The 66,645-nt window shown below is 38.1% G+C and overlaps 1 protein-coding gene and 1 pseudogene across 2 annotated transcripts; both read right to left on the reverse strand.

The window, feature by feature from the left end:
* Nucleotides 1-19,248: 19,248 nt before the first annotated feature.
* On the reverse strand, nt 19,249-27,749 carry LOC133249166 (UDP-glucuronosyltransferase 2B31-like; annotated as a pseudogene).
* A 10,315-nt stretch (nt 27,750-38,064) lies between these two features.
* LOC133249618 (UDP-glucuronosyltransferase 2B17-like) lies at nt 38,065-59,342 on the reverse strand. 2 transcript variants are annotated; one of them, XM_061420342.1, is made up of 6 exons: nt 58,580-59,342; nt 57,616-57,764; nt 51,105-51,236; nt 45,453-45,540; nt 41,528-41,747; nt 38,065-38,705 (listed from the first exon to the last, which is right to left on the reverse strand). In XM_061420342.1, the coding sequence occupies exons 1-6, from the start codon at nt 59,307-59,309 to the stop codon at nt 38,426-38,428; spliced, it is 1,599 nt and encodes a 532-aa protein (XP_061276326.1). In that variant the 5' UTR covers nt 59,310-59,342; the 3' UTR covers nt 38,065-38,425. The 2 variants fall into 2 exon arrangements, with proteins under 2 accessions (XP_061276326.1, XP_061276327.1); XM_061420343.1 differs by lacking the exon at nt 51,105-51,236.
* Between the last annotated feature and the right edge of the window lie 7,303 nt (nt 59,343-66,645).

Consider the following 66,645-nt stretch of genomic DNA (forward strand, 5'->3'; position numbering starts at 1 on the left):
AACAGAAGCAGAAGAGATTAAGAAGATGTGGCAAGAGTACAGAAAAGGTCTTAATGATCCAGATAACCACAATGGTGTGGTCTTTCACCTAGAGTCAGACATTCCAAGTGTGAAGTCAAGCAGGCCTGACAAAGCATTATTATGAACAAAGCTAGGGCTATTTAAAATCCTTTGGAAGGAGGTTATCTTCATTACCAGACCTTCCTTGTAGCTCAGATGGTAAAGAATCTGCCTGCAATGCAGGAGACCTGGGTTTGATCCCTGGGTCAAGAAGATCCTCTGGAGAAGGGAATGGCATTCCACTCCAGGATTCTTGCCTGGAGAATCCCATGGATGGAGGAGCCTGACGGGCTACAGTTCATGGGGTCCCAAAGAGTCGGACACAATTGAGCGACTAACACACACACACATCTTGATTACCTCCACCATAGTTTGGCCTCAGGTCAAACAACAGGGAGGAAACACAGCCCAACCAGAAAATTGGATTAAAGATTTACTGAACACAGCCCTGCCCATCCGAACAAGACCCAGTTTCCCCTCAGTCAATCTCTCCCATAAGGAAGCTTCCATAAGCCTCTTATCCTTCTCCAACAGAGGGCAGGCAGAATGAAACCCACAGTCACTGAAAACTAACCAAACTGCTCACATGAATCACAGCCTTGTCTAATTCAGTGAAACTATGAGCTGTGCTGTGTAGGGCCACCCAAGATGGACGGGTCATGGTGGAGAGTTCTGACAAAATATGGCCCATAGGAAAAGGGAATGGAAAACCACTTCAGTATTCTTGCCTTGAGAACCCCAGGAAACTATGAAAGCCAAAAAGGTAGGACACTGAAACATGAACTCCCAAGGTCAGTAGGTGCCCAATATGCTACTGGAGATCAGTGGAGAAATAACTCCAGAAAGAATGAAGAGACAGATCCAAAGCAAAAACAACACCCAGTTGTGGATGTGACTGGTGATGGAAGTAAAGTCCAATGCTGTAAAGAGCAATATTGCATAGGAACCTGCAATGTCAGGTCCATGAATCAAGGCAAATTGGAAGTGGTCAAACAGGAGATGGAAAGAGTGAATGTTGACATTTTAGGAATTAGTGAACTAAAATGGACTGGAATGGGTGAATTTAACTCAGATGACCATTATATCTACTACTGTGGGCAAGAATCCCTTAGAAGAAATGGAGTAGCCATCACAGTCAACAAAAGAGTCTGAATTGCAGTACTTGGATGCAATCTCAAAAACGACAGTAAGATCTCTGTTCATTTCCAAGGCAAACCAATCAATACCATGATAATCCAAGTCTATGCCCCAACAGGTAATGCTAAAGAAGCTGAAATTGAATGGTTCTATGAAGACCTGCAAGACCTTCTAGAACTAACACCTGAAAAAGATGTCCTTTTTATCATAGAGGACTGGAATGCAAAAGTAGGAAGTCAAGAAACACCTGGAGTAACAGGGACATTTGGCCTTGGAGTACAGAATGAAGCAGGGCAAAGGCTAATAGAATTTTCCTGAGAGAACACACTGGTCATAGCAAACACCCTCTTCCAACAAAACAAGAGAAACTCAACATATGGGCATCACCAGATGATCAATACTGAAATCGGATTGATTATATTCTTTGCAGCTAAAGATGGAGAAACTTTATACTGTCGGCAAAAACAAGATCAGGATCTGACTATGGCTCAGACCAGGAACTCCTTATTTCCAAATTCAGACTTAAATTGAAGACAGTAGGGAAAATCACTAGACCATTCAGGTATGACCTAAATCAAATCCCTTATGAATACACAGTGGAAGTGACAAATGGGTTCAAGGGATTAGGTCTGATAGAATGCCTGAAGAACTATAGGTGGAGGTTCATGACATTGTGCGGGAGACAGGTATCAAGACCATCTTCAAGAAAAAGAAATGCAAAAAACAAAATAGTTGTCTGAGAAGACTTACAGATAGTTGAGAAAAGAAGAGAAGCAAAAGGCAAAGGAGTATAGGAAATATATACACATTTGAATGCAGAATTCCAACGAATAGCAAGGAGAGATAAGAAAGCCTTCCTTGGTGATCAGTGCAAATAAATAGAGGAAAACAACAGAATGGGAAAGACTAGAGATCTCTAAAGAAAATTGGAGATACCAAGGGACATTTCATGCAAAGATGGGCTCGATAAAGGACAGAAATGGTATGGACCTAACAGAAGCAGAAGATATTAAGAAGAGGTGGCAAGAATACACGGAAGAACTGTAGAAAAAAGGTCTTCATGACCCAGATAATCATGATGGTGTGATCACTTACCTAGAGCCAGACATCCTGGAATGTGAAGTCAAGTGGGTCTTAGAAAGCATCACTACGAACAAAGCTAGTGGAGGTGATGGAGTTCCAGTTGAGCTATATCAAACCCTAAAAGCTGATGCTGTGAAAAACTGCACTTAATATGCCAGCAAATATGGAAAACTCAGCAGTGGCCACAGGACTGGAAAAGGTCAGTTTTCATTCCAATCCCAAAGAAAGGCAATGCCAAAGAATGTTCAAGCTACCTCACAATTGTACTCTTCTCACATGCTAGTAAAATAATGCTCAAAATTTTCCAAGCCAGGCTTTAACAGTAGGTGAACCATGACCTTCCAGTTGTTCAAGCTGCAGTTAGAAAAAGCAGAGGAACCAGAGATCAAATAGCCAACATTGGTCGGATCATCGAAAAAGCAAGAGCTCCAGAAAAACATCTACTTATGCTTTATTTATACACCAAAGCTTTTGTCTGTGTGGATCACAACAAACTGGAAAATTCTGAAAAAGAAGGGAATACCAGACCACCTGACCTGCCTCCTGAGAAATCTGTATACAGGTCAAGAAGCAACAGTTAGAAGGATATGGATCAACAGACTGGTTTCAAATTGGGAAAGGATTACATCAAGGCTGTATATTGTCACCCTGCTTATTTAACTTATATGCAGAGTACGTTATGCAAAATACTGGGCTGGATGAACCAAAGCTGGAATCAAGATTGCCGGGAGAAGTATCAATAAACTCGTATATGCAGATGACACCTCCCTTATGGCAAAAAGTGAAGAAGAACTAAAGAGCCTCTTGGTGAAAGTCAAAGAGGAGAGTGAAACAGTTGGCTTAAAACTCAGCATTCAGGAAACGAAGATCATGGCGTTCAGTCCCATCACTTCATGGCAAATAGATGGGGAAACAATGGAAACAGTGAGAGACTTTTTTTGAGGAGGCTCCAAAATCACTGCAGATGGTGACTGTAGCCATGAAATTAAAAGGCACTTGCTCCTTGGAAGAAAAGCTATGACCAACCTAGACAGCATATTGAAAAGCAGGGACATTACTTTGCAACAAAAGTCTGTCTAGTCAAAACTATGGTTTTTCCAGTAGTCATGTATGGATGTGAGAGTTGGACTCTAAAGAAAGCTGAGCACTGAAGAATTGATGCTTTTGAAATGTGGTGTTGGAGAAGACTCTTGAGAGTCCCTTGGACTGCAAGGGGATCATGCCAGTCATCCTGAAGGAAATCAGTCCTGTATATTCTTTGGAAGGACTGATGCTGAAGTTGAAACTTCAATACTTTGGCCACCTGATGTGAAGAAAGGACTCATTAGAAAATACCCTGATCCTGAGAACGTTTGAAGGTAGGAGGAGAAGGGGATGACGGAGGATGAGATGGTTGGTTGGTATTACCGAGTTGACGGCCATGAGTTTGAGCAAGCCCTAGGAGTCGGTGATGCACAGGGAGGCATGGCATGTTGCCGTCCCTGGGGTTGCAGAGTCAGACACAACTGAGTGACTGAACTGAACTGACTTCAAATCTTGAAATAGGACGCTCCCAAAGTGCTGTACTCAATATGTCAGTGAATTTGGAAAACTCAGCAGTGGCCACAGGACTGGAACAGGTCAATTTTCATTCCAATCCGAAAGAAGTGTAATGCAAAGGAATGTTTCAACTCTCATACAATTGCATTCATTTTACTTGCTAACAAGATAAGGCTCAAAATCCTTAAAGCTAGGCTTCGACAATGCATGAACTGAGAACTTCCAGATGTACATGGTAGATTTAGAAAAATCAGAGCAACCAGAGATAAAATTGCCAGCATTCATTGGATCATAGAAAGAGCAAGAGAATTCCAGAAAAAAAAATCTACTTCAACTTCTTTGGCTATACCAAGGCCTTTAACTGTGTGGATCACAAGAAACTGTGGAAAATTGTTTAAAAGAGGTAAAGACCAGACCATCTTACTTGCCTCCTGGTAATTCTTTATGCATATCAAGAAGCAATAGTTAGAACCAGACATGGAACCATGGGCTGGTTCAAAATTGGGAAAGGAGTACGTCAAGGCTTTACACTGTCACCCTGTTTTTATTTTATTTTATTTTTTTAACTTATATGCAGAGTACATCATGTGAAATGCCAGACTGGAAGAATCAGAAGCTGGAATCAAGATTGCCAGGGGAAATATTAGCAATCTCAGATATGCAGTTGTTACTATCCTAATGATAGAATGTGAAGAGGAACTAAAGAGGTTCTAGATGAAGGTGAGAGAGGAGAGTAAAAAAGTTGGCTTAGCACTCAGCATTCTGAAAACTAAGATCATGGCATTCAGTCCCATCACTTCATGGAAAACAGATGGGAAAAAATGGAAAGAGTGTCAGATTTTATTTTCTTTCTTTTTTTCAAAAATTTATTTAATTGGAGGCTAATTACATATTGTAGTGATTTTTACCACACATTGGTATGAATCAGCCATGGGTGTATATGTGTTCCCCATCCTGAACTTCCTACCACCTTCCTCCCCATCCCATCCCTCAGGGTTGTCCCAGTGCACCTGCTTTGAGTGCCCTGTTTCATACATCGAACTTGTGAAAGGTTGTTGTTGAATCACGCGAATACACGGGGATTCTTGGCCCCCGGAGGAGAAGAATTCAATCCGGGGCCAGAGACGAGACTTGATCGCTCAGAGCTTTTGTGCAATAAAGTTTTATTAAAGTATAAAGGAGATAGAAAAGGCTTCTGATATAGGCATCAGAAGGGGGCAGAAAGAGTACCCCCTTGCTAGTGTTAGCAATGAAATTATATACTCTCCAATGAATCCAAAGAATGTCTGGAGGTTGTAAAGACCTCACCAGACCTACTCCCATAATTTACATTTTAAGATAACAGAATTAGCCAGAAGGTTTAATCCAGAGACTGTCCTCAGGCAGGATACATTATTGTTATATAATCCTAAGGAATGTAGAGAAGGAAAAAAAGTTTGTCCTTTCTTCCTCCTTGAGAATTCCAGACCCCTCTCTCCTTTGGGACCCCTAGACTCCTTATCAACCTGCCTAGGAAATGACTCTCTCACTTGGACTGGTTATCTATTTCACATATGGTGATATACATGATTCAATGCTATTCTCTCAAATCATCCTACCCTTGCCTTTTCCTACAGAGTCCAAAAGTCTGTTCTTTACATCTGTGTCTCTTTTTATATCTCGCATATAGGGTCATCATTACCATCTTTCTAAATTCCATATATATGCGTTAGTATACTGTATTGGTGTTTTTCTTTCTGACTTACTCTGTATAATAGGCTCCAGTTTCATCCATCTCATTAGAATTGATTCAAATGCATTCTTTTTAATAGCTGAGTAATATTCCATTGTGTATATGTACCACAGCTTTTTTATCCATTCACCTGCCGATGGACATCTAGGTTGCTTCCATGTCCTGGCTATTGTAAACACTGCTGCGATGAACATTGGGGTACACGTGTCTCTTTCAATTCTGGTTTCCTCGGTGTGGATGCCCAGCAGTGGGATTGCTGGGTCATATGGCAGTTCTATTTCCAGTTTTTTAAAGACTCTCCACAGTGTTCTCCATAGTGGCCATACTAGTTTGCATTCCCACCAACAGTGTAAGAGGGTTCCCTTTTTTCCACCCCCTCTCCAGCATTTATTGTTTGTAGACTTTTTGATTGCAGCCATTCTGACTGGCGTGAAATGGAACCTCACTATGGTTTTCATTTGCATTTCCTGGATAATGAGTGATGTTAAGCATCTTTTCATGTATTTGTTAGCCAACTATGTCTTCTTTGGATAAATGTCTGTTTAGTTCTTTGTCCCATTTATTGATTGGGTCATTTATTTTTCTGAAATTGAGCTGCAGGAGTTGCTTGTATATTTTTGAGGTTAATTCTTTGTCAGTTGCTTCATTTGCTATAATTTTCTCCCATTCTGAAGGCTTGCTTATAGTTTCCATCGTTGTTCAAAAGCTTTTAAGTTTAATTAGGTCCTATTTGTTTATTTTTGCTTTTATTTCCATTACTCTGGGAGGTGAGTCATAGAGGATCCTGCTATGATTTATGTTGGAGAGTGTTTTGCCTATGTTTTCCTCTAGGAGTTTTATAGTTTCTGGTCTTACATTTAGCTCTTTAATCCATTTTTGTGTATGGTGTTAGAAAGTGTTCTAGTTTCATTCTTTTACAAGTGGTTGACCAGTTTTCCCAGCACCACTTGTTAAAGTGATTGTCTTTAATTCATTGTATATTCTTGCCTCCTTTGTCAAAGATAAGGTGTCCATAGGTGCGTGGATTTATCTCTGGGCTTTCTATTTTGTTCCATTGATCTATATTTCTGTCTTTGTGCCAGTACCATACTGTCCTGATGACTGTGGCTTTATAGCAGAGCCTGAGGTCAGGCAGGTTGATTCCTCCAGTTCCGTTCTTCTTTCTCAAGATTGCTTTGGCTATTCTAGATTATTTGTATTTCCAAACAAATTGTGAAATTATTTGTTCTAGTTTTCTGAAAAATACTGTTGGTAGCTTCATAGGGATTGCATTGAATCTATAGATTGCTTTAGGTAGTATACTAATTTTCACTATATTGATTCTTCTGATCCATGAAAGTGGTATATTTCTCCATCTATTTGTGTCACCTTTGATTTCTTTCATCAGTGTTTTGTAATTTTGATATATAGGTCTTTTGTTTTTTAGATAGATTTATTCATAAGTATTTTATTCTTTTCATTGCAATGGTGAATGGAATTGGTTCCTTCATTTCTCTTTCTGTTTTCTCATTGTTGGTGTATAAGAATGCAAGGGATTTCTGCATGTTAATTTTATATCCTGCAAGTTTACTATATTCAGTGATTAGCTCTAGTAATTTTCTGGGGGAGTCTTTAGGGTTTTCTATGTAGAGGATCATGTCATCTGCAAACACTGAGAGTTTTACTTCTTCTTTTCCAATCTGGATTCCTTTTATTTATTTTTCTTCTCTGACTGCTGTGGATAAAACTTCCAAAACTGTGTTAAATTGTTGTGGTGAGAGTGGGCACCCTTGTCTTGTTCCTGACTTTAGAGGAAACGTTTTCAATTTTTCACCATTGAGGTTAATGTTTGCTGTTGGGTTTATCATATTTGGCTTTTATTATGTTGAGGTATGTTCTTTCTATGCCTGCTTTCTGGAGGTTTTTTTTTTTTTTATCATAAATGGATGTTGAATTTTGTCAAAAGCTTTCTCTGCATCTATTGAGATAATCATATGGTTTTTATCTTTCAATTTGTTAACGTGGTGTATCACATTGATTGATTTGCAGATATTGAAGAATACTTGCATCCCTGGGATAAAGCCCATTTGGTCATGATGTATGATCTTTTTAATATGCTGTTGGATTCTGTTTGCTAGATTTTTGTTAAGGGTTTTTGAATCTATGTTCATCAGTGATATTGGCCTGTAGTTTTCTTTTTTTGTGGCATCTTTGTCTGGTTTTGGTATTAGGGTGATGGTGGCCCCATAGAATGAGTTTGGAAGTATATGTTTCTCTGCAATTTTCTGGAAGAGTTTGAGTAGGATAGGTGTTATCTCTTCTCTAAATTTTTGGTAGAATTCAGCTGTGAAGCCATCTGGCCGTGGGTTTTTGTTTGCTGGAAGATTTTTGATTACTGTTTCGATTTCTGATTACAGTTTCGATTTCCATGCTTGTGAGGGGTCTGTTAATATTTTCTATTTCATCCTGGTTTAGTTTTGGAAAGTTATATGTTTCTAAGAATTTGTCCATTTCTTCCAAGTTGTCCTTTTTATTGGCACATAGTTGCTGATAGTAGTCTCTTATCCTTTGTATTTCTGTGTTGTCTGTTGTGAGTTCTCCATTTTCATTTCTAATTTTGTTGATTTGATTCTTCTCCCTTTTTTTCTTGATGAGTCTGGATAATGGTTTGTCTATTTTATTTATCTTCTCAAAGAACTAGCTTTTAGCTTTGTTGATTTTTGCTATGGTCCCCTTCATTTCTTTTTCATTTATTTCTGCCCTCATTTTTATGATTTCTTTCCTTCTACTAACCCTGGGGTTCTTCATTTCTTCTTTTTCTAGTTGCTTTAGGTGTATAGTTAGGGTATTTATTTGATTTTTCTCTTGTTTCTTGAGGTAACCTTGTATTGCTATGAATCTTCCCCTTAAGACTGCTTTTACTGAATCCCACAGGTTTTGGGTTGTTGTGTTTTCATTTTCATTCGTTTCTATGCATATTTTGCTTTCTTTTTTGATTTCTTCTGTGATTTGTTGGTTATTTAAAAGCATGTTCTTTTGCCTCCATATGTTTGTATTTTTAATAGTTTTTTTTTTCCTATAGTTAATTTCTAATCTTACTGCATTGTGATCAGAAAAGATGCTTGGAATGATTTCCATTTTTTTGAATTTACCAAGGCTAGATTTATGGCCCAGGATGTGACCTATCCTGGAGAGGGTTCCGTGTGCACTTGAAAAAAAGGTGAAATTCATTGTTTTGGAGTCAAATGTCCTATCAGTTCAGTCACTCAGTCGTGTCCAAATCTTTGTGAGCCCATGAATAACAGCACACAGGGCCTCCCTGTCCATCACCAACTCCCAGAGTTCACTCAAACTCATGTCCATCGAGTTGGTGATGCCATCCAGCCATCTCATCCTCTGTCATCCCTTTCTCCTCCTTCCCCCAATCCCTCCCAGCATCAGAGTCTTTTCCAATGAGTCAACTCTTCGCATGAAGTGGCCAAAGTATTGGAGTTTCAGCTTCAGCATCAGTCCCTCCAATGAACACCCAGGACTGATCTCCTTTAGGATGGACTAGTTGGATCTCCTTGCAGTCCAAAGGACTCTCAAGAGTCTTCTCCAACACCACAATTCAAAAGTATCAATTCTTCGGCGCTCAGTCTTCTTTATAGTTCAACTCTCACATACATGCATGACCACTGGAAAAACCATAACCCTGAGTAGACAGACCTTTGTTGGCAAAGTAATGTCTCTGTTTTTTAATATGCTGTCTAATTTGGTCATAACTTTCCTTCCAAGGAGTAAGCATCTTTTAATTTCATGGCTGCAGTCACCATCTGAAGTGATTTTGGAGACCCCCAAAATAAAGTCTGACACTGTTTCCACTGTTTCCCCATCTATTTCCCACGAAGTGATGGGACCAGATGTCATGATCTTCGTTTTCTGAATGTTGAGCTTTAAGCCAACTTTTTCACTCTCCACTTTCACTTTTATCAAGAGGCTTTTTATAGATATCAATTATATATAACTAGTCCATTGTATCATTTACAGTTTGTGTTTCCTTGTTAATTTTCTGTTTAGTTGATCTATCCATAGGTGTGAGTGGGGTATTAAAGTCTCCCACTATTATTGTGTTATTGTTAATTTCCCCTTTCATACTTGTTAGTATTTGCCTTACATATTGCAGTGCTCCTACAGTGGGTGCATATATATTTATAATTTTTATATCTTCTTCTTGTATTGATTCTTTGATCATTATGTCATGTCCTTCTTTGTCTCTTTTCACAGCCTTTATTTCAAAGTCTATTTTATCTGATATGAGTATTGCTACTCCTGCTTTCTTTTGTCTCCATTTGCCTGAAATATCTTTTTCCAGCCCTTCACTTTCAGTCTGCATGTGTCCCTTGTTTTGAGGTGGGTCTCTTGTGGACAACATATATAGGGTTCTTGTTTTTGTATCCATTCAGCCAGTCTTTGCCTTTTGGTTGGGGCATTCAACCTATTTACATTTAAGGTAATTATTGATAAGTATGGAGAAGGCAATGGCACCCCACTCCAGTACTCTTGCCTGGAAAATCCCATGGATGGAGGAGCCTGGTAGGCTGCAGTCCATGGGGTCGCTAAGAGTCAGACACGACTAAGCGACTTCAGTTTCACTGTTCACTTTCCTGCATTGGAGAAGGAAATGGCAACCCATTCCAGTGTTCTTGCCTGGAGAGTCCCAGGGACGGGGCAGCCTGGTGGGCTGCTGTCTATGGGGTTGCACGGAGTCGGACACGACTGAAGTGACTTAGCAGTAGCAGCAGCATGATCCTGTTGCCATTTACTTTGTTGTTTTGGGTTAGAGTTAATACACTTTTTCTGTGTTTCCTGTATAGAGAATATCCTTTAGCATTTGTTGAAGAGCTGATTTGGTGGTGCTGAATTGTCTCAGATTTTATTTGTCTGTAAAGCTTTTGATTTCTCATTCATATTTGAATGAGATCCTTGCTGGGTACAGTAATCTGGGTTGTAGGTTTTCCTCTTTCATCACTCTAAGTATGTTCTGCCATTCCCTTCTGGCCTGAAGAGTTTCTACTGAAAGATCAGCTGGATCCTTATGGGAATACCTTTGTGTGTTATTTATTGTTTTTACATTGCTACTTTTAATATTTTTTCCTTGTGTTTGATCTTCATTGATTTGATTAATATGTGTTTTGGGGTGTTTCACCTTCGGTTTATCCTGTTTGGGACTCCCTGGGCTTCTTGGACTTGGGTGGCTATTTCCTTCCCCATTTTAGGAAAGTTTTCAACTATTATCTCCTCCAGTGTTTCCTCATGGCCTTTCTTTTGGTCTTCTTCTTCTGGAACTCCTATGATTCGAATGTTGGGGCATTTGACATTGTCCCAGAGGTCTCTGAGGTTGTCCTCATTTCTTTTAATTATTTTTTCTTTTTCCCTCTGTGCTTCATTTATTTCCACCACTCTATCTTCCATTTCACTTATCCTATCTGTGGCAGAGCCTCAGTTATTCTACTATTGGTTCCCTCCAGAGTGTTTTTGATCTCATTTATTGCATTATTCATTATTGATTGACACTATTTATTTCTTATAGGTCCTTGTAAAACATTTCTTACATCTTCTCAATCTTTGTCTCCAGACTATTTATCTGTAAGTCCATTTTGTTTTCAAGATTTTGGATCATTTTTCCTATCATTATTCTGAATTCTTTTTCAGATAGACTCCTTATATCCTCCTCTTTTGTTTGGTTTGGTGGGCATTTATCATGTTCCTTTACCTGCTGAATATTTCTATGCCTTTTCATCAGATTGCTGTGTTTGGGGTGGCCTTTGGGGGTGGCTGGAAGTTTGTGGTTCCTCTTTATTGTTGAGGTTCCTCCCTGTGGGTGGCCTTTTGATGAGTGGCTTGTCAAGATTTCCTGATTAGGGAACCTTGCATCAGTGTTCTGGTGGGTGGAGCTGGATCTCCTGTCTCTAAAGTGCAATGAAGTGTCCAGTAGTGAGTTTTGAGGTGTCTATGGGTTTGGTGTGACTTTTGACCACCTGTACTTTAATGCTCAGGTTATGTTACTGAATTGTTGGGGAATTAGCTTGGCATGTCTTGTTCTGAAACTTGTTGGCTTTTGGGTGGAGCTTGGCTTCAGTGTAGGTATGGAGACTTCTGGATGAGCTCTTGTCGATTAATGTTCCCTGGAGTCAGAAGTTTTCTAGAGGTCTCAAGTTTTGGATTTAAGCCTCCTGCCTCTGGCTTTCAGTCTTATTCTTACAGTGGTCTCAAGGCTTCTCCAGCTCTCCTTTCAAAGAGAATGGGCTGCCTTTCTGGGTGTCTGGTGTCCTCCGCCAGTGTTAAGAAGTTGTTTTGTGGAATTTGCTCAGCATTCAGATGATCTTTCAATGAATTTGTTGGGGAGAAAGTGGTCTCCCTGTCCTATTCCTCTGCCATCTTCAGATCACTTCCAGATTTTATTTTCTTGGACTCCAAAATCACTGCAGATGGTGACTGCTGCTGCTGCTAAGTCACTTCAGTCGTGTCCGACTCTGTGTGACCCCATAGATGGCAGCTCACCAGGCTCCCCTGTCCCTTGGATTCTCCAGGTAAGAACACTGGAGTGGGTTGCCATTTCCTTCTCCAATTTAGGAAAGTGAAAGTGAAGTTGCTCAGTCGTGTCCAACTCTTAGCGACCCCATGGACTACAGCCCACCAGGCTCCTCCGTTCATGGGACTTTCCAGGCAAGAGTACTGGAGTGGGGTGTGATTGTCTTCTCCGCAGATGGTGACTATAGCCATGAAATTAAAAGATGCTTGTTCTTTGCAAGGAAAGCTGTGACAAACGTAGGCAGAGTATTAAAAAGCAGAGTCATCACTTTGCTGACAAAGGTCCATCTAGTCAAAGCTATTGTTTATCCAGTGATTATGTACAGATATGCGATTTGAACCATAAAGAAGCTGAGGGACAAAGAATTGATGCTTTCAAACTGTGGTTTTGGAGAAGACTATTGAGAATTCCGTGGAGACCAAGGAGATCCAACCAGTCAATCCCAAAGGAAATCAGTCCTGAATATTCATTGGAAGGACTGGCACTGAAGCTGAAGCTCCAATACTTTGGCAACCTGATTTGAAAGAGTCAACTTATTGGAAAAGACCCTGATGCTGGGAAAGATTGAGGCTAGGCAGAGAAGGGGGCAACAGAGGACAAGATGGTTGGATGGCATCACTGACTCAACGGACTTATGTTTGAGCAACCCTGGAGATAGTGAAGGACAGGGAAGCCTACTGTGCTGCAGCACATGGGGTTGCATAGTCAGACATGACTTCGTGACTGAATAACAACAAATTATCGTGGGTATTATTAAGGGAGAACAGTAATTCAATATAATCAAGGCTTTGTATGGGAAATGTCTTTACTCCTTTTAACCAAAGATTTTACTCTTTATTTTTAGGTAGCAAGTCAGTTAGTGCCATTCAGAATTTCTGAAAGAAACAAAAGTTACATGAAAAAATGTTTTGTGTTTCTTGAGGTGTTTGAACTCTAAACTCCTATACAGAAGAAAGAAGCTGCTTAAACACTTTGTTAAGAGATTTGACCAACTTCAGCCTCACTTTAACCTGTACTGGATTGTAGATTGTGTCTGTAAAGATAACCCCAACCATTATGCTGAGTTTTGTTCAAGAAAATGTGATCCCACAAACCACAAAATGTACATTGTCTAATGCACCTTAGCAAACCATTTTTAGTACTTTTCTCACTTACCCTTGTAGTGCTAGTGGTAAAGAACCCATCTGCCAATGCAGGAGACATAAAGAGATGCAGGTTCCATCTCTGGGTCAAGAAGATCCCCATTTAGAAGGAAATGCAACCCCTACAGTATTCTTGCCTGGAAAATCCCACAGACAGAGAGGCCTGGCAGGTTACAGCCCATGGGGTCGCAAAATGTTAGATATGACTGAAGCGACTTAGCATATAAGGCACCACTTACCCTTTTTGTAATTTTCCATTTCTACATAGCACCTCATCTCTTTTTTTTCCTTTTCTCACTTCCCCATAGTCTCTTTGTTCCTTATCTGTTCATCCTTTAAAGACCTCAGTCACTGTGTCTAATTTGAAGCAGAATCTCAGTTTATACTGGAATCTCTCTCTCTCCCCTACTTTAGCAGTCTGAATAAAATTTGTCTTGTTGTTCTTCAATGTGTCTAGCTATGTTTTTCTTTGACAAGGACATCTATCTTATAGTTTTGAATTTTTAATGCAGAAGATGTTTCTGAAAATATGTAGTGAAAACAGTCTGCTCAATCTTTTTAAATCAACAGACTGAGATCCTAGCCAGTCTAATTTTTTCATAGTTATGAAATTATATGTAAATCGATATGAAAAGCAGAATTGATCACTGAAAGATTTATAAAGTTAGAATTATAAATTGAATATAATCCACTTATATCTTCAGTTACCAGTTTTCTTTGTTTTCATGAACAGAACTGACTATTTCAAGAGGAATACTTAAGTATTTATCAAAAATTGCACAGAATTATTTCCATCCATGGAGTTGAATGGATTAACAAACACAATATGTATAAGAAAGAACACAATCTTGGGGGTAAATCAGTAAAACACATTTCTTGTTAAATGTGAAGGAAAATCTTGGCACAACTTGATCCATAGTAGTTGAATTAAATGGAATAATCTTCCCTATCATGCCTACTAGCCTGAGGTCTCAAAATCTACTTCTTCTTTTTCTTCTTTCCTGTCTTAATAAACTTTTGATAGCAAAGCAAGCAATATTTTATGACAAAGAAAATAGCAGTTGCCACACAGGCTGGCCGGAACCTAATCACATCCAGAGAATGGTACTGGTACAAGGTGAGGTCATGGGTGGCTGGTCACAGGTGCTTAGCTCCTTTGTGGTGCATGACAAACTCGAACCAGAAGACTGCTCAGTCCAGGGACTTCATAGGCTGAGTGGTTGATAATCACATAGCATTCTCTTTATACCTGAATGGAAAACAATGTGATATCAATTTATATATTAAATTAGAAAAGATAAATATGTGAAAGTTCCGTGCAGATAGAAGAAATATGTGCCTCTTAGAGAGGAAGAATGATAGATTATTTTCTTGAGACACTTTATCTTATGGGATAAAATTTGTTAAATGAAAAGAATTTCAAGCTATGAAGAAAAGAGAGAACATGGGAGAGGAGAAGTATTTATAACCCAAAGAATGGGATGAGTGAAGGCTCACAGATGGCAAGAAGAATATAGAAAAGAAATGAGAAAGGAAAAGAAATACATGATCTGAGTGTTCAAAGCTTGAGTTATCCAGTAAGGTTTTGTTAACAGACCTAAGAGACAAGTTTTACAATACAATCATAATCAAGAAATAGGAGGCAAATTCATGATGAGGTTCAGAGATGCATCCACTCAGAGCTGATCAGGAGTTGGTACTGACCAGGAATTGATTCTGACCTTATTTTAGGTAGTAGTAGTAGTAGTTTTAGTCACTCAGTCGTGACTGACTCTTTGTGACCCCATGGACTATAGCCTTCCAGGTTCCTCTGTCCATGGAATTCTCCAGGCAAGAATACTGGAGTGGGTTGCCATTCCTTTCTCCAGGGGAACTTCCTGACCCAGTATCAAACGAGAGTCTTCTGCATCAGAGGCAGATTCTTTACCATTTGTGCTAAGTTTGGGTTTAGCTTATTTCAGTGAAGTAGAGGTCGAAAGTGTGGAAGTGGATTGTCTTGGTTTGAAGATACTTATCTTGTTGCCTACATTTTAATTCTTTCTGTTCCTTACTTTTTCCTTTTTAAATGGAGTGCTTAGGAATAGTTTCTTATCTGAATCTTTGGAGGATTAATAAATTGATTCTTAGAGGTATTCCTAGAATATAGTAGCCTTTTAGAAAATGTTTGCTAGTTTTATTGTTTTTACTGTCAATCACTTTAGAATCTGGAGAAGGCTCAACATTTCACTTTCAGCCTTTGCAGTTACATTTGTTTCTACTGTTGAAATGATGATGGACTAGCAGACAAGGAAGAAGGGGTAAAAAAGAAATATGGCTCAGGAACTCTGGATCAAAATATGCTACAACATGACACTGTAGTGAAAACTATTGAGTTAATTTCTCTCCATATTCTGTAGAAAACACAGGGAGAGCACTAGATTTTTGGGAAGAGGGCAGTAAACCAGAAACATTTTTGTTTTACCGTAGGAAAAGACTTGGGGCTACCTGGTGGCTCAGCAGTAAAGAATCCGTCTGCAATGCAGGAGATGGTGGGGTCACCAGTTCGATCTCTGGATTGGGAATATCTCCTGGAGGAGGGCATGCAACTCACTCCAGTATTCTGACCTGGAGAATCCCATGGATGGAGGAGCCTTGTGGGTTATAGTCCATGGGGTCGCAAAGAGTTGACACTCCCTGCATGCACACAGGGAATAACTATAATGAGAAGTTACTTAGTATATGCAAAAGACTTAGTACAGAGTGTAAAGTTTCATAAACATTCAGTATATATCAGGTAATAATGTATTTTCATTTTTGGACACCACCTTTACAGTATTAAAGATTAAGAAATGTAAAAGATACTAGAGAGATGTACTTCTAATAAAAACCACCATATGAAAGCTGTATCTCTTTAAAAAAGAATAAAATGTGTTTCTTATGGTACTCATTTAGTCTAATATTTATGCTGAAATACAAATTAAATAGCACTGATTTTAAGAGAGAAATGTTGATTGTGCTATTATTACCAATATATTCTCAAAATGTTTTTTTTTTTTTCCAAAGTCATTATGAAACAAATGGGGGAAAATATATATCACAGTTATGATATTAATACTAAGAGTATTGCTGAAATTAATGTGTATCTTTAAATGATTTGGTAACCCAATATTCCTGGTTTCAAAATATCTGATTTTTCTACAGGAATATCCCAATGTATCTCTTCAAGTCAATTGCTTTTTGATTTTACATTCTTCCAAATAAGACAAAACAAGCACAATGAAAAGAATCAGAATGTATTTTCACTTATAAATAGTATCTACATAGTTGTAGTTGGGTAAATAGAAAAGTTCTAGCTTTTTGCCACTTATTAGAGATGGGGTCAAAATCATAGTACATAATACTTGGGATGTCTTAGATGTAAAGGGAATTTGAAGTTGACCAAATCATGGTGGCTTACTGAGAATAAACAATCTTAGAAGAGTTGAAAACATTTGAGGAGCTCATTTGCTAAAAGAAATCTATGACCGTGCAGGTGAGTACTCTTATAATATTAATTGTTCCTGCTCTAATCTTGTTCTCAATATTTCCTGTTACCTTTGTTAATCCTCCTGTTACCATTGCAGTGATTCATCACATTCTAATGATTAGCTCTTTCAAAATTTCTCCACTATCCTTAAAACTCTGACAAACCTTTTCCCTAAAAGCACCAGAAAAACTTTTGTGACCCTAACAATAAGTTACTGATTACTGTTTCAAAGTATTGAGCAAATCTTACTCCTCATTGTGTTTATATGAAGACTCACTGCTGGCTTCCTGGTATTCCTATGAAAACTTCTCTAGAAATAGTATCTAATAAAGAAAAAATTATATTCACAAAGGATTATCAGTGGCTTGCTTCAATGCATTAAGAAAATCTGATCTTGACACTGTTTCCAAGCCTAATCTAACAGCTGTTCCCTTGACCTTCATTTGAAGGATGTTATCAGGTTGGTCAACAAACATAAGCAGTCTCACCATAGGGATCCCATGGTACATTGGGTAATAAATGCCATTTGTTCTACCATATAAAGGCTTTGGTTTTTCAATGTCTTAGGATTGAATGAATTTCAGTAAAATTATTAATTATAATAGTGAGAAAATGAGATATGAACATTATAAAGTAACTGAAATAAGCAATGTCTTTTAGATAACAGATGATTATACATATGAAAGCCTGTTTAAATTGCTTCACAACACAAAGCAAGAAACCCCTAAGTCTGCCGAAGAGGTAAGTGAAGACTTCATGGAAGAAGTGCTTTGTCAAATAACTTCACAAATGAATTCATGATTGACAGGTGAACACCTTAAAAGAACATTCTGGGTAAAAGCAATCACATATGCATAAAAAGGGAACATTCAGAAATACAGTTCTTAAAGAAATAGTGAAATCATTTAGTCTTATAGGAATGGTGGCAAGGCCACGGGAAAGGTAATGGTAGTGGCAGTAGAACCAGAGAAAGGAAAAATATTTTCTTGTGAAATGTGTAATTGCCTTGAAAAAATGATTGTGGATTTTTTTTTTCTGAAAAAAATGAGTCATTAGTAATAAAAAAGGAGCTGTTTTTATTTTTATTTATTTTAAAAAATACCCCTACACAGTAATGGACAAAATTCTCCAAGCCAGGCTTCAGCAATACATGAACCATGAACTTCCATATGTTCAAGCTGGTTTTAGAAAAGGCAGAGGAACCAGAGATCAAATTGCCAACATCCACTGGATCATTGAAAAAGCAAGAGAGTTCCAGAAAAACATCTATTTCTGCACTATTGACTATGCTGAAGCCTTTGACTATGTGGATCACAGCAAACTGTGGAAAATTCTGAAAGAGATGGGAATACCAGACCACCTGACCTGCCTCTTGAGAAACCTGTATGCAGATCAAGAAGCAACAGTTAGAACTGGACATGGAACAACAGACTGGTTCCAAATAGGAAAAGGAATATGTCAAGGCTGTATATTGTCACCCTGCTTATTTAACTTATATGCAGAGTACATCATGAGAAACACTGGCCTGGAAGAAACACAAGCTGGAATAAAGATTGCCGGGAGAAATATCAATAACCTCGGCAATGCAGATGACACCACCCTTATGGCAGAAAGTGAAGAAGAACTAAAGGTCGTCTTGATGAAAGTGAAAGAGGAGAGTGAAAAAGTTGGCTTAAAACTCAACATTCAGAAAACTAGGATCATGACATCTGGTCCTATCTCTTCATGGGAAATAGATGGGGAAACAGGGGAAACAGTGTCAGACTTTATTTTTTTGGTCTCCAAATCACTGCAGATGGTGACTGCAGCCATGAAATTAAAAGACGTTCACTCCTTGGAAGGAAAGTTATGACCAAACCAGACAGCATATTAAAGAGCAGAGACGTTACTTTGCCAACAAAGGTCTCTAGTCAAGGCTATGGTTTTTTCAGTAGTCATGTATGGATGTGAGAGTTGGACTCTAAAGAAAGCTGAGCACTGAAGAATTGATGCTTTTGAATTGTGGTGTTGGAGAAGACTCTTGAGAGTCCCTTGGACTGAAAGGAGATTCAACCAGTCCATCCTAAAGGAGACCAATCCTGAGTGTTCATTGGAAGAACTGATGTTGAAGCTGAAATGCCAATACTTTGGCCACCTGATGCGAAGAGCTGACTCATGTGAAAAGACCCTGATGTTGGGAAAGTTTGAGGGCAGGCAGAGAAGGGGATGACAGAGGATTAGGTGGTTGGATAGCATCACTGACTCAGTGGACATGAGTTTGGATAAACTCCAGGTGTTGGTCATGGACAAGGAAGCCTGGCATGTTGCGGTCCATGGGGTGACAAAGTCAAACACAACTGAGCAGCTGAACTGAACACAGGAGAAAAAAGAGATATAAGGAAAGAATTCAGATATAGAACAATAATTCATGAAGCTACTGAATATTTCACTGTGAGAAGTAATTACAGGCAAAGTAAAGATATTTTTTTATTTTGAACATAAGGGACATGACCAGTTATAATACAGTGCCAACTGTCACATTTTCTCCTTTCCCCTTCTAGGGTTGGGAGTAAAAATACAGAGCTAAAGTTTTCTCTTTGAGTGTTTCAATAATAAACAGTTGATAAGTTTGTTTCCTAATGAAGTACTATCACTCTGCTCAGCTGTTATTCATGTTTATAGCATTTGTTCTGCCAATTTTTACCAAGATGGTCGTTCTGGAGGATTCAGCTACACAGCCAAATATTGGGTCCTAAGGTGTCTGGCTTCTTGCCATTGTATCTCTGTAGAACCTGTTGGGGTAAAGGAAATACCTTATTCAGTGAGTTTAAAGTTATAGCATTAGAATTCTGAAGAGATTAAAAGACAACTAGTTAAATGTCTTCCACATGGTGTGTCAGGAAACAAGTACAAGAGCTCTTAAGTCATGACAACTACTAATGCACTGACATTAGTAGAAGTACCCGTATTTTACATACTTATTACTATGTTCAGTCAGGTATGGAATATAATCATGAATTTCTACACATGATGGCATAGACAAAAGAAATTTTCAATGCCAAATTTAGATATTTAAAAAAATTGCTAGATGGTCTTAATAATATAAAAAGACTGGGAAATTTCTAATAATCTATATACTTTATTGCTTTATTTTATTTTCTTCTAAATTTCTTAATTTTTATATTTAATTTTCTTAGTTTTCTTAATTTCTTAAATTTTATGTCTTCCACCCTCAACCCTCATAGTTTTACACACATTATTGACAAAGTTTCAGAATTCATAAGTTTTATAATGCTTAGATGTTCATTTTATATATATATATATATATGTATATATATATATATATATATATATATATATATATATATACTTCCTTGGTGGCTCAGACAGTAAAGTGTCTGCTTACAATGAGGGAGACCCAGGTTCAATCCCTGGGTTGGAAAGATCTTCTGGAGAAGGAAATGGCAAACCACTCCAGTACTCTTGCCTGGAAAATCCTCATGGATGGAGGAATCTGGTAGGCTACAGTCCATGGGGTCGCAAACAGTTGGACACGACTGAGTGACTTCACTTTAATACACTAACTGTCATTTTCAAATATGATACTCACTGACATGCTACAGAAAAGAGTTAACTTATATTCACTTGTTAATATATCTTTTCATAGATATATTTTACTCTTTTGATATACAAGGAAAATGCATGTGTAATTAGCCATTCAAGAGAAATAACTTTCTGTTCATTTATAATTTAGCAATAATAAGTTAATGCTACTTAGAAAGCATACCTTCTTAGATTACAGATTGTAAGCATTACTTCCAAAAAAAAAAAAAAAAACTAGCAAGTTTTGTCATGAACCCAGAGTATTACCACATTTATTAGGTTTGGAAATAGTTTAAATTTAGAAAAGAAGAGCTTGTTGGTAATTTATACATATGAATAAGGTTATTGAAAATATCCAACCTCATGATAATAAAATTTATTCAGCTGACCTTGAATGCTTTAACAACAAACACAAAGCATTGAAAGTAGCAATCATTTAGTTTCTATGCTGCTGCTGCTGCTGTTGCTAAGTCGCTTCAGTCGTGTCTGACTCTGTATGATCCCATAGACAGCAGCCCACCAGGCTCCCCCGTCCCTGGGATTCTCCAGGCAAGAACACTGGAGTGGGTTGCCATATCCTTCTCCAATGCATGAAAGTGAAAAGTGAAAGTGAAGTTTCTATGCCCAGTACCAAAGTAAGGTACCAATTTTGGAATTCCCAATCAATTCTCATACACTGGATTATAATTTATTGTTTTTAACCTCTATTTGCTATGTGAATATAAAGTAAGTTTAGTTTCTCAGCAAAATAAAAAGAGCATAGGTAATTAGGAGAAGACTGCAATATCAGATGTCAAACTAAAAGAGTAGTTCACAAATATCCAAAGACCCCAGGGGTATTTTATACATTAGAAAATAAGGTATCACTCTATTTTATGGAGAAAGTGGCTGCTAAATATTTTCCATGCCAGTCTTCCTTGTGCCTCATGCCTTCTTATAATCCTTTCTTCCTTCTCAATCAGGAGGGACAATGTGACAGGTTAGAAGCAGAGTCCATTAAGGGCCAGACCTTACAATGCACAGGGTTAACTAAACGGCAAAGACCCATCTTCTCACTTTCTCTTTGATGTTCCTGCTTCAGACTTTGGCAGGGTTCAGTCAACCAGGGAGGCCGATATTTCTCTTTTTCTAAGTCTTTGCGCTGGTTGGGTATCTGGAGGCAACTTGGGGAGCCCTGGCCATCCTTTCTCTGTTCAGGACCCTGAGAAGCACACTGATAGGGCTATTCTAAAATTTGGGGGAAATGAAAGGGGCCAGGGCAAATACAATCTGCATAATGCATTCCAGACTTTTATCACTATTGCATAATATCATTGTGTTACTGCACGTACTGTTAAAATTTAACTCTTGAGAACATCTGTGTGTGTACTGTCCTCAGGAGTCCTTCATTCAAGAGGAACAAATGACAAAGCAGAATTTGGTGATTTACCTTTCAGTCCACAATCCCATTATATTTCACACAGTATCTCTTAAATATTTTTCTTTATAATAATGTTAATCCACAGTGTTGTTAATAAAAGACACTGTACTACTGTAGCACTTGCCATGTATATTTTGGCTTTTATAAATATCTGAGATAAGTTGGAGCTGTCATAGTAGTTTACCTTCTTGCAGAAATTGTCTGTAATCTGACTTTTTACATTATTGAAACAAGTTATTAAATAGTTTTTAACTATTAAGCTACTTTGCCTACCTTATGTGGAATCTGGGCAAGAGCTGATGCAATCATATTGGCTCTTTCTTCTTTTATGTTAGTGACCATTGACCCCAAAGAAAATACCATAATACCTTTTTCTCCAGAGCTCTTGGCAAACTCTTCCATATCCTGGGAGGAAAGAATTTGCTTCATCACAAAGGATCAATAGCATAGCAACCAATATTGAAATGATTGCTGCAAACAATTAAAGAGAGAAAAATCAGATATGGTCTGGAATTATTAGAGTTGTAGATTTTTTTTTAAACTTTACAATATTGTATTGGTTTTGCCATACGTCAACATGCATCCACCATGGGTGTACATGTGTTCCCCATCCTGAACCCCCATCCCACCTCCCTCCCCATACCATCCCTCTGGGTCATCCAAGTGCAACAGCCCCAAGCATCCTGTATCCTGCATCAAACCTGGACTGGCGATTCGTTTCTTATATAATATTATACATGTTTTAACGCCATTCTCCCAAATCATCCCCACCCCCCCCACCACAGAGTCCAAAAGACTGTTCTATACATCTGTGTCTCTTTTGCTGTCTCGCATACAGGGTTGTCATTACCATCTTTCTAAATTTCATATATATGCGTTAGTATACTGTATTGGTGTTTTTCTTTCTGGCTTACTTCACTCTGTATAATAGGCTCCAGTTTCATCCACCTCATTAGAACTGATTCAAATGTATTCTTTTTAATGGCTGAGTAATACTCCGTTGTGTATATGTACCACAGCTTTCTTATCCATTCATCTGCGGATGGACATCTAGGTTGCTTCCATGTCCTAGCTATTATAAACAGTGCTGCGATGAACACTGGGGTACATGTGTCTCTTTCAATTCTCCTTTCCTTGGTGTATATGCCCAGCAGTGGGATTGCTGGGTCGTATGGCAGTTCTATTTCCAGTTTTTTAAGGATTATCTCAATAGATGCAGAGAAAGCCTTTGATAAAATTCAACATCCATTTATGATAAAAACTCTCCAGAAATCAGGAATAGAAGGAACATACCTCAATATAATAAAAGCTACATATGACAAACCCACAGCAAACATTATCCTCAATGGTGAAAAATTGAAAGCATTTCCCCTAAAGAGTTGTAGATTTTTAAAAGATATTACCATTTTAACCATTCCTAAATGTGTAGTTCAGTAGTGTTAAGTGTATTCAGATTGTGCAACCAATAACCAGAACTTTATCACCTGGCAAAACTGAAAATCTATGTCATTAAGAAATGCTCTGGCAACCATCACTCTGCTTTGTGTTTCTACAAATTTGACTAAGCCATATACTTTTGAATTTTAGAGTACTTTTCCTTCTGGACTGGCTTATGGCACTCAGAGGAAGGCGCATCCAAGATGTGTAGTGTTTCAGAATTTCCTTATAAAGGTTGAATAATCGCTTATTGCTTTATTGGTTGAGGGACACTCGGGTTGCTTCAGCCTCTTGGCTCTTGTGAACAGTGCTTTCATGAACATGATGTACAAATATCTCGTTGGCATCCTAATTTGAATTCTTGTGAATACATTCCCAGAAGAGTAATTGCTGGACTATATGTAAATTCTATTTTTAAGCTTTTTAGGAAACTCCATAGTGTTTTCAATAATGACTATTTTTTAACAGACTTAATGCCTGAGATTCTTGAGGTCTTGGTATAAGGTAAATGTCTTCTAGTGTTATGTGTATTTGTGCACTTGTGTGTATGAGTTAGGAAAGAAAGGAGACAGAGGCAATACTCAGTGGTGAAGAGGAACGGTGTTGGACTTAGACTCTTCATCAATATTGTCATTGGTTACTACATAGATTATTGGAAGAAGACCACATAGCAACATAGCAACTCATATTTAATTGTTTATTAGTACAGTCCTGCTAAATCATTTCTTTAACTTATTCCAGGGAGATGTTCTGAATACTTTTTAAAAATAAGTCATTAGTATTTCACTTCCTTATTAACACTAAGAAAAATTATAATTTGAATGATTTATTATTTTCTCATCTCTATACTTTACATTATCTTCAGCTCAGTTCAGTCACACAGTCACGTCCGACTCTTTGTGACCCCATGTACTGCAACACATCAGGCCTCCCTGTGCATCATCAACACCGGGAGTTTACCCAAACTCATGTCCATAGAGTCGCTGATGCCATCCAACCATCTCATCCACCGTCGTCCCCTTCTCCACCTGCCTTCAATCTTTCCAGGCACTAGGATCTTTTCATGAGTCAGCTCTTCGCATCAGGTGGCCAAAGAATTGGAGTTTCAGCTTCAACATCAGTCCTTCCAATGAAAACCCAGGACTGATCTCCTTTAGGACGGAGTGGTTGGATCTCATTACAGTCCAAGGGACTCTCAAGAGTCTTCTCCAACACCACAGTTCAAAAGCATCAATTCTTCAGCATTCAGCTTTCTTTATAGTCCAACTCTTACATCCATACATGACTACTGGAAAAACCATAACTTGACTATGTGGACCCTTGTTGACAAAGTAATATCTCTGCTTTTTAATATGCTGGCTAGGTTGGTCATAACTTTCCTTCCAAGGAGTAAGCGTCTTTTAATTTCATGGCTGCAGTCACCATCTCCAGTGACTTTGGAGCCCCCCCAAAATAAAGTTTGGCATTGTTTCCCCATCTATTTGTCATGAAGTGATGGGACCAGATGCCATGATCTCAGTTGTCTGAATGTTGAGCTTTAAGCCAACTTTTTCACTCTCCTCTTTCACTTTCATCAAGAGGATCTTTCGTTCTTCTTCACTTTCTGCCATAAGGGTGGTGTTATCTGCATATCTGAGGTTATTGATATTTCTCCCAGCAATCTTGATTCCAGCTTGTGCTTCTTCCAGTCCAGCATTTCTCATGATGTACTCTGCATATAAGTTAAATAAGCAGGGTGACAACATACAGCCTTGACATACTCCTTTTCCTATTTGGAACCAGCCTGTTGTTCCATGTCCAGTTCTAACTGTTGCTTCCTGACCTGTATGTAGGTTTCTCAAAAGGTAGGTCAGGTGGTCTGGTATTCCCATCTCTTGAAGAATTTTCTACAGTTTGTTTTGATCCACACAGTCAAAGGATTTGGCATAGTCAATAAAGCAGAAATAGATGTTTTTCTGGAACTCTGTTATTTATTTGATGATCCAGCAAATGTTGGAAATTTGGTCTCTGGTTCCTCTGCTTTTTCTAAATCTAGTTTGAACATTTGGAGTTTCACGGTTCACGTATTGCTGAAGCCTGGCTTGGAGAATTTTGAGAATTACTTTGCTAGTGTGTGAGATGAGTGTAATTATGTGGAAGTCTGAGCATTCTTTGGCATTGCCTTTCTTTGGGATTGGAATGAAAACTGACCTTTTCCAGCCTGTGACCACTGCTGAGTTTTCCAAATTTGCTGGCATATTGAGTGCAGCACTTTCACGGCATCATTTTTTTGGGATTTGAAATAGCTCAACTGGAATTCCATCACCTCCACTAGTTTTGTTCATAGTGATACTTCCTAAGGCCCACTTGACTTCATATTCCAGGATGTCTGACTCTAGGTGAGTGATCACACCATCGTGATTATCTGGGTCGTGAATATCTTTTAGGTACAGTTCTTCTGTGTATTCTTGCCACCTCTTCTTAATAACTTCTGCTTCTGTTAAGTCCATACTATTTCTGTCCTTTATTGAGCCTATCTTTGCATGAAATGTTCCCTTGGTATCTATAATTTTTTTGAAGAGAGCTCTAGTGTTTCCCAGTCTAATGTTTTCCTCTATTTCTCTGCATTGATCACTGAGGAAGGCTTTCTTATGTCTCCTTGCTATTCTTTGGAACTCTGCATTCAAACGTGTATATCTTTCCTTTTCTCCTTTGCTTTTGGCTTCTCTTTTTTCACAGCTTTTTGTAAGGCCTCCTCAAATAGCCATGAGAATGTGATCCTATCTCTTCCTTTCTTAACTCTATAACTTTCTCCCAATTCTTCTACTAGATCTTTCAAATTCCTTATGATGATCTCTCTTCAACTCATCTCTTCAACATCATCTGCCTCTTACTCAGCCACTTCCCATTTAGACTAAGCTTGAACTTCTTGGAAACTGTCATTACTATTCTACCTGCTTTTCTTTCATGTTTTCCTACACCCCTACCCTATCCCTTTTACTTATCCCTGAACATCCTTAAGATTTCACCTGACTTGTCAGTGCTTCAGAGATAATTTCCATAATTCCTACTGGATATTTCAATAGCATGTGTGAAAGTGAAAGTGTTAGTCAATCAGTCGTGTCCCAGTCTTTGTGACCTCATGGACTTCAGCCTGCTAGGCTCCTTAGTCCATGGGATTCTGAGGCAAGAATACTGGAGTGGGTTGCCATTCCATTCTCTAAGAATTTTCCCGACCTGAGAATTGAACCCAGGTCTCCTGCATTGCAAGCAGATTCTTCACCATCTGAGCCACCAGGATAGGAATTTCCATATTATGATACTGAGAATGAAGTTTTTATGACTTTCTTGTATTCTGAGTTTCCAGGTAGAGTGCCAAGTGGCACAAGCTGGCTTAACACCATTTCTCTATATTAGCACTTACTTCTGGAATATGCTAATCATTGTACAATTATTCTTTTAATGAATGTCATATATTTTATTATGTGTTGAATAATGAAGACTTTCATTTTTTTCATATATGCTCAAAGTTTCCCAGGTATCCCATTTGATTCTGTAATGATAATTAAATTCAGATACTTGAGTTGGTATAGGAATTTCTTTGAGTTTCTAATTGGTAATTTTATCAAGCTTTACACATCCAACTCATTCTCATCAAGCATTCTAAATTAAGAATGCAGAATTATTTCTATTGAAAATGCAAAGTAAACAAAGCAAAACGGGAATACATTAGACAGAGATTTGGCAGGTTTGCAGAGGAGGCCTCCATCAAATTCAAAATTTGGTAGCACTGGGAGAGGAAATTCTAAATCCCAGTAGGCTCGAACGAGCCATATTTCACCTTCCAATCATTGTCTCATATGTTGTAGTGGGTCTTCCTGAAAGGAGAACAAAAACAAACAAACAAAAAATCTGAGAGGAAGTGACAATATTGTCAAATGCATATATTAGGTAATTTTTGGAAAAGAGCTTGGAGTGTTTTAGCCAAAGATGTTTGGAAGTGTTTTTTGATAAAGGAAACATATATGTGCATGTACAATATACAATATGCACGTGCCTGGCAAGTTGCTTCTGTCGGGTCTGATTCTTTATGACCCTGTGGACCATAGCCAGCCAGGCTCCTCTAGGATTCTCCAGGCAAGAATACTGGAGTGGATAGCTATCGTTTCCACCAGAGGATCTTCTGGACACAGGGGAGACAGTGGGTGGTGGCGGCGGCGGGGACTTTTGGGGGTAGGATGGGCAAAGGACTATCTGGTTTTTGCCCTCAGTTTTTAAAGACAGCTTTGTTTGACATAGAATTTTTGGCTGATGGTTTTGTCTTTCAACACTTTGAATATATCATCTCACTGCCATGGAGCATCCACTGTTTCTGATGAGATATAAGTAGTATCTTATTGGAGTTTACTGGTATGGCTGTATTATCTTCTATTAGTGCTTGAAGATTTTCTATCTTTAGCTTTCAACATTTCACTAGTGTCTGTGTATGACTCTCCCATGTTTATCCTACCTGGAATTGATTGAAACCCTGGGCTATGTAGACTGATATCATCCATCATATTTAGGATGTTTTCTGCCATTATTTTTTGAAGATTTTGCTTTGCCTATCTTTCTTACAGCACTCCTATTTTGTGTATGTTAGTGTATTGGATTATGTCCCACAATTTGCTGCCCTTGTGTTCATTTCTCTTTATTCTTTTTTATCTCTGTTCTTTTGATTGTATTATTTTATTGATCTATATTGAATTTGCTGGCTTTTTCATCTGTGGCTTCAACTTGACTACTGACTCCTTCTAGTGAATTTTTTCGAGTTTTGTAATTTTCAACTCTAAAATTTTCATTTGATACTCTTGAAAACATGATTTCTATCCCCTATGTTGTATCTCTTACTTTCTTGGGCTCCAAAATCACTGTAGGTAGTGACTGCAGCCATGAAATTAAAAGATGATTGCTCCTTGGAAGAAAGGCTATGACAAACCTAGACAGCACATTCAAAAGCAGAGACATTGCTTTGTTGACAAAGGTCCATATAGTCAAAGCTATGGTTTTTCCAGTAGTCATGTATGGATATGAGAGTTGGATGGTAAGGAAGGCTGAGTATCCAAGAATTGATGCTTTTCAACTGTGAGAAGACTCTTTAGAGTCATTTGGACAGCAAGGAGATCAAACCAGGTAATCCTAAAGGGAAATCAACCCTGAATATTCATTGGAAGGACTGATGCTGAAGCTGAAGCTCTGATACTTTGGCTACCTGAGGTGAAAAGCTGACTCATTGGAAAAGACCTTGATGCTGAAAAAGATTGAGGGCAGGAGGAGTAGTTGGTGATAGAAGATGAGATGGTTGAATGGCATCACCACCTTGATGGACATGAGTTTGAGCAAGCTCTGGGAGATAGTGAAGAACAGGAAGCCTGACATACTGCAGTTCATGGGGTCACAAAGAGTCAGACATGACTGAATGGCTGAGAACAACAATCTCTGACTTATAGATTCAATTGGATGGGACATTAATTTATACTTCTCTTTACATCTTAAGAATGGTTTACTGAAGGTGGGTTGCATGCTTTTAGGAATTCAGAGTCCTCCATTTTGGTGTAATATAAGGATTCACAATGGCCTCATGGTCATTTGCTTGTGTGCCTCTTATGTTGCTTCAGTCATGTCTGACTCTTTGTGACCCAATGGACTCTAGCCTGCCAGGCTCCTCTGTCCATTGGATTCTCCAGGCAAGAATACTGGAGAGGGTTTGATGCCCTTACTCCAGGGGATCTTCCCAACTTAGGGACTGAATGCACATCTCTCATGTCTTCTGAATTAGCTGTTGGGTTCTTTACCACTAGTGCTACCTTGGAAGCCTGTGACTGTTTATATATGTATACACATACACACACACACACACACACACACACACACACATCAATGTATATATTTAGCTTATAATTTCTTTTATTTGAGTGTTTTGCATTTCTCATAGTTTCCTTTGGGTCATTGAACACAATTTACAATAGCTAATTTGAAGTTTTTCCCTGTTTGAACAATTAGTCTCTCTCATAGTCAGTTTGTATTGTGTTTTTCCCCCACATGGAGGTCACATTTCCATTTTTATTTATATGTATGGTGAAATTTAAACTGTAACATTTATATAATAAGAGTATAGCAAGTCTGAATATTGATCCTCTGCAGGTCCATGTATTTTTACTGCTATTTGTTCAGTAACTGAATGGACTATTTTAGTGAAGTCTTTTTCCTCTACTATGTTAAAGCTATGATATGACTACTTGGAGAGTGCAGTCTTGGGCATACTCACATTCCCTGGGCTGACAGCGGTTATAGTGGGACACTCCTTTTCACTGTCTCTTTTTTTAACTGTTAGCCCTCACCAGTTGTTGGGTGATTGTGCTATAGTTTTGGATAATATCTTGGAAGTATAAATTGCTCCAGCATCTGACCCCAAAAAGTTCAGATTTTTTTTGCAGGGATACTTTGGAAGTCAGTGTCTGATGTGTGTTCTGACCTCAGAAAGTCTCTTCTCAGCTGTGTCTTCCATTGGTTTTCTAGGGTTTCTGGTAACTTCCCAGTGGTTTAGCTTGTATCTGTCATGAAGCAACCAGCTTCTTCTTAGCTTCTTAGCAACAAATTTGTTCATAGCTTGTGGGCACTCATAGGTGTGAACTTCCCACTAAGTGCAAGTTGCACAGTCATGTTGACTCTTTGTGACCCCATGGACTGTAGTCCCTGGAATTCTCCAGGCCAGAACACTGGAGTGGGTAAGCCTTTCCCTTCTCCAGGGGATCTTCCCAACCCAGGGATCAAAGCAAAGTCTCCCTCATTGCAGGCAGACTCTTTACCAGCTGAGTTACAATGGAAGCCTCAAAATACTGGAGTGGGTGGCCTATCCCTTCTCCAAGGGATATTCCTGACCCAGGAGTCAAGGTGGGGTTTTCCTGAATTGCATGTAGATTCTTTGCCAACTGAGCTATCAGGGAAGCCCCGACCTTCCCACAATCTGATTCAAATAAAATGAATGCATTGAGACTAGCTTGGGGCTCTGTGTTTTATGCTTTGAATCTCCCTCTGATCAAACTCTCTGAACCTTGGCTTCCAGAGCTGGGGATATGGACAGTGGCACACTGCTCTCTCTGTTACATCCTTCTTTTAGGTGTAAATAATAGTGTCTATTTTTAGTTTGCCTCTTTCATCATGGAAGCTGCATTCTATGAATGAGCTGAGGAAATGACTATCTGCAATTCACTATACTCAATATGTTGTACCTAAATAGAATCTTTACCCTTTGAGTGTGGCTGAGTGGAAGAAGGCAATGGCAAGCCACTCCAGTACTCTTGCCTGGAAAATCCCATGGACAGAGGAGCTTGGTAGGCTGCAGTCCATGGGGTCGCTAAGAGTGGGACACGACTGAGCGACTTCACTTTCACTTTTCACTTCCATGCATTAGAGAAGGAAATGGCAACCCACTCCAGTGTTCTTGCCTGGAGAATCCCAGGAATGGGGCAGCCTGGTGGGCTGCCTGCCGTCTATGGGGTCGCACAGATTCGGACATGACTGAAGCGACCTAGCAGCAGCAGCAGCAGCAGCAGAGTGGAAGAAGGGAGAACCTCGTTGACCACTCTTGCCTGGAACTTAGCCTCTGTAACACACAGCTGAGATGTGTGTGTGTGTGTGTGTGTGTGTGTGGAATTCAGGTGGCTTGACCCTTCTAAGGAGATACTATAGCACTCAAAAGGAATTGTAGGAGTGTGAGCTCTGTGTTCTTTCTGAACCTACTTAGAGTGGAATCTATTTTTCTGACTAAGGATAGTGAGAGAGGGAGAAATTTGAGGTTTAAATAGCACAGGATTTTGGTGGTTTTACTGTTGTAATTTTTTCTGGAATAAATGTGTCTTTACTGTATGTCTTCAGGAAAATTTCTAGACACTTTAAATAGCTGTTTAAAACACAATTTCCATTAGTTATTCTTGTTTCAGGTAAGAGCTGGCCCATGGAATATGTCATGCTGCCATTTAAGAAGAGGGAGGTTCAAGGTGTTGTGAAATTTCTCTACATTCTGCTTCTTTAATATATTCAACAGAATGAGGATGTCAATTTGCTAGGGCTGAGGAATGAGTGAGTGGGAAGTAACTACATAGCTGCTTTTGGGAGATGAAAAGACTCCAGATCTAGCTAGAGGTGATAGTTGCACATCGTGTAATTCATTAACTGAATTATACAATTTATAATGGTTAAAAAGGTGAATTTTGTGTTATATAAATTTAGCCTCACTGGTAGAATAGAAAATGGGTGCCACCAGGATTTGGCTCAGAGGCCATGGTTTAATAGCCCCTGGTTTGTAATGTAAACCTATCTATTATCTCTCTATGTATCTTTAAGTGTAGTTTTATAATTTTGTCTGAGTTTTAGGTGCATAGCATCATGATTCAGGAGTTTTTGTAGATTATACTCATCATCATTTATTACAATATATTGGGTATAATTCTCTGTGCTAGTCAATAGATTTTTATTGCTTATTTTATGTTTAATAGTTTATATTTGTAGCACTATACTCCTAATTTGTTCTTCCCCTTCTGCAGTTTGGTAATCATAAATTTATTGTCTATGTCTGTGAATCTGATTCTGTTTTATATATAGATACATTTGTATTACTTTTTAGATTTCACATATAAGTGATATAGTATTTTTATGAATGACATATTTCACTATGAATTTTATTTTCTAGGTTCATCCATGTTGCTACAAATGGCAAAATTTTATTCTTTCTAAGGGTGAGTAATATTCCTTTGTATATACATCCCACATCTTAAGACAATTATCTGTTGTTGGGCACTTAGTTGGCTTCCATGTTTTGGCTATTGTAAATAGTGCTGCTATGAATATTGCAATTCATGTAGTAATTTTTCAGTGACTTAAATCCACACTGTCTGTGTTCAGAGTGCAACCTCTTAACCATTATGGTATGGTGACTCCCTTTTCTGGGTTACAGTTACTTTCAAAATGTAACATTAACAGTTTCCCATTATTAAGGTATATCATCACTATGATATTATGATAAAAGCATGATTATTTTTTAGGTTATGTATTAGTGCAAAAAACTGCCCTTAGAAGAGCAATGTTTATTTTATTTTTATCTCTCATAGTTCTGAGTGTTGGTGGGGCTCATTCAGGTGATTCTTGTAATAGGTTTCTCTGGGACTATAACCATGAGGACCTCTGGTGATTGCTTTTAAAAGACTCAAATTGCTGGAGGGCTGGAACTACTGGGACTTCTTAGGCATGTGTATGTATCTTTCCACAAATGGTCACTTCTCATGGAAACTTTGAGTGTGTTACAGACCTCCATGGTGAGTAGGCAGACAGAGAGATGAATTGGAGATAGTGAGATAGATAGATAGACAGATAGAGACATAGACAGGCTGAACGACCGAGACAGAGAGGCAGAGAGAGATCTGTGTTGTGTTCTGTAACTGAGCCTTGGAGGTTAGTCTGAAACATTTGTGAGACAGCATCTAGATTTACTAAAGTTCAAGAGAGAGGGAATTACTTGATGGGAGAGCTGGCAGAGTATTTGTAGTCATGACTCAAAAACACTATTATAAGTATAGACGTAATCCAGCAGAGGTCCCTTAACTATTGTAAAATTCATATAATACTGCTGTTAAACCACAGTAAAATCAGTAGACTATGTGAGTTAAGATTTCAAAAACTATTGGAATTATAAATATAAGGTGTTCTAAAAAAAAAAAGAAAGAGTCATTGTTTGACATATTGGATAGTATGCCAAATTTCCAGTAGCTTTTTTTAAAAGAATTTATTTTACTTTTGGCCCCAGCATGTGGGATGGGGATCTTAATTCCCAGACCAGGGATTGAACATGTGCTTCCTGCAGTGGAAGCTGGAGTCTCAACCACTGGACCACCAGTGTAAGTACATGCTCAGTCACTCAGTTGTGTCCAAGCAGGTTGGTCTGTTAATGGGATTTCCCAGGCAAGAATATTGGAGTGGATTGTCGTTTTTCCTCCAGGAGATCTCCCTAATTGAGGGATTGAACTTAGGTCTTCTGCATCTCCTGCATTGGCAGGCAAATTCTTTACCACTGAGCCACCTGGGGAGCCCATTAGACTAACAGGGAAGTCCTCAGTTCAAGGATTCTGAGTGAAACTAATACACTGATAACATGATATGAAAATCTTATGATTTAATATCTTAATAACTGAATATTTTGAATCTATATGTTTATTTCACTAATTATTTAATATCACAAAATAAATAAATGAAAGGATTATTGTGAAAGGTCAAGTAATGAAGAAGTATATAGAATAAAAAGTTAAATTGTTTTAATTGGAAATTCAGTTCAGTTCAGTTCAGTTCAGTCGCTCAGTCGTGTCTGACTCTTTGTGACCCCATGAACTGCAGCATGCCAGGCCTCCCTGTTCATGACCAGCTCCCAGAGTCCATCCAAACCCATGTCCACTGAGTCAGTGACGCCATCCAACCATCACATCCTCTGTCATTCCCTTCTCCACCTGCCCTCATATTTCCCAGAATCAGGGTCTTTTCCAATGAGTCAGCTCTTTGTATCAGGTGGCCAAAGAACTGGAGTTTCAGCTTCAACATCAGTCCTTCCAGTGAACACCCACGACTGATTTCCTTTAGGATGGACTGGTTGAACTTCTTGCAGTCCAAGGGACTCTCAAGAGTCTTCTCCAACACCATAGTTCAAAAGCATCAATTCTTCTGTGCTTTGCTTTCTTTATAGTCCAATTCTTACAACCATACATGAACACTGGAAAAACCACAGCCTTACTACATGGACCTTTGTTTTCAAAGTAATGTCTCTGCTTTTTAATATGGTGTCTAGGTTGGTCATAACTTTCCTTCCAAGGAGTAAGTGTCTTTTAATTTCATGGCTGCAGTCACCATCTGCAGTGACTTTGGAGCCCAGAAAAATAAAGTCAGCCACTGTTTCCACTGTTTCCCCATCTATTTGCCATGAAGTGATGGGACTGGATGCAGTGATCTTAGTTTTCTGAATGTTGAGCATTAAGCCAACTTTTTCACTCTTTTCTTTGACTTTCATCAAGAGGCTCTTTAGTTCTTCTTCACTTTCTGCCGTAAGGGTGGTGTCATCTGCATATCTGAGGTTATTGATATTTCTCCTGGCAATCTTGATTCCAGCTTGTGCTTCTTCCAGCCCAGCATTTCTCATGATGTACTCTGCATATAAGTTAAATAAGCAGGGTGACAATATACAGCCTTGACGTACTCCTTTTTCTACTTAGAACCAGTCTGTTGTTCCATGTCTAGTTCTAACTGTTGCTTCCTGACCTGCATATAGGTTTCTCAAGAGGCAGGTCAGGTGGTCTGGTATTCCCATCTCTTGAAGAATTTCCCATAGTTTATTGTGATCCACACAGTCAAAGGCTTTGGCATAGTCAATAAAGCAGAAATAGATGTTTTTCTGGAACTCTCTTGCTTTTTTGATGATACAGTGGATGTTAGCAATTTGATCTTGGTTCCTCTGCCTTTTCTAAAACTGCCTTGAACACGTGGAAGTTATTGGAAATTCAGTGTATTCTAAAGATCATTTCCTCTGTGGTGTACAAATTTACATATATTTACATAAAATATGTTTAAATTTATTTCCAAAGAATGCTTCTTTGGAAATCATTGGAAGTCATGCTTCTTTTTTTTTTTTTAGAATTTCTGGAACTTTATATTTGTTTAGTAATGTGAAATAGAGAATATTTAACAATATTGCCCATAATTTAACTGTTTCAGAGAAGGCAATGGCACCAGACTCCAGTACTCTTTCCTGGAAAATCCCATAGTGGGAGAAGCCTGGTAGGCTGCAATCCATGGGGTCGCTAAGAGTCGCACATGACTGAACTACTGCACTTTCAGTTTTCACTTTCATGAATTGGAGAAGGAAATGGCAACCCACTCCAGTGTTCTTGCCTGGAGAATCCCAGGAACGGGGGAACCTGGTGGGTTGTCATCTATGGGGTCACACAGAGTTGGACACGACTGAAGTGACTTAGCAGTAACTGTTTTCTTTCATGGTTGTATAACTCATACCTATGTTGTAGATAAGTGTGTTCACAAATTGATAGCCATTTAAGTGCTAGTGGGAATATTCACCATGTAATTATGAACATGTGCAAGTATTTCTGCATGACACATAACTAGATGATGAGTTGCTATATAAAACAGTGTGCATTAATTTTATTTAAATGGTATTTCCATATTCTGTTCAGTTCAGTTCAGCCACTCAGTCGTGTCCGACTCTTTGTGACCCCATGAATCGCAGCATGCCAGGCCTCCCTGTCCATCACCAACTCCCAGAGTTCACTCAAATGCACGTCCATTGAGTTGGTGATGCCATCCAGCCATCTCATCCTCTGTCATCCCCTTCTCCTCCTGCCCCCAATCCCTCCCAGCATCAGAGTCTTTTCCAATGAGTCAACTCCACATGACGTGGCCAAAGTACTGGAGTTTCAGCTTTAGCATCATTCCTTCCAAAGAAATCCCAGGGCTGATCTCCTTCAGAATGGACTGGTTGGATCTCATTGCAGTCCAAGGGACTCTCAAGAGTCTTTTCCAACATCACAGTTCAAAACCATCAATTCTTCAGTGCTCAGCTTTCTTCACAGTCCAACTCTCACATCCATACATGACCACTGGAAAAACCATAGCCTTGACTAGATGGACTTTTGTTGGCAATACTTCCTCAAAGTTAGTCCTACCAGATTATTTATTCTACAAATTATTTGTAGCAATATTACTTGTTGACAATTTCAATTTCCCAAATTTTCCATACCACCTTTTATCTGTCATTGACCATTTTGCTTCTGTGAATTTCCTGTTCATACTTTTCATTTAGTTTCATACTGGAGTGCTAGACTTTTCATTGGAGATTTATAGTCCTTCTTATTGCACAGTGACTACCAACCCTTTGTCTATTACAAGTGCCCCTGTATAGATTTGAAGAAAATTTTGTAAGCCTATATGCTTGATTTAAAAACATATTCTACTATGGAAACATATAGTTCTACCTTCTTACTTCCTGTTAGTTCTACTTTTCTTTAAATATATTTCAGTCATCTAGGTGGTTTCTATGGAAAATTCTATGGTAAATTTTCCCGCTGCTGCTAAGTCACTTCAGTCATGTCTGACTCTGTGCGACCCCATAGACAGCAGCCTACCAGGCTCCCCCATCCCTGGGATTCTCCAGGCAAGAATGCTAGAGTGGGTTGCCATTTCCTTTTCCAATGCATGAAAGTGAAAAGTGAAAAGTGAAACTGAAGTCACTCAGTCGTGTCCAACTCCTAGAGACCCCATGGACTGCAGCCTACTAGGCTCCTCCATCCATGGGATTTTCCAGGCAAGAGTACTGAAGTGGGGTGCCATTGCCTTCTCCAAATTTAGGTAAATTTTTCTATAATTCCTATAATTTTCCTATAATTCCCCAAACATCAATGTTTCACTTTTAAAATAAATTATCCCTAAGGCTGATGAATGTTTTGTTATATGTTGTGGATGGTGGGCCCCTTGACCAATAAGACGAGATTCATTCCCTCACCTGGACATTTTGATTATAAACTGCTTTCCTGATGTACAGTTTTCATCAGTACCTTCAGATTGTTTTCATTTGATTCACCAATATTTTACAAAATTTATGTGATTTTTGTATTGTGCTCATTGTTTCTGATTATTTCAGTCATAGTGGACCTAGGTTTAAAGAAAATATGTCTATAATATTTTCTGTCATGATAAAGGATTGAACGTTTACATGTAAGTGTTATGGGAGGGACGATGCAATATCTTCCCAAGGAAAGAGACAAAGGAAAGATAAATGCTGAACTAAAGTGTGGTTATGATATAATATAATATGAAAGTGAAAGGTGCTCAGCCATATCCAGCTCTTTGGGACCCCATGGACTGTAGCCTACCAGGCTCCTCTGCCCATGGAATTCTCTAGGCCAGAGTACTGGGGTAGGTAGCTATTCCCTTCTCCAGGGGATCTTCCCAACCTGGTATCAAACCCAGGTCTCCCCCTTTGCAGGCAGATTCTTTACCATCTGAGCTACCAGGGAAGCCCAAGAATACTGGAGTGGGTAGCCTATCCCTTCTCCAGGGGAATCTTCCCAACCCAGGAATCAAACTGGGGTCTCCTGCATTGCAGGTGGTTTCTTTACCAGCTGAGCTACCAGGGAAGCCCATATTATAATATAATAGTAAATAATTCAGTCTGTGTTCAACAAACCCATTGAATTTTTCATCATATCTGCAAGTAGCTATGTGGTGCTGTGTCCTGAATTGTAAATATATACATAGATTTAGATATGTATATAGATATAGATAAGATCATAGATATATTCAGGTAGCTTTGGCAAGAAAGAAAATTCAAAAGTCTCTTTTGAATTTAGAGTTCAACCTGAATATAGAGTTCAGGTTATAATTTTCTTAACATACAGTTGAGAACTTATATCCATTAGCAAAGGCTGATTATGGGAGTGAAAATAATAGGTGAATAAAAGGTGGATGACAAAAAGAGAATTAGGTCATGAAATTAAAGGTTTTTGCAAATATCTCAATTTTATAAAAGGAAGCATGTAGCAGTTGCTATACTTCTAGTTCCACAAACACTCCAAAGGCAAATGAGATTAACTGGACAAAGGCAAGTGTCTTGCCATGGCTTTAGGTAAGAAGTGATGTTGAGGATGGATGCACAGTAAAAATGAAGAACTATTAGTGGTCTCATAAATAAAATTAAAGGGTGAATTTTTCAAAAGAATTCCAATTATTGAACAATTTCTATAGCAAGGAAAAGCTATAAAATTCTATACAAAAATCAAGGTAAAATTCTGAATATCTACAAAATAATATGGATACTATGAATAGACTTTTATTGTTCTTGTTTCTACACGCAATATGTGAAAACCAGTTAAATTCAATCATATCTTTTTAGTATACTTTTGCATTAAAACAATAAATTTCAATACATATCGACATAGTTTTATGGAGAGTTCTACTTATGAGGCAGAACTGCTAGTGCAGCAGTACCCAAATTTTTAGGCTCCAGGAGCCAGTTTTGTGAAAGATAATTTTTCCATGGACTGGGGTAGGAAGCAATGGGTTTGGGACAATTCAAGCACATCACATTTATTGCTCACTTTGTTTCTATTATTGCATCAGCTCCACCTCAGATCATCAGGGGACACCTGCGCTGAGGTCTCAGATACAGCTAGTCTCTTTTCTCCTTCTTTCCTAATTTAGCAAACTTCAAGCAACAAAATAGACAACACTTTGTGATAACAAATATGGCAGTTGCCACACAGGCCAGTAGGAACCCAATGACATCCAGAGAGTGGTACTGGAACCAGGTGAGGTCATGGATAGCTGGCCGCAAGTGCTTGGCTCCTTTGTGGCGCATGACAAACTCGATCCAGAAGACTGCTCTGTCCAAGGGCTTCATAGGCTGATCATGTTGAATGGCTGATAATCTCATCACATTCTCTTTGTAGCTGAAGGAAAATCAAACAGTTATCATTTATGGAATGAGCTATAATAAATAAATATGTGAAATTTTCTTGCAGATGGTAACAGAGTGCAACACAGAGTGGAAGAAAACCATAATTTTCTCTGAGGTGATTATTGAGATATTAGCTTATGGGCTAGGATTTCTTAAATGCATAATGTTTCAAGCTGCAAAGAAAAGAAAGAAAATGGGGGAGAACAAGATTGTGTATTCTAAAGAATGGGATGAGCTGTCCCAAAGGGAAAGAAAAGAAAAGAAATTCATAATATGTTTGTCCAAAGTTTGAATCATCTCATAAAGAATTGTTAATGGACCTGATAGATGTATTTCAAAATGTTATAATCTAGATATAGCAGGTAAATCAGTGATGAGGTTTGGAGACATGTCCAGACAACGCTGATCTTACATTAGTGAAGTGGTGGTTGAAAATGTGGAAGTAGATTGACTCAGTTTGATTCCTGACTCTTACTTTGTTGGCTGCTTTTTTATTCTTTCTGTTCTTCAAATTTTTAAAAAAATTAATTTTATTAACATTTTAAAACTTTTTTATTTTTTAAACTTTTAATTTTACTTTGGAGGGCTCAATCATGATAGAATCTGTTTCTCAGTTTTTCATTGTACTATAAAATGTCTAGGAATAGTACCTTATCTAATTATTTTGATAATATTGTATTGATTCTTAGAGGCATTCCTGGCATGCAGTAGACACTCAGTAAATGTTTACTAGTTTTGTTGTTCTGGTTCTTGTTCTAAAATTCTGGAGAAGGCTCAGCATTTTACTCTCAGGCATTGCAGGCACACTTGTTTCTACTGCTGAAATGATGGCAGACTAACAGACAAGAAAGAAGGATAAAGAGATATAGCACATGAACTTTAAATCACAAAGTGCTATAACATGGCAATGTAGTAATAACAATGGAAGTAACTTTTCTCCCTTTACTGTCAAAAACACAGGAGGAGCACTGGGTTTTTGCAAAGACTGCAGTAATCCTGGAAATATATTTTTAATACAATAGGAATAGACTACAATAAAGAAGTTACTTAATATGTGTAAAGTAACACTGTTTTACTAAATACAACATGTAGCATATCATGAACAGTCAGTATATCTTCATTTTTGACTCCAACATTACATTATTAAAAATTAAAAAGACATACAAATATACTAGAGATACATACATTTATTTAAAAACAGCAAATGAAAGATTTGTTTCTTTAAAAAAAAGAAAAATAGTGCTTTTTATGCTGCTCACTTAGGACAATAGCTGTGCTAAAATTAAATTTAAATAACACTGCTTATAAAACACAAAATGATTTTTGCTGCTATTACTGACACATTCTCAAAATGTTTTCTTTACAAAGTCATTATGATAAAAAAGGGGGAATATATACATCATATTTGTGATATTAATATAATTGTGTCATTGGAATTCATGTATATCCTGAAGTGATTTAGAAATAAAGTATTTCCGTTTTCAGAAAATGTGGCTTTTAAATAGGAATATCCCAACATAACTATCTATTCCAAATAAGACAAAAACAAGCACAAATAAAAGAACTCTGAAGATACTTACATTTATAAGCTGTATCTACATAGTTATAATTGAGTAAATTAGAAAATTCTAGTTGTTTATCATTTATCAATGATGGGATCAAAATATTATTACAGACTAGCAGATACAGAAAACAATCTATTGGTTACCAGATTTGGGGTAGTAGAAACACACAGGTGGGGGAGTAGGAGGCAAAATTACTGGGAATAATATAAGCTCAAGGAGGTGTTGTACAACACTGGAAATTTAGCCACTATTTGGTAATTACTTTAAATGGAAAATAACCTTTAAAAATTATGTAACATTTTTTAAAAAAGGAATATCCCAACATATGGGATTCCCCGGTGGCTCAGATGTAAAGAATCTGCCTGCAATGCAGAGACCTGGTTTGATCCCTGGATCAGCAAGATCCTCTGGAGAAGAGAATGGCTACCTATTCCCATGTTCTTGCCTGGAAAATTCCATGGACTGAGGAATGGTGGGATACAGTCTATGGGGTCCCAAAGAGTCAAACACAACTGAGAAACCAACACTTTCACTTTTTCATATCAACATACTCCTCCCGAGTCCATTATGTTTAGATTTATAATTCTTCCAAACAAGACAAAATGACCACAGTAAAAAAAAAAAACAAAAAACAAACAAAAAAAAACAACCCTAGAATACACCCACATTTATAAATAGTATATACATAGTTGAAACTGGGTAATTAGAAAGTTATAGCTGTTTATCATTTATCAGAGATGGAGTCAAATATTAGCATAGAAAAGTTGGAAAATATAAATGTAATTGGAATTTGAAGTGGATGATGTCATGATGGTTTAGTGAAAATAAACCATCTTTAAGGGTTTAAAACATTTGAGACGTTCACATGCTGAAAGAAAGTGGGCAGATGAGTATCCATAGCATTCATGGTTCCTTACAATAACTTTGTTCTCAATGCTTCTTAATCCTTCTATTACCATTTCAGTGGTTCTTCTCATTCTAATGATTAAGTTTTCAACATTTCTCCACTGTCTTTAAAACACTGACAAACTTTTTCCATAAAACCATGAAAAAATCTTAATGTGACATTCACAACCCGTTATTTTTGTCTGTTTTCAAAACATTGAGCAAATCTTACACCTTCTTGTGCTTATGTGAAGACTCATCACTGCCTCCCTGGCCTTCAGATGAGAACTTCTCTAGAAGGATTAGCTAGTAAAGGAAAAAAAAAAAGAAATATATATATATATATATATACATATATACTCACGAAGGATTATTAATGACTTCCTTCAATGCGTTGAGCAAATCTCTTGTTGACATTGTTTCCAAGTCCAACCTGACAGCTGTTCCCTTGGATTTCATTCGAGCAATGTTATCAGCTTGATCAGCAAACAAAGGAGTGCCCACCATAGGGATCCCGTGATAGATGGCCTCATAAACACCATTGCTTCCACCGTGAGTTATAAAGGCTTTGGTTTTTGGATGGCCTAGGATTGAGTGAATTTCAGTAAGGTTATTAATTATAACTCAGAATAAAATGAGAAACTGGCATTATAAGGCAGTGGATTGAAGAGTATCTTTTAGATAACAGATTATTACGCATATGAAAGTGCTTTTATTTGCTTTCAGAATTCAGAGAAGAAACGACTATGTCTGCTGAAGGAGTAAATGAAGACTTTGTGAAAGAAGTGCTGAGTCACTTGAACGTCACAAATGAATCCAGGATGGCAGGGGAACAACTTGAAAGAGCATTCTGGGTAAAAGAAACCACATGTGCAAAAAAAGAAGAGGACATGCCGGAATTTATTCACCTAAAGGTATAGTGAAGCCATTTAGCTTGATAGGAATGGTGTCAGGGGAAAAGAAGGATAATAGTAGTGGCACCGGAACCAGAGGAAGGAAAAGCTAAATTTTATCATGAAGTGTGTTATTGTTTCACAAAAATGATTGTGCTTTTTTTTTTTTCTTTACAGAAAATTGAGAGTCATTGGTATGGCACAAGAGTTCTTTTCATGCTGTAAAGAGCAATATTGCATAGGAACCTGGAATGTCAGGTCCATGAATCAAGGCAAATTGGAAGTGGTCAAACAAGAGATGGCAAGAGTGAATGTCGACATTCTAGGAATCAGCGAACTGAAATGGACTGGAATGGGTGAATTTAACTCAGATGACCATTATATCTACTACTGCGGGCAGGAATCCCTCAGAAGAAATGGAGTAGCCATCATGGTCAACAAAAGAGTCCGAAATGCAGTACTTGGATGCAATCTCGAAAATGACAGAATGATCTCTGTTCGTTTCCAAGGCAAACCATTCAATATCACAGTAATCCAAGTCTATGCCCCAAACAGTAATGCTGAATAAGCTGAAGTTGAACGGTTCTATGAAGACCTACAAGACCTTTTAGAACTAACACCCAGAAAAGATATCCTTTTCATTAGAGGGGACTGGAATGCAAAAGTAGGAAGTCAAGAAACACCTGGAGTAACAGGCAAATTTGGCCTTGGAATATGGAATGAAGCAGGGCAAAGACTAATAGAGTTTTGCCAAGAAAATGCACTGGTCATAACAAACACCCTCTTCCAACAACACAAGAGAAGACTCTAAACATGGACATCACCAGATGGTCAACACTGAAATCAGACTGATTATATTCTTTGCAGCCAAAGATGGAAAAGCTCTATACAGTCAGCAAAAACAAGACCAGGAGCTGACTGTGGCTCAGACCATGAACTCCATATTGCCAAATTCAGACTTAAATTGAAGAAAGTAGGGAAAACCACTAGACCATTCAGGTATGACCTAAATCAAATCCCTTATGATTATACAGTGGAAGTGAGAAATAGATTTAAGGGCCTAGATCTGATAGACAGAGTGCCTGATGAAGTATGGAATGAAGTTTGTGACATTGTACAGGAGACAGGGATCAAGACGATCCCTGTGGAAAAAAATGCAGAAAAGCAAAATGGCTGTCTGGGAAGGCCTTACAAATAGCTGTGAAAAGAACAGAAGCGAAAAGCAAAGGAGAAAAGGAAAGATGTAAACATCTGAATGCAGAGTTCCAAAGAATAGCAAGAAGAGATAAGAAAGCCTTCTTCAGCGATCAATGCAAAGAAATAGGGGAAAACAAGAGAATGGGAAAGACTAGGGATCTCTTCAAGAAAATCAGAGATACCAAAGGAACATTTCTTACAAAGATGGGCTTGATAAAGGACAGAAATGGTATGAACCTAACAGAAGCAGAAGATATTAAGAAGAGATGGCAAGAATACACAGAAGAACTGTACAGAAAAGATCTTCACGACCCAGATAATCACGATGGTGTGATCACTGACCTAGAGCCAGACATCCTGGAACGTGAAGTCAAGTGGGCCTTAGAAAGCATCACTATGAAGAAAGCGAGTGAAGGTGATGGAATTCCAGTTGAGCTATTTCAAATCCTGACAGATGATGCTGTGAAAGTGCTGCATTCAATATGCCAGCAAACTTGGAAAACTCAGCAGTGGCCACAGGACTAGAAAAGGTCAGTTTTCATTCCAATCCCAAAGAAAGGCAATGCCAAAGAATGCTCAAACTACCGCACAATTGCACTCATCTCACACGCTAGTAAAGTAATGTCAAAATTCTCCAAGCCAGACTTCAGTAATATTTGAACTGTGAACTTCCTGATGTTCAAGCTGGTTTTAGAAAAGGCAGAGGAACCAGAGATCAAATTGCCAACATCCGCTGGATCATGGAAAAAGCAAGAGGTCCAGAAAAGCATCTATTTCTGCTTTATTGACTATGCCAAAGCCTTTGACTGTGTGGGTCACAATAAACTGTGGAAAAGTCTGAAAGAGATGGGAATACCAGACCACCTGACCTGCCTCTTGAGAAACCTATATGCAGGTCAGGAAGCAACAGTTAGAACCGGACATGGAACAACACACTGGTTCCAAATAGGAAAAGGAGTTCGTCAAGGCTGTATATTGTCACCCTGTTTATTTAACTTATATGTAGAGTACATCATGAGAAATGCTGGACTGGAAGAAACACAAGCTGGAATCAAGATAGCGGGGAGAAATATCAATAAGCTCAGATATGCAGATGACACCACCCTTATGGCAGAAAGTGAAGAGGAACTAAAAAGCCTCTTGATGAAAGTGAAAGAGGAGAGTGAAAAAGTTGGCTTAAAGCTCAATATTCAGTAAATGAAGATCATGGCATCTGGTCCAACCACTTCATGGGAAATAGATGCAGAAACAGTGGAAACAGTGTCAGACTTTATTTTTCTGGGTTCCAAAATCACTACAGATGGTGACTGCAGCCATGAAATTAAAAGACGCTTACTCCTTGGAAGGAAAGTTATGACTAACCTAGATAGCATAATCAAAAGTAGAGACATTACTTTGCCAACAAAGGTTCGTCTAGTCAAGGCTATGGTTTTTCCTGTGGTCATGTATGGATGTGAGATTTGGACTGTGAAGAAAGCTGAGCGCCGAAGAATTGATGCTTTTGAACTGTGGTGTTGGAGAAGACTCTTGAGAGTCCCTTGGACTGCAAGGAGATTCAACCAATCCATTCTGAAGGAGATCAGCCCTGGGATTTCTGTGGAAGGAATGATGCTAAAGCTGAAACTCCAGTACTTTGGCCACCTCATGCAAAGAGTTGACTCATTGGAAAAGACTCTGATGCTGGGAGGGATTGGGGGCAGGAGGAGAAGGGGACGACAGATGATGAGATGGCTGGATGGCATCACTGACTTGATGGACGTGAGTCTGAGTGAACTCCGGGAGTTGGTGATGGACAGGGAGGCCTGGCATGCTGCAATTCATAGGGTTGCAAAGAGTCGGACATGACTGAGCGACTGATCTGATCTGAACATACCTCTACAGAATGGAAATGATGAGTATAATGAAAGAATTCAGAAACAGAACAACAATTCAGGAAGTTATTGAAAAGTTCACTGGGAGAAGTAATTACAGCTAAAGTAAAGATTCTGGCTGTAAGGGATGTGACTACGTAGAATAAACTGACAACTTTTATATGTTCTCCTTTTTTTCTCATAGCAAAGACAATTATAATAGACTAGTAAAGTTTTCTTTTTCAGTGTTTCAATAATTAATTGCTTTCTAAGTGTGTTTCCTGTTGAAGCACTCTCACTCTGCTTGGCTGTTACTCATATTTTCATTATTTGTTCTGACAAGTCTCACCAAGAAGGTCATTCTGGGGAAGCCATTTATACAACCGGGTGTTGGGTCCTAAGGTATCTGGTTTTTTGCCATCATATCTCCATAGCACCTGTTAAAAGCAAAGGAAATACCTTATTCTATGAGTTGAACTTCCAAGTTATAATAATAATTTCTAAATTGACTAAGATACATATAATTACATATCGTCCATATGACATGTAAGGAAATGAAGACATATTAAGTAATGGTAACTAGTAATAGAAGGACATACATAGGAATACCTACATTTGATGTATTAATTATGTACACATGATGGCAGAGACAAGTGAGATTTTCAAAGACCAATTCAAATATTAAAAAAAAAAAACTGTTTTGTTGTTGCTTTTCAGTCACTAAGTTGTGTCCAACTCTTTGCATCCCATGGACTGTAGCATGCTAGGCTTCCCTGTCCTTCACTATCTCTCAGAAGTTGCTCATATTCATATCCATTGATTCAGTGTTGCTATCCAACCAACTCATCCTCTGTCACTCCCTTTTACTCCTGCCCTTGATCTTTCTCAGCATCAAGGTCTTCTTCAATGAGCCATCTCTTTGCATCAGATGGCCAAGGTATTGGAGCTTCAGCTTCAGCATCAGTCCTTCCAATGAATATTCAAGGTTGATTAACTTAGGATTGACTGGTTTGATCCTGCAGTCAGGGGACTCTCAAGCATCTTCTCCAGCACCACAATTCAAAAGCAACAATTCTTTGGCCATCAGCCTTCTTTATGGTCCAACTCTCACATCCATACACGACTACTGAAAAAGCATAGCTTTGACTATATGGACTTTTCCGGACAAGTGCTGCTTTGCTTTTTAAAACACTGTCTGTGTTTGTCATAGCTTTTCTTCCATGGATAGGTGGTTTTGTTTCCAATACAACAAGCCAGTGGCAGATTACACATAACCTACACATTCATTTGTTTTCTTTATATGCTAGTGCTCATTTTCAAATTCGATATTCAGTGATTTATTTATTTTTGACTGTTGCAAAAGAGTTTACTTATATCAAGTAGTTAAAAGGGGAAGTTATTTATTAGAATTTTATGCTTTTTGATTATAGAGAGGAAAAAGTATGCAGTCAATCACCTAAGATAAATATTTTGGCTTCTTTATAATTTATTAATCCCTTTCATAGATCACAGCCTTGTCACCATAAAGGGGCTTGTGTAACTCAATGAAGCTATGAGCCATTTTCTGCAGGGCTACCCAAGGGCAGATGGGTCATAGTGGAGTGTTCTGACAAGCTGTGGTCCACTGGAGGAGGGAATGGACAACCACTCCACTATCTTTGCCGTGAGAACCACATGAACAGTATGAAAAAGCAAAGATATATGACACTGGAAGATGAGTTCTCCAGGTCAGAATGTGTCCAATATCCTGCTGAGGAAGAGTGGAGGGCAATTACTAATAGTTCCAGAAAGAATGAAGTGACTGGGCCAATGAAGAAATGATGCTCAGTTGTGGATGTGTCTGGTGGTGAAAGTATGATGCTGTAAAGAACATAAGATCCTGGAATGTTAGGCCAATGAAATCGAGGTAATGGACATGGTCAAGCAGGAGATGGCAAGAGTGAATATCAACATCTTAGGAATCCATGAACTAAATGAACAAGTTCAATGAATTTAATTCAGATGACCATTATATCTACTACTGTGGTTAAGAATTCCTTAGAAGAAATGGAGTAGCTCTCACAGTCAACAAAAAGTTCTGAAATGGAGTGCTTGGGTGCAATCTCAAAAACAACAGAATGATCTTGGTTCATTTCCAAGGCAAACCATTCAACATCACAGCAATCCAGGTCTATGCCCCAGGCACTAATGCTGAAGAAGCTAAAGATTGATTCAGCAAGATCCACAAGACCTTCTAGAATTAAAACTAAAAAAATAAAATAAAATAATAATGAAGAAGAAGAAGTCTTTTCATCATAGGGATTGGAATGTAAAAGTAAGAAGTCAAGAGATATCTAGGGTAACAGGCAAGTTTGGCCTTGTAGTACTAAAAGAAGCAGGCAAAGGCTAACAGACTTCGGTCAAGAGAACACACTGGTCATAGTAAACATCCTTTTCCAACAACTGATGACTCTATACATGGACATCACCAGATGGTCAATACCGAAATCAGATTGATTATGTTATTTATAGCCGAGGATGGAGATGCTCTATACAGTCAGCAACACAAGACCTGGAGTTGACTGTGGTTCAGATCATGAGCACCTGAGTGGAAAATTCAGATTTGAATTGAAGAGACACTTAAATTGAAAGTGGGGAAAACTGCTAGGCCATTCAGGTATGATAGAAATCAAATCCCATATAATTACACAGTGGAGGTGATGAATAGATTCAAGGGTTATATCTGATATACAGAGTGCCTGAAGAACTGTGGATAGAGGTGTGTAACACTGTACAGGAGGCAGTGATCAAAACAATCTCAAAGAAAATGAAATGCCAGAAGGCAAAGTGGTTATCTGAGGAGGCTTTATAAATAATGCAGAAAAGAAGGGGAGTGAAGGCCAAGGGAGAAAGGGAAAGAAAAATATACTCAACTGAATGCAGAATTTCAGAGGATAGATAGGAGAGATAAGAAGGCCTTCTTAAGTGAACAATGCAAAGAAATAGAGAAATCAATGGGATGTGAAAGACTAGAGATCACTTCAAGTAAATTAGATATCCCAAGGGATCATTTTATGCAAAGATGGGCACAATAAAGGACAGAAATGGTATGGACCCAACAGAAGCAGAAGATATTAAGAAGAGGTGGCAAGAATACACAGAAAAACTATACAAAAGAGGTCTTAGTAACCTGGATAACTATGAAGGTGTGGTCACTCATAGAGCCACACATCGTGGAGTGTGAAGAAAATGGGGCCTTAGGAAGTATTACTATGAAGAAAGCTAGTGGAATTTAGCTAAGGTATTTCAAATCCAAAAAGATGATACTGTTAAAGTGTTGCACTCAGTATGCCAGCAAATTTGGAAGACACAGCAGTGGCCACAGGACTGGAAAAGGTCAGTTTTCATTCCAAACCCAAAGATGGGTAATGCCAAAGAATGATCAAACTACTGTAAAATTATGTTCCTTTCACATGCTAGCAAGGTAATACTCAAAAATCATTTAGCTCAGCCTGAGCAGTACATAAACCAAGATTTTACAGATGTGCTATCTGGGTTTAGAAAAGGCAGAAGAACGAGAGATCAAATTGCCATCATTCATTACATCATAGAAAAAGCAAGAGAATTCCAGAAAAACATCTGCTTCTGCTTCATTGACTATGCTAACCTATATGCAGGTTGGGAATCAACAGTTAGAACTGGACATGGAACAACAAACTGGTTCCAAATAAGAAAAGGAGTACGTCAAGGCTGTATATTGTCACCCTGGTTATTTAACTTATATGCAGAGTACATCATGAGAAACGCTGGACTGGAAGAAACACAAGCTGGAATCAAGATTGCCGGGAGAAATATCAATAACCTCAGATATGCAGATGACACCACTCTTGTGGCAGAAAGTGAAGAGGAACTAAAAAGCCTCTTGATGAAAGTGAAAGAGGAGAGTGAAAAAGTTGGCTTAAAGTTCAACATTCAGAAAACCAAGATCATGGCATCTGGTCCCATCACTTCATGGCAAATAGATGGGGAAACAGTGGAAACAGTGCCAGACTTTATTTTCTGGGGCTCCAAAATCACTGCAAATGGTGACTGTAGCCATGAGTTTAAAAGACGCTTACTGCTTGGAAGGAAAGTTATGATCAACCTAGACAGCAATATTGAAAAGCAGAGACATTACTTTGCCAACAAATGTCCGTGTAGTCAAGGCTATGATTTTTCCAGTGGTCATGTATGGATGTGAGAGTTGGACTGTGAAGAAAGCTGAGTGCAAAAGAATTAATGCTTTTGAACTGTGGTGTTGGAGAAGACTTTTTTTTTTTTTTTTTTAACTTTACAGTATTGTATTGGTTTTGCCATGCATGAGGAGAAGGGGACAACAGAGAATGAGATGGCTGGATGGCAACATCGACTCGATTGACATGAGTCTGAGTGAACTCCGGGAGTTGGTGATGGACAGGGAGGCCTGGAGTGCTGCAATTTATGGAGTCTCAAAGAGTCGGACATGACTGAGTGACTGAACTGAACTGAAAGAGACTCTTGATGAGGGTGAAAAATGAAAGTGAAAAAGCTGTCTTAAAACTCAGCATTCAAAACAATAATTTCATGGCATCTGGTCCCATCACTTCATGGCAAATATGTGGGGAAAATGTGGAAGCTGTGACATATTTTATCTTCTTGGGCTCCAAAGTCATTGTGGATGGTGACTTCAGCAATGAAATGAAAAGACACTTGCTTCTTGGAAGAAAAGCTATGACAAATCTAGATAAAGTATTAAAAGCAGAGACATCACTCTGCCAAAAGAGGTCCATATAATCAAAGCTATATTTTTTTCCAGTAGTCCATTCCATATGTATGGATATGAGAGATGGACAGTAAAGAATATTAGGTAGGGCAAGATAAGGTGAAGTCACTCAATTGTGTCCAACTCTTTGCGGCCCCATGGACTGGGCCTTCCGAGGCTTCTGTATCCATGAGATTTTCCAGGCAAGAGTACCTGAGTGGGTTGCCATTTCCTTCTTCAGAGGATCTTCCCAACCCAGGGATCGAACCCAGGTCTCTTGCATTATAGGCATACGCTTTACCGTCTGAGCCACTGGGGAAGTCCTTAAAGAAGGTTAAGCACTGAAGAATTGATACTTTTGAATTGTGGTGCTGGAGAAGATTCTTGAGAATCCCTTCAATGGCAAGGACATCAAACCAGTCAATCCTAAATGAAACCAATTGTGAATATTCATTGGAAGTACTGATGCTGAAGTTCCAATACTCTGGCCACCTGATAACTCATTGGAAAGACCCTGATCTGGGAAAGGTTGAAGGCAAAAGGAGAAGGGCTGGCAGAGGATGACATGGTTAGATAGCATCACTAAATCGATGGACATGACTCTGGGCAAACCCTGGGTAATAGTGAAGGACGGGGGAGCCTAGCATGCTGTAGTCCATGGGATTGCAATGATTCAGATGACTTAATGACTAAACAACAGCATAATTTTTAAAAATAAGTTAATCAGTGCTGCTGAAGAAGTATGTTCTCTTAAATTACAAATTATTAAGCCCTACTTTCAAAAACAATGAAAAGTGAAATTGTTTGACTTGAATCAATGTTGCATGACTACCTTTATTGTTAAAGTTTAACTCCCGAGAGCATCTATATGTGTGTTGTGTCCTCAGAAGTCCTTCAAAGAAAAGGAACAAGTGACAAAGCAGAATTTACTGGTTAATCTTACTGCTCATGCTACCATTGTATTAATAATACCAAAATTCACACTGTGTCTCTTAAATATCATTCTTTTTGATTACTATGTTGATTAATTAAAATTATTATGGATGAAAGGCACTCCTTGTACTGCCATAGCACCTGCCATGTATATTTTGGTTTATATATACACATATATATGTATATATATGAGATAAATTGCTGCTATCATATTATTTACCTTTCTGATAGAAAATGTCTAAGATCGGACCTTTACAGAGTTTCACAGACTTATTAAAGAGTTGTCCATGATTAAGTTATTGCATCTACCTTTTGTGGAATTTGAGCGAAGGCTGATGCAATCACCTTGGCTCTGTCTTCTGACATGTTACTGACCATTGACCCCAAAGAAAACACCACAATACCATTTTCTCCAGAGCTCTGCACAAACTCTTCCATTTCCTGTGAAAAAAAAATGTGCCCATCACAAAAGAGCAGCAGCATAACATACATTATTGAAGGGATTGCTACAAGCAACTAAAGAGAGAAAATCAGAAATTGTCTTGAGATATCAGAGTAGTGATTTCTTACAAAAATATTGTGGTAAGATACACATGGCATAAAACTTACTTCTTAATTGTTCCTAAATGTGTAGTATAGTAGTGTTAAGTATACTCACATTGTGCAACCAATCTCCAGAACTTTTTCATCTGACAAAACTGGAAGTCTATGATCGTTAAGAAACTCTACTTTTCTCTTTCTCTAGCCTTTGGCAAGTTTCATTATACTCTGTTTCTACAAATGAGATTAGTCTGGATACTTCTTCAAAGTTGAATTGCACAGTATTTTTTTTTTTTTTCTGACTACTTATTTTCACTTAATGTAAGGTTCATTCATGCTGTGACGTGTCAGAATTTCCTTTTAAAGGTGAGTAATATTCCGTTGTTTGTATACATGACATTTTGTTTATTGCTTCCTCTGTTGGACATTTGGGTTGCTTCAACCTCTTGGCTCCTGTGAATAGAGCTTTCATGCATATGTTGTACAGGTATCTCATTGGGAACCTAATTTCAATTATTTTGGAAACAAACCCAGAAAAGGAATTGCTGAGCTATATGTGTAGACAGGTTTTATATTAGAAAGTTCACATTATTCTTTTCACATACTATACAGTTAGCTAATAGAGTGATTTCCCTCTCTCACCCGCCCCACTCCCCCAATTTTCTTGAACATGTTAACTTCACATCTTGGACTTTGGTCAGTTGTACCTATAAATATTCAACACTAAAAAATCATTAAAAAAATTTTTTTTGAGGAACTTTATATTGTTTTTTATAATGATGCTTTTTTTTTTTTTTTAAACATTTTTCATCCTTGAGATCCTGGGAAAAGAATGGGTGATATGAGGTCAATTTCTTCCATTATACATATTTGTGCAATGTGTTTCTGTATAAGCAGGAAATAAGATAGAGCCAGTACTCAGTACAAGGAGGTACTATTAAACTATATTATCCTCAGACTCTTCATTAATCTTGATGTTAATTACTAACATAGATTCTTGGAAGGAAGTTACTTTCCGGATTCAACTTGCTTTGGTTCTTTGTTATTATAATTCTGCTAACTTATTTATTTATTCCAGACATACTTTTTGAGAATTATTTAGAGTATTCATTAATATTTTGTTTCCTGACTATGAGCACTATGAAAAAAAATATGATCTGAATCACTTTATGTCATTCATTCAGCTCTGTAATCCTATTCTTCACCTTAAACTTTGTCATAATGACTTGAGGAGTCAAGTATTATAGTTTGGAAGTTGTATGAAATAGTTCTGTGAGTTCTATTTATAATCCAAAGTTACCCTTGCATAGTTACTTATTTGAGTGACCATATTGCTGTGTTTCTTTACATATGATGCCTTTGTCCTGAACTTGCATAATTAATGTCATAGATGGATGTGCTATGTCTAACTGTGGTGAAGAACCTTCAATATGACTTCAATGAGTCCCCCTGGGAGCACCTGCTCCACAGAGGAAGAGGTGCCCAGAGCTTTCTGCAAAACAGGTCTGGTCAGCTTTTGAGTAATTCACTTCTAACTAAATAAAGCTCCTGGTGAATCCGTATTTGCCTGGAATTGTTTCTGAATTATTTTGCTTTGTGGTCCTTGATCCTTTCTGATTAAAAAAAAAGTTACTTTCTATACCAGAATAATTCCAAATTTTAAATGGCAACCCACCCCAATATTCCTGCCTGGGATATCTGATCGACAGAGGAGACTGGCTGGCTATAGTTCACAGGGTCACGAAGAGTCAGACATGACTGAGCATGTATGCATATTCACTATTCTGTACCTGAGATCTCTAGTATTTATTTACTAAGAAATGCAAATTTGTATCCTTAAACAACATTTCTCCTGTTCTTCCACCTCTCAGTCCTGGCAACTACCATATTACTCTCTGTTATTACAAGTTTGGCATTTTTAGATTTCATATACAAGTGATATCTTACAGTATTTGTCCTTCTCTGTCTTTTCCAAAAGATAAACAAAATTGAAAACCTTTAGTTAGACTAATCAAGAAAAAAAGTGACTCAAATAAATAAAATTAGAAATGAAATGGAGACATTACAACTGATACTTAAAAATTAGATAGGATCCCGAGACTACCATGAATAATTATAAGCTAAGAAATTATTAATACATATATGAGAAGAATGGAGAACTTAAAAACAGAACCTACCAAGACTGAATCAGGAAGAAGTAGAAAATCTGAACAGTCCTAATAAGTAAAGAAATTGAATTGGTAATCAAAAACTTATCAACACACAAAGGGCCCAGGGCCTGATGGCTTCACTGATGTATTCTATGAAATATTATAGAATAATTAATGCCAGTTCTTCAAAAATCTTTAAAAATTAAAGAGGAGGGTAGGAACATTTCCAAACTCATCCTACAAGGTCATCACCACGATCATGATACCAAATAGATAAGGACATTGCAAGGAGATAAAACTAAAGTCAATATCCAGATTGAATATTAATGCAAAAATTCTCAACAAAATATCAACAAGCCAAATTCAAGAGCACATTAAAAGAATTATATACTAAGACCAAGTGAGATTTATCTTTGTGATGCAAGGACAAATAGAATGAACTATAAAATAACTTGATTATCTCAACAGATGTCCAAAAAACATTTGACAAGATATGACATTCTTTTATGATAAAACCCTCAACATGTAAGGTGTGAAGGAACATACCTCAGTGTAATAAAGAACATATATAAAAAACCCAAAACTAACGTTATACTCAACAGTGAACACTTGAAAGCTTTTTCTCTAATCAGAAACAAAATAAGGATGCCTAATCCCGCTATATAGAATTCAGTTTCATTACTGTGTACTAATAATGAAACGTCTGAAAAAAAACTATCCCAATCACAACAGCATCAAAAGCAAGAAAATACCTAGAAATAAATTTAATCAGTGAAGTGAAAGATCTGTACAGTGATAACTATAAGAAATTGTAAGAAATAGAAGAAAACATAAAAAATGGAAAGGCATCATGTGACATGGACTGGAAGACTAAAACTGTTAAAATGTCGACATTATCAAAACCCAAAAGAATCACACCTTGAAATTTCATATTTACCACAAAGTTTCAATATTTCAAATAATAGTGTACTGGCCCCCAAATAGACACATAGACCATGGAACAGCATACAGGGTTCAACTAATATTCAACAAGGGAGCAGGGGAGACAAGAACACCAATTGTGGAAATATTAGTCACTTTCTTTTCTGAGAAAACTGGATAAACATATGAAAAAAATAAAAAAGCCAAAAACAAGACCTCTATCTTATACCACTCACAAAAACAACTCGAATCAATGACTTAAACATAAGACCAGATACCATAACACCCCTAAAAGAAAATATAAGGATGAAACTCCTTGGCACTGGTCTTGAAAACGATGTTTTTATATATGACATCAAGACCACAACAAAAGGAAAAAATCACAAGTGGGACTACAACAAGCTTAAAAGCTTCTGCACAGCAAAAGAAATAATCAACAAGACAAAAATGCGATCTACAGAATGGAAGAAAAGTTTTGTAACCATATATTGAATGAGGGGTTGAGATCCAGAATATATGCACAACTAATACAACAAAATTCAATTAAAGAATGGGCAGATGAACAAAATAGACACTTTACAAAGAAGATTTCCAAATGGTCACCAGGTATAGGAAAAGGTACTCAACATCAGTAATCATCAGGGAAATGTATTTCAAAATCACAATCAGATATTACCTCACTCTTATTAGACAGTCTATAACCAAGAAGAGAAAAGTGTTGTGAGAATGTGGAGAAAAGTGAATGCTTGTACACTCTCAGTGGGAATGTAAATTGGTTTAGCCCTTATGGAACATAAATTGAAGGTTCCTAAAACAATTAAAGATAGATCTATTGTATGATCCAGCAATTCTACTTCTGGGTATACAGTCAAAGGAAATAAAAACAGGATATTGAAGAGGTATATGTGCTCCATGTTGACTGCAGCATTATTCACAATTAGCTAAGGGAAGAAACTTAAGTGCCCACCAATGGATGAATTATTTAAAGATGTTTCATAGATACAGAGACATGCACACACACACACACACACACACACACGTGCTCAGAATGAAATGTTATTCACCCATGAGAAAGAAGGAAATCCTGCCATTTCGACAAAATGGGTGGACCTTGAAGACGTTATGCTAAAATGTGTGCTGTCATTTTAATCTTTACTCTATCCTATAATCAAATAATACACTATGATATATATCCTGAAAATTGTAATTCTAGCTTATGCTTTTTTAATCTTCAAGAAAACTGTGATCTTATTATATTTGTTATTTTCTAAGTAAATATTTTATTGTATCTGATTTAGTATAATTTAGCATTTCCTAGTGGCTCAGATGGTAAAGAATGTGCCTGGAGTGCAGGAAACCAGGATTTGATCCCTGGGTCGAGAAGATCCCCTGGAGAAGGGAATGGCTGCCTACTCCAGTATTTTTGCATGGAGATCCCATGGACAGAGGAGCCTGGTGGGCTACAGTCCATAGTGTCACAAAAAGTCAGACATGACTGAAGTGACTTAGCAGCAGCAGCATTTAATACAAACTCTTGTAATGTTGGGAATTTTTAAGGTTTTGATGATCAGATGAAGAAGATGAAATACTAAAGTATTTTTGTAAGTTTTAAGGCTTTTCACCACAGCACTAGCTAAAATAAATGCCTATTTCCAACAATATAAATGAATGTACATATAAATGTATGTTTTTATTCCCAACCCAGAGATTTATTTAAATTTATTTAAAGTAAATCGTCCTGATTCATGTCAATGTATGGCAAAACCCACCACAATAATGTAAAGTAATTATCCCCCAATTAAAATAAATTAAATTAAAATAAAGGAAAAAATGTGTTAATGTGATATCTCTGTGAACACCATATTCTAGTTTCCACTCATTATTGTCTATATCTAGCAATAATCTGCTAAATGGTCTCTTCCTACACTTCATCATTTACAGTCCAACCCAGTGACTACATCTTGCTTTTAATTTTTAAATAATATATGACTATCTCTTTCTCAGGGCTTTCGTCATAGCTTAGTCGGTAAAGAGTCTGCCTGCCATGCAGGAGACCTGGGTTCGATTCCTGGGTTGGGAAGATCCTCTGGAGAAGGAAATGGTAACCCGCTCCAGTATTCACACTGGAGAATCCCATGGACAGAGGAGCCTAGCAGTCTAGAGTCCATGTGACTGCAAGAGTCGGATGCAACTTAGAGACTAAACCACCGCCGTCATCTCTTCCTTTCTTAATCCTTTCACTATTCTTCCCAATGGCCCTACTAGATGTTTCAAATGTTTATAATTATCTGTTTCCAACTTACCTCTACAGCATCATCTTCTTCTTTATTCAGCCTTTTTCTATCTAGACTAAACTTGGACTTTGGGCAACTGTCATTACTACTCCACCTACCTTTCTTTTATATCTTCTTCCAACTGAGCTATGAGGGAAGCCCATATCTTCTTCCACCCCTGCCCTATTCCTTTGTTTATTCCTGAGCATCCTTCAGATCTCGTAATTATCTATGGATCAGAGATACTTTATATGATTCATGCTGAATATTTCTTTAGCACTCTGGTCTTGCCATATTATAACATTTTTTACAACTTGATTGTGTTCTGCCATTCAGGTAGACTGTCAGATGAGAGAAACTGTGCCTACACCATTTGCCTATATTAGCACTCACTTCTGGAATATGCTATATACAAAATTATCCTCTAATAATGATAATACAATTATAATGTAACTTATTATAGTGAGATAGGATGACTGGGTGGCATCACCAGGTGATAATGTAACTATTATTATTCATACAAAATATATGTATATCATGTTATACTGTTATTGAATGCATGCATTCTGTATGATGTTGCCAAAATGAGTGACTGTTCTATACATTGTAATTTATTGTTATGATATACTGTATTTATATTTTTATACAAAAATATGTGTTCTTTAATGAATGATGCTTCTCTATGTGTTGAATAATGAAATTGTAATTTAATTGATGTATTTTCAAAGTGTCCCATGTTCTCTAGTTTATTCTGTAATGATAATGAAATTCAGATAGTTGTGTTGATAGAGAAATACATCACTTTCTAGGTGGAAGGTCACTTTATCCAGGTTCCCATATCTGACTACCTGTAATCAAATATTCTAAATAAACAATACAGAATGTTCCTATTGAAAACACAAAGTTCACAAAGAACAACAAGGAGGAGTAGGTGACCTTAGGCAGGGGCTTGGCAGGTTTGCAGTGGAGCCCTCCAACAAATTCAACATTTGGTAGTTGTGGACGAGGAAATGAAAAATCCCAGTAGGTTCGAATGAGCCACATTTCGGCTTTCCCCATCGTCTCTGATAAGGTAGTAGGTCTTCCTGAAAGTAAAAAGAAAAACAACAACAAATGTTTGATCAAATGAGACTATTGTCATGTGTGTATATAAGATAATTTGTGTAAAGGAACTTGGGATGTTGTGGCCAAGATGTTTGAATGTGTCTGTTGCTTGATAAATACATACCGTAGCATAGTATAGGATAATAAAGTATATCTGGAATACATCTGTTTCTACACAAGCAGAAACAATTTCTAAAAGCTAACTGGATACTTATACTACAAATATGTGTATAACTCTCCATGTACATGTCTTCATCTATCAAGACAGTTTATGAGATTCGTAATGACTTTAAGTTAAAAAAAGAAGTTTTGTAAGTTGGATAGTCACTTGCAGATGTCCTGGGTACTTCAGTCTGTGGTAAATGACTTCCTGGTATCCGATACGAGTAATGGGCTTTACCCTACCCTATAATTTAAGTGTTTGCATAATATTTGTTAGATTGAGGGTCATTTCATATTTTTATTTCACTGTTTCACTTATTTGAGATAAATTTTTGTGAATTTCTATTTAGACAAACTCAACTTCCAAGGTACTAGGATAAATAGGACTTAATGCTACCAACTAAAAACATGACTTACCTAGTAGTTTGGTTGCTAAGTGGTAACTGACTCTTTCAACTCCATGGACTATAGCACAACAGGCTTCTCTGTCCATGGGATTTCACAGGCAAAAACACTGGAATGGAATGCCATTTCCTTTTCCAAGGGATCTTCCTGACCAAAGGATAAAACCTGTGTCTCCTGCATTGGCAGGTAGATTCTTTACCACACTGAGCTATCAGGAAGCCCAACTTACCTAGTACTTCACTGTAAAACTGATTCCACTTCTTCTCTTTGTATGTCATAAAGAAAAGGTCAAAGTAAAGTGCATATAACATATTTTTTATCCTCTCTAAGAATGTCATGCGATCACTTAATTCTGAAAACATAACAGGTACATAAGATGGTGGGAATGGAAGTCTTCCGCTCTTCTTCTCAATTATGTGGCCAGGTGAGGTGTAATGACTGTACACGAATGGTATTTTAAGTAATTCAGCCAGCAATTCACCACAGGGTCCAACAGCATCTGCAATAAGGATATCAAACCTTGATTCCTGCAGTTTTGTCATTAATTTCTTGTTGGAAACAGCATCTTCACACATACGTAAAGCAATATCAAAAAATTCCCAAAATACATTTTTCACTGTTGAAAGATAGGACCAAAAGGAATCTTTTGCCACATATGTCAGTTCCTCAAGAATACGTTCCATAAAATTCTCATAATCACTTTTTGTTAAAGATACAGGAAAAGTCTCAAATTTCATAGTAGATGGTTTGCTGGAATTAGGAATAGTGGAAGCTGAAGATATCAGAACAGTCACCTCATGACCCCTCGTGACAAGTTCCTCCAGAATTGTCTTTATATTCAGCCAGGGACTAAATTCCACTGGCCATACCAGCACCTTTCCACAACTCCCACCGCTAAAGTAGCAAGTCAGCTGTAGCAGCAGCAGAAGCGAGAGCCTTTTCATAGACATCTTGCTCATATGCAGTCCTTTAAAATTAATTACTGTAAACTTTTGCTATTGCTCAGGCTTATATCCAGAAGTCATCAACCAGAAGTTAAAGTATAACTCCTATTCCTTAAAAAAGTAGATTACATGAATAGTCAGCAGATGTGGAAATCAAGTGAAAAGGCAAAGTGCAGAACACTTTGAGATTATACAGTGTGTTTAGTATTCATTTGCCAGTGCTGTTACCCATTTTGTACACACACATCAATTATATTCTGTGAGAAAGAAGACTAACTAGTGTAAAACAATAGCAAGTGAGAGGCTCTTGAGTCTGCAGTGGCTTTGACACAGAATTAGAGATAAGGTGACATCAACAAGGTGGAGGGTTATGAGGTCACAACAATTGTGTCCCGCACAGAAACAGCAAAAACAATAAATGACCAAGTGCAAACCCATGTAAAGTATTTTGGGAAAGTTCTGGACTAAAATGAAAAAGCAGCAGAAATCCTGCAGTTTGCAAAGACTGAAGATGTGTGTACCGATTTTTTTAGTGTAATGTATTAATACTAAAGATATCAATTAAGTTTGACTGGTCAATTGTATAATTTATGATCACTATTGCCATACTGATTTTTTTGTCTGAATGATCTGCCTACTGATGACAGTGGGGAGTTAAAGCAGAAGGAGACAACAGAGGATGAGATGGTTGGATAGCATCACTAACTCAATGGACATGAGTTTGAGCACACTCTGGGAGATGGTGAAGGACAGGGAAGCCTGGTGTGCTGTGGTCCATCAGGCAAAGTTATCGGGTTGATCAGCAAACATAGGAAAGCCCACCATAGGGATCTCATGGCAGATGGCCTCGTAAGTGCCGCTGGTTCCACCATCAGTTATAAAGCCTTTGGTTTTTGGATGACCTAGCGTTGAGTGACTTTCAGTAAAATTATTAATTATAATTCAGAATAAAATGAGAAATGGGCATTATAAGGCACTGTAAAAAGCAATGTTTTTAAGATAACAGATGGTTACACACAGGAAACTGCATTTAATCAGCAGATGAATGGATAAGAAAGCTGTGGTACATATACACAATGGAGTATTACTCAGCCATTAAAAAGAATACATTTGAATCAGTTCTAATGAGATGGATGAAACTGGAACCTATTATACAGAGTGAAGTAAGCCAGAAAGAAAAACACCAATACAGTATACTAATGCATATATATGGAATTTAGAAAGATGGTAACAATAACCCTGTGTACGAGACAGCAAAAGAGACACTGATGTATAGATCAGTCTTATGGACTCTGTGGGAGAGGGAGAGGGTGGGGAGATTTGGGAGAATGGCATTGAAACATGTATAATATCATGTATGAAACGAGTCACCAGTCCTGGTTCGATGCACGATACTGGATGCTTGGTGCTGGTGCACTGGGACGACCCAGAGGGAGGGTATGGGGAGGAAAGAGGGAGGAGGGTTCAGGATGGGGAACACAGGTATACCTGTGGTGGATTCATTTCGATGTTTGGCAAAACTAATACAATATTGTAAAGTTTAAAATAAAATAAAATTAAAAAAAAAAAAAAAGAACACACAGCCAGAAACTCCTGTCTGCTGGAGAGATAAGTGAAGACTTCATGAAAGAAGTGCTTTGTCACTTGGACTTCACAAGTGAATTCAAGATTGGCAGATGAACAACTTAAAGAACACCCTGGGTAGAAGAAACCACCTATGCATAAAAAGGGGGCATTCAGAAATATATTCTCTAGAAGATTAAGGAAGTCATTTAATCTGATAAGAATGGTGTCAAGATCACACAAAGGGTAATGGTAGTGACTGTGGAACCAAAGAAAAGAGAATCTTCATTTTATTAAGAAATATGCTACCTATTCATGGAAATGATGTGGATTTTATTTCTGTAGAAGATGGAGAGTCACTGGTAATAAATAAGGAGCAGTTATTTATCAGTAGTATTTAAAATACTCCTACACAGGAGAACCAATAGGTGTAAGGAAAGCATTCAGAGGTAGAACAATAACCCATTAAGCTATTCACTGTTAGAGGCAATTATAGGCAAAATGAAGAGATTTTAATTTTGGGCATAAGGGATGTGACCATGTAAAATACAGTGCCAACTATGATATGTTTTCCTTCTCCCCTCTAGTGTTGGAAGTAAAAACACAGAAGTTTTCTTTCTGAATGTCTTTATAATAAACACTTGATAAGTTTATTTCCTATTGAAGTACTATCACTCTGCTCAGCTGTTAATCGTGTTTTTAGGATTTGTTCTGGCAATATTTACCAAGAAGGTCATTCTGGGGGAATTCAGTTATACAGATGAGTATTGGGTACTAAGGTGTCTGGCTTTTTGTCATCATGTCTCCATAGACCTTGTTAAGGTAACAAAAATACCTTATTCAATGAGTTTAAAGTTATAGCATTAGAATTCAAGAGATTAAAAGATAACTAGCTAAACGTCTTCCATATGGCATATAAGGAAGAAAGGATGTGTGATCTTAAGCAACGAAAACTACTAATGCTCTGACATCAGTAGGAATACTTACATTTTACATACTTATTACTGTATTCAATCAGCTATGGAATATAATCATGACCATTCACACATGATGGCATAGACAAATGATGTTTACATTTATAAAAGAAGACTTTTTTTTTTTTGTAATTTCTAAGTATCAGTAAGGCTGTTGTAAAAGTTCCAACTTTATGATAATAAAATTGATCCAGTGGACCATGAACACATTAACAGTGAACCACAAAGGAGTGAGAGTGGCAATCTGTAGTTTCTATGCCCAGTACAAAAGTAAGGTATGGGTTTTGGAATTCCCAATCAATTCTCATACACTGGGTTATAATTTATAGTGTTTAACCTCTATTTGCTCTGGGACTGTAAAGTAACTCTACCAGCAAAGAAACAGCATAAGTCATTAGGAGAAGATTACAATAACAGAAAACAAATTATAAAAGTAGTTCAAAATATACAAAGACCCCAGGGGAATTTTATGTATTAGAAAATAAGGTACCACTCTATTTTATGGAGAAAGAGGCTGCTGAATCTTTTCCATGCCACTTTCCTTAAGCTTGATTCCTTCTTACAGTCCCTCTCCCTCCTCAATCAGGAGGAGCAATGTGACAGGTAGGAAGCAGACTCCATTAAGGGCCAGACCTTACGATGCACAGGGTTTACTTAAGGGCAGGACCCCATCTTCTCTTCGATCCTCCTGATTCAGACTTTGTCAGGACCAAGTCACCAGGGAGGCTGATGTTTCTCTGTCTCTAAGTCACTGTGCCTGGATGGGATCTGGAGGTCTCTTGGGGAGCCCTGACCATCCTTTCTCTGAATAGCACTGTGCAAAGCACACTGATAGGGCTACTTTAAAATTTAGGGGAAATGAAAGGGGCCAGGATTATCTGGCAAGTACAGTCTGCATGATGCCTTCCAGACTCTTATCACTATTGCATAATGCCTTTGTGCTACTACACTTACTGTTAAAATTTAACTCTTGAGAATATTTGTATGTTTACTGTGTCCTCAAGAGTCCTTCAATGAAAAGGAGCAAATGACAAAGCAGAATTTGATGGTTTATCTTCCTGCCCATAATCCCATTATATCAAAATTCATACTGGATCTCTTAGATATTTTCCATTTTGATAATGTTAATCCAAAGTATTGTTAATAAAAGATACTCTAAACTACTGTCAATCAGTCAGTTCAGTCGCTCAGACTGTCCCACTCTTCACGACCCCATGAATCGCAGCACGCCAGTCCTCCCTGTCCATCACCAACACCTAGAGTTTACTCAAACTCATGTCCATCGAGTTGGTGATGCCATCCAGCCATCTCATTATCTGCCGTCCCTTTCTCCTCCTGCCCCCAATCCCTCCTAGCCTCAGGGTCTTCTCCAATGAGTCAACGGTTCTCATGAGGTGGCTAAAGTATTGGAATTTCAGCTTCAGCATCTGTCCTTCCAGGGAACACCCAGGACTGGTCTCCTTTAGGATGGACTGGTTGGATCTCCTTGCAGTCCAAGGGACTCTCAAGAGTTTTCTCCAACACCACAGTTCAAAAGCATCAGTTCTTTGGTGCTCAGCTTACTTCACAGTCCAACTCTCACATCCATACATGACCTCAGGAAAGACCATAGCCATGACTAGATGAACCTTTGTTGGCAAAGTAATGTCTCTGCTTTTTAATATGTTGTCTAGGTTGGTCATAACTTTCCTTCCAAGGAGTAAGCATCTTTTAATTTCATGGCTGCAATGACCATCTTCAGTGATTTTTGAGCCCCCCAAAATAAAGTCTGACACTTTTCCCACTGTTTCCCATCTATTTCCCATGTAGTGATGGGACCAGATGCCATGATCTTAGTTTTCTGAATGTTGAGCTTTAAGCCAACTTTTTACTCTCCTTTTTGACTTTCATCAAAAGACGTTTTAGTTCCTCTTCACTTTCTGTCATAAAGGTGGTGTCATCTGCATTGCTGAGGTTATTGATATTTCTCCCAACAATCTTGTTTCCAGCTTGTGCTTCTTCCAGTCCAGCGTTTCTCATGATATACTCTGCATATAAGTTAAATAAGCAGGGTGACAATATACAGCCTTGATGTACGCCTTTTCCTATTTGGAACTAGTCTGTTGTTCCATGTCCAGTTCTAACTGTTGCTTCCTGACCTGCATACAGGTTTCTCAAGAGGCAGGTCAGGTGGTCTGGTATTCTCATCTCTTGAAGAATTTTCCAGTTTATTGTGATCCACACAGTCAAAGGCTTTGGCATAGTCAAGAAAGCAAAAACAGATGTTTTCTGAAACGATCTTGCTTTTTCCATGATCCAGCAGATGTTGGCAATTTGATCTCTGGTTCCTCTGTCTTTTCTAAAACTAGTTTGAACATCTGGAGGTTCATGGTTCACGTATTGCAGAAGCCTGTCTTGGAGAATTTTGAGCATTACTTTACTAGCATGTGAGATGAGTGCAATTGTGCGGTAGTTTGAGCATTCTTTGGCATTGCCTTTCTTTGGGATTGGAATAAATACTCACCTGTTCCAGTCCTTTGGCCACTGCTGAGTTTTCCAAATTTGCTGGCATATTGAGGACAGCACTTTGAAGGCATCATCTTTTGGGATTTGAAGTAGTTTGACTGGAATTCCATCAACTCCACTAGCTTTGTTGGTAGTAATGCTTTCTAAGGCCCACGTAACTTCACATTCCAGGATGTCTGGCTCTAGATGAGTGATCACACCTCGTGATTATCTTGCTCATGAAGATCTTTTTTATACACTTCCGTGTATTCTCACCACCTCTTCTTAACATCTTCTCTTCTCTTAGGTCCATACCATTTCTGTCCTTTATCAAGCCCATCTTTGCATGAAATGTTCCCTTGGTATCTCTAATTTTCTTGAAGAGATCTCTAGTCTTTCCCATTCTGTTGTTTTCCTCTATTTCTTTGCATTGATTGCTGAGGAAGGCTTTCTTATCTCTTCTTGCTATTCTTTGGAACTCTGCATTCAGATGCTTACATTTCCTTTTCTCCTTTGCTTTTCACTTCTCTCCTTTTCACAGATATTTGTAAGGCCTCCTCAGACAGCCATTTTGCTTTTTTGCATTTCTTTTCCATGGATATGGTCTTGATCCCTGTCTCCTCTACAACGTCACGAACCTCCATCCATAGTTCATCAGGCATTCTATCTATCAGATCTAGGCCCTTAAATCTATTTCTCACTTCCACTGTATAATCATAAGGGATTTGATTTAGGTCATATCTGAATGGTCTGGTGGTTTTCCCTACTTTCTTCAGTTTAAGTCTGAATTTGGCAATACGGAGTACATGATCTGAGCCACAGTCAGCTCCCACTCTTGTTTTTTTCTGACTGTATAGAACATCTCCATCTTTGGCGGCAAACAATATAATCATCTGGTTTTATCTGGTGATGTCCATGTGTAGAGTCTTCTCTTGTCTTGTTGGAAGAGGGTGTTTGCTATGACCAATGCGTTCTCTTGGCAAAACTCTCTTAGCCTTTGCCGTACTTCATTGCGTATTCCAAGCCCAAATTTACCTGTTACTCCAGGTGTTTCTTAACCTCCTACTTTTGTATTCCAGTCCCCTATAATGAAAAGGACATCTTTTTTGGGTGTTAGTTCTAAAAGGTCTTGTAAGTCTTCATAGAGCCGTTCAGCTTCTTCAGCGTTACTGGTTGGGACTAGACTTGGATTACCGTGATATTGAATTGTTTGCCTTGGAAATGAACAGAGATCATTCTGTTGTTTTTGAGATTGCATCGAAGTACTGCATTTCCAACTCTTTTGTTGACCATGATTGCTACGCCATTTCTTCTAAGGGATTCCTGCCTGCAGTAGTAGATATAATGGTCATCTGAGTTATATTCACACATTCTAGTCCATTTTAGTTCGCTGATTCCTAGAATGTTGACGTTCACTCTTGCCATCTCCTGTTTGGCCATTTCCAATTTGCCTTGACTCATGGACCTAATATTCCAGGTTCCTATGCAATATTGCTCTTTACAGCATCGGACCTTGCTTCTATCACCAGTCACATCCACAGCTGGGTATTCTTTTTGCTTTGGCTCCATCCCTTCATTCTTTCTGGAGTTATTTCTCTACTGATCTCCAGTAGCATATTTGGCACCTACCGACCTGGGGTGTTCCTTTTTCAGCATCGTATCATTTTGCCTTTTCATACTGTTCATGGGGTTCTCAAGGCAAGAATACTGAAGTGGTTCTCCATTTCCACCTCCAGTGGACTACATTCTGTCAGACCTCTCCACCATGACCTGCCCGTCTTGGGTGGCCCCACATGGCATGGGTTAGTTTCATTGAGTTAGACAAGGCTGTGGTGCGCGTGATTAGATTGACTAGTTTTCTGTGATTATGGTTTCAGTGTGTCTGCACTCTGATGCCCTCTCGCAACACCTACCATCTTACTTGGGTTTCTCTTACCTTGGGTGTGGGGTATCTCTTCATGCTTCTGCCGCGTGGTCCGTCGCAGCCGGATCCAGGGTCGGGCCAAGAGGAGCTACTCCAGGTTCAACGTCAGGAGGGGAGGCAGTGAGGAGATACCCCTTGTCCAAGGTAGGTCTTCATAGAACCATTCAATTTCATCTTCTTCAGCATTACTAGTTGGGACATAGACTTGGATTGCCATGATACTGAATTGTTTGCCTTGGAAACAAACAGAGATCATTCCGTCATTTTTGAGATTGCATCTAAGTACTGCATTTCTGACTCTTTTGTTGACCATGATGGTTCCTTCATTTCGTCTAAGATATTCCTGCCCATAGTAATAGATATAATGGTCATCTGAGTTAAATTCACCCATTCCAGTCTATTTTAG

The sequence above is a fragment of the Bos javanicus genome, chromosome 6 (assembly GCF_032452875.1).
Source record: "Bos javanicus breed banteng chromosome 6, ARS-OSU_banteng_1.0, whole genome shotgun sequence".
Lineage (NCBI taxonomy): Eukaryota > Metazoa > Chordata > Mammalia > Artiodactyla > Bovidae > Bos > Bos javanicus.

What these genes read in the sequence shown, in the direction of transcription:
- LOC133249618 (XM_061420342.1), bottom strand. Translation starts at nt 59,309, where the DNA reads ATGAGCAAGATGTCTATGAAAAGGCTCTCGCTTCTGCTGCTGCTACAG. An exon ending in TCGCTCAAATTCCACAAAAG is followed by an intron (nt 45,541 to 51,104) that starts GTAGATGCAATA and finishes TGCTTTTAACAG; the next exon opens with GTGCTATGGAGATATGATGG. An exon ending in TCCCCAGAATGACCTTCTTG is followed by an intron (nt 41,748 to 45,452) that starts GTGAGACTTGTC and finishes ACTCAATCCTAG; the next exon opens with GCCATCCAAAAACCAAAGCC.